Genomic DNA, 72089 nt, shown 5'->3' with positions numbered 1-72089 from the left:
TTTACCATTGGAAGTCTGTCCTTTTTTTTTTTTTTTTTGTGAGGGCATCTCTCATATTGATTGATCAAATGGTTGTAAACGACAATAAAATTCTGTATAGGGGAGTCAATGCTCAATGTACAATCATTAATCCACCCCAAGCCTAATTTTCGTCAGTCTCCAATCATCTGAGGCATAACAAACAAGTTCTTACATGGAGAACAAATTCTTACATAATGAATAAGTTACATAGTGAACAGTACAAGGGCAGTCATCACAGAAACTTTCGGTTTTGCTCATGCATTATGAACTATAAACAGTTCAAATATGAATACTCATTTGGTTTTCATAGTTGATTTATATGTGGGTACCACATTTCTCTCTTTATTATTATTATTTTTAATAAAATGCTGAAGTGGTAGGTAGATACAAGATAAAGGTAGAAAACATAGTTTAGTGTTGTAAGAGAGCAAATGTAGATGATCAGGTGTGTGCCTGTAGACTATGTGTTAATCCAAGCTAGACAAGGGCAATAAAACATCCACATATGCAGAAGATTCCTCTCAGAACGGGGGGGTGAGGTTCTAAGCCTCACCTCTGTTGATCCCCAATTTCTCACCTGATGACCCCCCTGCGACTGTGCCTGTCTTAGGTTGTTCCTCCCTTGAGGAATCTTACCCGTCTCTGGCTAACCAGTCATCTTCCGGGGCCATACAGGGAAATGTAAAGTTGGTAAGTGAGAGAGAAGCCTTATTGTTTGAAATGGTTAGCTTTTTATTTCTTTGCATATTTATGCCCTGTAGCTTCTATGCCCAGCATTTATCTTGAGGTATCTTTACCACTTGGAAGAATTATGATACTCAGTAATTTTGATTTGAGGCACGAATTCTATTTAAGGGTTGTAATTAGGAAGGAAGAAGAAAAGCTATAGAAGTAGCAGGCGGAAGAAAAAATGGGAAGATTGATTATTTCTTTGACATATCTTCTTGTAGAGTAACTTCAGCATGTATAGGTTTTAAGCTACTACTTAAATTGCGCACACACATTAACATAATAGGAGTATAGTTACATAACCAAAGCATACCTGTAATTACCAGCCATCTCCAGTGAAACCAAGAAAACCAGTTAGGCACCTTAGGCGTTTGTGAAAACTTATCTATGATATGGTGGATATTGTCCAACTGAACTTGAACAGTCTGAGAGAAATCAGACAAATTAAAACAACCCATTCCTGGGGAATGTTCACATCCCTTATGTTCTTTTAACAGTAAATAGTCTGTAGTTGTAAGATTTTGGAGTGCTACAATTTGCACTTCTCCTAATTCTTGGTTGAGTTCCAACAGTATAGATCCAGTCAAATTTGTTGTTTTACTGTATGCACAGGCCAGCTTAGATATCTCCTTCATTCCCATGTCAAGTCCAGGAGCTGGTGGGATGAGTGCATCTACAGCTGTAGCAGTGCATTGATCTTTGTTGGGGTTTTTTGATGATCATCTTCTGGCATGAGTCTTCCAGAGAGTGCTGATGTTGGAAGTTCTCTTTCATGTCGTATCTTAGTTCATTTTCGGGGTAGCCCAATTAGGCTTTGATCTTCTGTATAAACGCAAACAGACCCTTTGCCTATACTTTTATATGCCCTTTATACCCTTGTGTAGAACTCATTGGAGGTTACCACACAGGAACTGCCCTTTTTGTTTTGTTTTGTTTTGTTTTGTTTTTGGTATCACTAATCTACACTTACATGACGAATATTATGTTTACTAGGCTCTCCCCTATACCAGGTCTCCCCTATAAACCCCTTTACAGTCACTGTCCATCAGCATAGCAAAATGTTGTAGAATCACTACTTGCCTACTCTGTGTTGTACAGCCCTCCCTTTTCTCCTACCCCCCCATGCATGTTAATCTTAATATCCCCCTACTTCTCCCTCCCCCTTATCCCTCCCTACCCACGCATCCTCCCCAGTCCCTTTCCCTTTGGTACCTGTTAGTCCATTCTTGAGTTCTGTGATTCTGCTGCTGTTTTGTTCCTTCAGTTTTTCCTTTGTTCTTATATTCCACAGATAAGTGAAATCATTTGGTATTTCTCTTTCTCCGCTTGGCTTGTTTCACTGAGCATAATACCCTCCAGCTCCATCCATGTTGCTGCAAATGATTGGATTTGCCCTTTTCTTATGGCTGAGTAGTATTCCACTGTGTATATGTACCACATCTTCTTTATCCATTCATCTATCGATGGACATTTAGGTTGCTTCCAATTCTTGGCTATTGTAAATAGTGCTGCGATAAACATAGGGGTGCACTGATCTTTCTCATACTTGATTTCTGCATTCTTACGGTAAATTCCTAGGAGTGGAATTCCTGGGTCAAATGGTAAGTCTGTTTTGAGCATTTTGATGTACCTCCATACTGCTTTCCACAATGGTTGAACTAACTTACATTCCCACCAGCAGTGTAGGAGGGTTCCCCTTTCTCCACAGCCTCGCCAACATTTGTTGTTGTTTGTCTTTTGGATGGCAGCCATCCTTACTGGTGTGAGGTGATACCTCATTGTAGTTTTAATTTGCATTTCTCTGATAATTAGCGATGTGGAGCATCTTTTCATGTGTCTGTTGGCCATCTGTATTTCTTTTTTGGAGAACTGTCTGTTCAGGTCCTCTGCCCATTTTTTAATTGGGTTATTTGTTTTTTGTTTGTTGAGGCATGTGAGCTCTTTATATATTCTGGACGTAAAGCCTTTATCGGATGTGTCATTTTCAAATATATTCTCCCATACTATAGGGATCCTTTTTGTTCTATTGATGGTGTCTTTTGCTGTACAGAAGCTTTTCAGGTTAATATAGTCCCACTTACTCATTTTTGCTGTTGTTTTCCTTGAACGGGGAGATATGTTCAAGAAGAGGTCACTCATGTTTATGTCTAAGAGGTTTTTGCCTATGTTTTCTTCCAAGAGTTTAATGGTTTTGTGACTTACATTGAGGTCTTTGATCCATTTTGAGTTTACTTTTGTATATGGGATTAGACAATGTTCCAGTTTCATTCTCCTACATGTAGCTGTCCAGTTTTGCCAGCACCATCTGTTAAAGAGACTGTCATTTCGCCATTGAATGTCCATGGCTCCTTTATCAAATATTAATTGACCATATCTGTGTGCGTTAATGTCTGGATTGTCTAGTCTGTTCCATTGGTCTGTGGCTCTGTTCTTGTGCCAGTACCAAATTGTCTTGATTACTATGGCTTTATAGTAGAGCTTGAAGTTGGGGAGTGAGATCCCCCCTACTTTATTCTTCTTTCTCAGGATTGCTTTGGCTATTCGGGGTCTTTGGTGTTTCCATATGAATTTTTGAATTATTTGTTCCAGTTCACTGAAGAATGTTGCTGGTAGTTTCATAGGGATTGCATCAAATCTGTATATTTCTTTGGGCAGGATGGCCATTTTGATGATATTAATTCTTCCTAGCCACGAGCATGGGATGAGTTTCCATCTGTTAGTGTCCCCTTTAATTTCTCTTAAGAGTGACTTGTAGTTTTCAGAGTATAAGTCTTTCACTTCTTTGGTTAGGTTTATTGCTAGGTATTTTTTTTTTGATGCAATTGTGAATGGAGTTGTTTTCCTGATTTCTCTTTCTATTGGTTCATTGTTAGTGTATAGGAAAGCCACAGATTTCTGTGTGCTGATTTTGTATCCTGCAACTTTGCTGTATTCCGATATCAGTTCTAGTAGTTTTGGGGTGGAGTCTTTAGGGTTTTTTATGTACAGTATCATGTCATCTGCAAATAGTGACAGTTTAACTTCTTCTTTACCAATCTGATTCCTTGTATTTCTTTGTTTTGTCTGATTGCTGTGGCTAGGACCTCCAGTACTATGTTAAATAACAGCGGAGAGAGTGGGCATCCCTGTCTAGTTCCCGATCTCAGAGGAAATGCTTTCAGCTTCTCGCTGTTCAATATAATGTTGGCTGTGGTTTTATCATAGATGGCCTTTATTATGTTTCGTTACTTGCCCTCTATTCCCATTTTGCTGAGAGTTTTTATCATGAATGGATGTTGAACTTTCTCAAATGCTTTTTCAGCATCTACGGAGATGATCATGTGGTTTTTGTCTTTCTTTTTCTTGATGTGGTAGATGATGTTGACGGACTTTCGAATGTTGTACCATCCTTGCATCCCTGGGATGAATCCCACATGGTCATGGTGTATGATCCTTTTGATGTATTTTTGAGTTCGGTTTGCTAATATTTTGTTGAGTATTTTTGCATCTACGTTCATCAGGGATATTGGTCTGTAGTTTTCTTTTTTGGTGGGATCTTTGCATGGTTTTGATATTAGGTTGACGTTTGCTTCATAGAATGAGTTTGCGAGTATCCCCTCCTCCTCTATTTTTTGGAAAACTCTAAGGAGAATGGGTATTATGTCTTCCCTGTATGTCTGATAAAATTCCGAGGTAAATCCATCGAGCCTGGTGGTTTTGTTCTTTGGTAGTTTTTTGATTACCGCTTCAATTTCGTTGCTCGTAATTGGTCTGTTTATGTTTTCTGTTTCTTTCTTTGTCAGTCTTGGAAGGTTGTATTTTTCTAGGAAATTGTCCATTTCTCCTTGGTTTCCCAGCTTGTTAGCATATAGGTTTTCATAGTATTCTCTAATAATTCTTTGTATTTCTGTGGGGTCCGTCGTGATTTTTCCTTTCTCGTTTCTGATACTGTTGATTTGTGTTGACTCTCTTTTCTTCTTAATAAGTCTGGCTAGAGGCTTATCTATTTTGTTTATTTTCTCGAAGAACCAGCTCTTGGTTTCATTGATTTTTGCTATTGTTTTATTCTTCTCAATTTTATTTATTTCTTCTCTGATCTTTATTATGTCCCTCCTTGTGCTGACCTTAGGCCTCATCTGTTCTTCTTTTTCCAATTTCGATAATTGTGACATTAGACCATTCATTTGGGATTGTTCTTACTTTTTAAAATATGCTTGGATTGCTATATACTTTCCTCTTAAGACTGCTTTTGCTGTGTCACACAGAAGTTGGGGCTTAGTGTTGTTGTTGTCATTTGTTTCCATATATTGCCGGATCTCCATTTTGATTTGGTCATTGATCCATTGATTATTTATGAGTGTGTTGTTATGCCTTCATGTGTTTGTGAGCCTCTTTGCTTTCTTTGTACAGTTTATTTCTAGTTTTATGCCTTTGTGGTCTGAAAAGTTGGTTGGTAGGATTTCAATATTTTGGAATTTTCTGATCCTTTTTTTGTGGCCTAGTATGTGGTCTATTCTGGAGGATGTTCCATGTGCACTTGAGAAGAATGTATATCCCGCAGCTTTTGGATGTAGAGTTTTATAGATGTCTATTAGGTCCATCTGCTCTACTGTTTTGTTCAGTGCTTCCATGTCCTTACTTATTTTCTGCCCAGTGGATCTATCCTTTGGGGTGAGTGGTATGTTGAAGTCTCCTAGAATGAATGCATTGCAGTCTATATCCCCCTTTAGTTCTGTTAGTATTTGTTTCACATATGCTGGTGCTCCTGTGTTGGGTGCATATATATTTAGAATGGTTATATCCTCTTGTTTGACTGAGCCCTTTATCGTTATGTAGTGTCATTCTTTACCTCTTGTTACTTTCTTTTTTTGAAGTCTATTTTGTCTGATATTAGTACTGCAACCCCTGCTTTCTTCTCACTGTTGTTTGCTTGAAATATGTTTTTCCATCCCTTGACTTTTAGTCTGTACATGTCTATGGGTTTGAGGTGAGTTTCTTGAAAGCAGCATATAGAAGGGTCTTGCTTTTTTATCCATTCTGTTACTCTGTGACTTTTGATTGGTGCATTCAACCCATTAACATTTAGGGTGACTATTGAAAGATATGTACTTATTGCCATTGCAGGCTTTAAATTCGTGGTTACCAAAGGTTCAAGGTTAGCCTCTTTAGTATCTTACTGCCTAACTTAGCTCGCTTATTGAGCTGTTATATACACTGTCTGGAGATTCTTTTCTTCTCTCCCTTCTTGTTCTTCCTCCTCGATTCTTCATATGTTGGGTGTTTTGTGCTGTGCTCTTTCTAGGAGTGCTCCCATCTAGAGCAGTCCCTGTAAGATGTTCTGTAGAGGTGGTTTGTCTGAAGCAAATTCCCTCAGCGTTTGTTTGTCTGGTAATTGTTTAATCCCACTGTCATATTTGAATGATAGTCGTGCTGGATACAGTATCCTTGGTTCAAGGCCCTTCTGTTTCATTGTATTAAATATACCATGCCATGCTCTTCTGGCCTGTAGGGTTTCTGTTGAGAAATCTGATGTTAGCCTGATGGGTTTCCCTTTATAGGTGACCTTTTTCTCTCTAGCTGCCTTTAACACTCTTTCCTTGTCCTTGATCTTTGCCATTTTAATTATTATGTGTCTTGGTGTTGCCCTTCTTGGATCCTTTCTGTTGTTGGTTCTGTGTATTTCCATTGTCTGTTCGATTATTTCCTCCCCCAGTTTGGGGAAGTTTTCAGCAATTATTTCTTCTAAGATACTTTCCATCTCTTTTCCTCTCTCTTCTTCTTCTGGGACCCCTATAATATGGATATTGTTCCTTTTGGATTGGTCACACAGTTCTCTTAATATTGTTTCATTCCTGGAGATCCTTTTGTCTCTCTCTATGTCAGCTTCTATGCGTTCCTGTTCTCTGATTTCAATTCCATCAATGGCCTCTTGCATTCTATCCATTCTGCTTATAAACCCTTCCAGAGTTTGTTTCATTTCTACGATCTCCTTTCTGGCATCTGTGATATCCCTCCGGACTTCATCCCATTTCTCTTGCGTATTTCTCTGCATCTCTGTCAGCATGTTTATGATTCTTATTTTGAATTCTTTTTCAGGAAGACTGGTTAGGTCTGTCTCCTTCTCTGGTGTTGTCTCTGTGATCTTTGTCTGCCTGTAGCTTTGCCTTTTCATGGTGATAGGAATAGTCTGCAGAACTGGGACGAGTGACGGCTGGAAGGACTTCCTTTCTTGTTGGTTTGTGGCCCTCCTCTCCTGGGAGAACAGCGACCTCTAGTGGCTTGTGCTGCGCAACTGCATGCAGACAGGGCTTCTGCTTCCTGCCTGGCTGCTATGGAGTTAATCTCCGCTGTTGCTGTGGGCGTGGCCTGGCTCGGGCAGCTACTCCAAAATGGTGGAGTCGCGTTGGAGCAGGAGCTGCTGGGAGGCTATTTATCTCCATAAGGGGCCTCCCTGCTCCCTGCAGCCCAGGGGTTAGGGTGCCCAGAGATCCCCGGATTCCCTACCTCTGGATTAAGTGTCCTGCCCTGCCCCTTTAAGACTTCCAAATAGCGCTCACCGAAACAAAACAGCAAAAAAGCAAAAAAAAAAAAAAAAGAATGGTCGCGCGCTTTTCTTATATCCTCCGGCACCCAGCCTCCAGTGCCCGCTCACTGTTCTTGCTGCCCTGTTTTCCTAGTATCGAGGGCCCTGCAGTCTGGCCCGGATGGCTGGGGCTGGGTGTTCGGCAGTCCTGGGCTCCATCTCCCTCCCGCTCTGCCTATTCTTCTCACGCTGGGAGCTGGGGGGAGGGGCGCTTGGCTCCCGCCGGGCCAGGGCTTGTATCTTAGCCCCTTCGCAATGCACTGAGTTCTCTCGGTGCGGATGTGGTCTGGATATTGTCATGTGTCCTCTGATCTTTATTCTAGGAAGGGTTGTCTTTGCTATATTTTCATAGATACATGTTGTTTTTGGAGGAGATTTCCGCTGCTCTACTCACACCACCATCTTCCGCCCCTCCCTCAAATCTCTTAAACAGAAAATGCAAGATCAAGATTTGACTAGAATCAGTGAGTTTATTAACACCCTTGCTTACAACAAATTCCAAAAATTTGAGCCAGACTAAAGAACTAAGAGTTTTACACAACCATTTAGTGGCTAAAATTGGAATGCTGATAGTTACATTCAAGAGGAGACAATATTAAACTTTTGGAACCTGAGCTCCTAAGTCAGTTCTCTTGGCTTTTCATGAAAGACAATCACAGCATTTGTAAACTGACATAATCTTGCCTCAAAGATGTTGATCTTTCTGAGATTGCTTTCTCCTTGAGCATTGGTCCATGTGTTTCCTCCCTAAAACACATGCAGGATGCAGCCTACAGAGTGTGTCTAAGCCCATGGTCCGGGTCTCACTTTCACAGTTGCTGCTTTATCCAAGAGTTTTGCTTGTGAATTCATCAGCCAAAAAACTATCAGAATAATACCTTAAAATGCTCTGATTTTTGAAGAAATTAAAATTTGAGAACGTGAAGGATGGAGAAAAAGTAAAAGGGCAGGTAAGGCATGGGCTAAGGGAAGAAAGTTGGCAGCTCAGCACTATCTCTCCTCCTTCTAAGGTACCATGCAAATGACAGTAAAGATATGTATTTGGAAGAACAATAGGTATAACTGTCCTTGAAAGGGAAAGACATTTTAGGTAAAATGGACCACCATGAAAAATATGGAAATGACAGTGAAAGAGCAGAGAAATCAGTATTTTATCTGTAGGAGATATCAGGTAAGGATAACCCATTCCCTCTGGATATTGTGGAAGGGGTGGGTGGAACACCTCTCACCAGATAGTCTTATGATCTGTTTACAGTAGGACCTGGAGGGGAAGAAGAAGAGTGGAGGGGAAGGAAAGACAGAAACAGAGAAATTAAGGTCCAGTCAATTTAGAGAGAATGTGTGCAGATTCTTTTTCTATGAGGTTTGGGGAAGTGGGCCCAAACATTACCTACATCCCTGGAAACAAAAGATCCATTCATTCTTCTCCAGCTCTAACCAGACCTCAGGTGGCTTTTCCTGATCATGACTAGCAGTTTGGGAAGCCTATCTGCCAAAAGATCACCTTATGCAAAGGATTGGTAAAATGTTCTTAATAACCAAATAGTTTAGTTGGCAGTGTTGAGCTGAAGGTTTTAGGCTCATGGTTAGATCTTGGTTTAATTGAAATTATTTTCTTGTGACCCTGAGATAGGGACCATGGGCCTAGGCAGTGTAGGGTGAGGGCCTCCAGAAAAGAAAAGCAAAATAATCCATTGTGAGATTTGCTTTGGCCTGCTGGAGGGCCCAGCTTATTTTTCTAACTTTACCCAGCTGCTGCTTTTCTTCCTCCAGCCCTAATCAAGCGATTTGCAACCTGGGCAATTTAATAAGCAAGCCCAAAATAATGTAGTCAAAACAGAAAGGATTCCATCTTGAAAATAAGATTACATTTTAAAACCCAATTAGTTAAAAAGTAAGTTTAACATGCTCATTAACAAACAGATAATAACTCAGCCCACCTTAGGAACAAAACAGGCAGTCTTGAATGATATGCTCCCAGACCAGGAAGCTGCTATCCTGGGAGGAAATCAGAGCAATAAATTTCTTGTAAATAACCAGTAAGACTAATAAGAAACTTAACAATGTCTCTTCAGAGATAAACATTTTGGGACCACTTAGCACATATACATCCCTAGCCCTTTGTCTCTCAGCAGCATATAAATCCCCTAGACAATGCGCCACCGTGGGGCTCTCTTGTCCCCTCCTGGCCTGAGCTAGGAGCTCTGTCTTCACACTTTATCTCTAAATAAAAGCCTCTGCCTTGCTCTCCTACCTTGAGTGTTTGCAAAGTTCATTCAACTCCAGGAACAAGAACCCTGACATCAACCCTACTGAGACAGGGAGGCAGCAGGGCATAAATCCTGCCCAGTTAGAGTAGGTGTGGGCCCTGGGAAAGGAGAAAGACTTACAAAACAGGGTGCTTGAAACTGAAACAATGTAACAATTTATTCCCCATCGGGACCCAGTGGTATAGAACAGCTCATTGTTCATAGTCGTGTAGGCCCATTAGCTTACAATAGAGTATCTGGGAAACCTTCACAGACATAGGTTAAAATATCACAAGCATTCTGGCTGGATCTATAGAAAGCTCCCACTGCAACAAACATAAAACCCTAGACACCAATACTCCAAACAGCAACCTTGCCACTCCCTGTACCTGCAGGGAGTTCCATACTTTCTCTTATCCTGAATAAAGCTCTCTCTCTGTATCTGAATAATAACTCTCTGTAAATCTCCTGCCTTGTCTATTCACAAAGGAATTCATTCTTTGACTCCACAAACAAGAACCCCAGCAACTCTTCTACAAGAAATTTGACTAAAAATCTCCACTCCTTGCAGAAATAAATCTGAAAGAATGACAATACATGGTGAACAGGAATTGTAAATCTTTCTTATTTACCCAAAGAATATCATAGGGTTCAGGACATGCTACCCCAAAATATAGTGCCTTGGCATATTGAATATTTTAAGAGTTTGAGAAAATGGCAGTTAACAAAGGTCATTCTGACCTTTCTCCCATTCTTCTCCCCTGAAACTGGTTATAAAACCCTCAAGTGAGATGTGTCTTCCCTATGCTCAGAAGAGAAGAGCATTCTTATCTCAGAAGAAAAAAGGGACACCAGGAAAATCCTAACAAACAGACCTTGCTAAGTTTCTCCCAGTTTACTATATTTACCTATTTTTTACCTAGTGAGACAGGGACCATGGGCTTAGAGTAGGGTGAGGGCCTCTGGAAAAAACAAAGCAAAATAATCCATTGTGGGATTTGCTTTGGCCTGATGGGGGACCCCAGTTTGTTTCCCTGACTTTACCCAGGTGCTGCTTTTCTTTCTCCAGCCCTAAACAAATGATTTGCAAGCCCAAAACAACGTAGTAAAAACAGAAAGGATGCCATCTTGAAAATAAGATTGCATCTTAAAACCCAATTAGTTAAAAAGTAAGTTTCTTAACAAATAGACAATAACTAAGCTCACCTTGGGAGCAAAACAGGCAGTCTTGACTGATATGCTCCCAGACCAGGAAGCTGCTATCCTGGGAGGAAATCAGAGCAGTAAAATTCTTGTAAATAACCAAGAACACTAATAAGAAACTTAGTGTTTCTTCAAAGGTAAACATTTTGGGACCACTTAGTAGGTGTACATTCCTATCCCTTTGTCTCTCAACTGCCTATAAAACCCCTAGACAACGCACCACTATGGGCTCTTTTGTCCCCTCCTGGCATGAGCCAGGAGCTCTTTCCTCTCACTTTATTTCTAAATAAAAGCCTGTACCTTGCTCTCCTACCTTGAGTGTTTTTGAAGCTCATTCTTCAGCTTCGTGAACAAGAACCCCTGCATCAAAGGAAAACTTTTTCCTCCCTACATTACTTTCCTAAAATGAATTGGGATATTTTTGTCCCTTTTTGTGCTCTGTAACTGTTTGTATAATCTTGGATTGGAATAAAGGAGAAGCACATGTGTTATTACTCCAAATCTGTGCTTATTCTGGACACCCTCCAACCCTTTGTTTCTCCTTCATTGATGTCCTAGATTCCAGCCCCAAGCTAGATGTCAAAGTCTACAGAAGGCACTCCAAAAGTGTTGACTGGAGGATTCCACAATAATTTGTTTTCCTTTAACCACAAGAGAAGTTACTGCAGGAGGGAATGTTATGGAAAATATTGGAAAGCCTGGACTGGATCACTGACGGAAGAACTAAGCGGCACTCAAAGGTCTTGGAGTGTTGAGTCTTTATTTCACAACGGTGGGCTCAGAGGGGATTAATCTCCCAAAAAGTCTGAGCCCTGAACAAAGGCAGAGGAAGCAATATATATCTTTCTGTTTCTGTATCTGTAACATTCCTACCTGCACAGCAAGTGAGCAGGCAAAGGGGAGGGAGTTTAGGGAGTGAACCTAGGGAGTGGGTGCTCAGCAGGGTGGGAAATCAAGGGAATGTTTTTGTTGTTTTGTGTTGAGGAGAGAGAGAGACAGAAGGGAGCCACCTGGACTAGACTGCTGTCCTTGTAAATTTTTCCCTATCACTCCCCCTTCTGATGCCCCTTCAAACACTTTGTTTTAGGGGGCATCATCTCCCTGGTTTATGACAGGTTCATAATGGCTCTGCATATACATGAGCTGTATGGACAAAATGCATTCCTTGATAAAGTTAATGAGCCAGTTAAATATACAGGGTTCCACTAATAGTCCAAAGAACATCAAAACCACTGCCCCAGCAAGGCCAGTTAGTAAAGTTGTTAGCCATGGATTCCTTTCAAAACATCCCTGGAACCAAGATTTTTTGTTTTCTAACATGTTATTCCTACACTGGATGTTTTCTTTTACTTTGGCTAGAGAGCTTCTAACTATGCCAGACCGATTTGCATAAAAACAACAATCTTCTCCAAGGGCTACACATAAGCCTCCCTGGGACATGAACAGAAGGTCCAGTCCTCTATGATTTTGCAACACCACTTCAGCCAGTGGATCAATTTCATCTTGCAGCTGAATCATGGTGGTTTCAAGCTGCTCTAAATCTTGATCAACTTCCTCTGTTAGGGCAGCAAGCCCTAAGTCTCCCGTTATTAGGACCGCTGTGCCTACTGCAGCTGATCCAGCTACACTGAGCCCAACTAGGGCAAGGATCAGCAAAGGGGCAGCCATTTCACCTGGGAAATCTCACTGGGGGAAAGGAGTAGCTCCCTTCAGGCCCACTATGCACTTTTTAACTTTTGTATAGTTAAACATTATAGAGAGGTACTTTGGAAATGCAGGCTGAGACTTGAGTTCAGCTAGGAGAGACAGGTAAGCACAGCAAAACAACTTAACAATTACCCAATAGACAATAGAAAGGGCAACTTTTTGAGGAACAGTTTAGTCAGAGGGGGCAGCAGCAGAAAGTTTAATGCTCAGGATGAGAGATTCCATTCTGGCGAGGACCAGGATCCATGGTGTGCAGGTGTTCATTAGTCAGAGGGTAATCGTCAGATGCAGAGGTGGAGAGGATCTGGAGGTCTGGCTGGGCTTTCTCTTGGCATATTTCTTTTTCTGGAGTATGGGCTCTTTTCACTCTGGAATGATGGACCCACGGAGTGTTGCCTGTAACTTTGAGGGCAGTAGGAGTGGTTAGAAAATAATGTGGGGCTCAGTCAACTGAGGTTTGAGGGGGTCCCTTTTTCAATTTTTGACTCAGACTGAGTCTCCAGCCTGGAAAGAATGTACTGGGGTCCCTAAGGAGATCAGGGCTCTTTCTGTGCTCATTGCTGCAGCTTATTTAGGGTGGCTCTTAAGACTTGGAGCTATTCTCTTACTCTCTTATTTCCTATCTGGTGTAGGTTCCCTGGGAGGATTCCTAGACATGGGGGAGGGTGTCCATACACTAATTCAAAAGGGAAAAAGCCTTGAGTCCCAGGTGTACAGCGATATGCAGGACAGCCAGTGGTGGTAGGTCTGGCCATGGGAGGCCAGTTTCTTGGCAAAACTTAGCTAGGGTTCTTTTAAGGATGCGATTTATTCACTCCACTTTCTCTGAACTTTGTGGCCTGTATGCAGTATGGAGTTTCCAGGTAATGTTGAGAGATTTAGTTAAAATCTGTAGTGCACCCTATGTTTATCGCAGCACTATTTACAATAGCCAAGAAATGGAAGCAACCTAAGTGTCCATCAGTAGATGAATGGATAAAGAAGATGTGGTACATATAAACAATGGAATATTATTCAGCCATAAGAAGAAAACAAATCCTACCATTTGCAACAACATGGATGGAGCTAGAGGGTATTATGCTCAGTGAAATAAGCCAAGTGGAGAAAAACAAATACCAAATGATTTCACTCATCTGTGGAGCATAAGAACAAAAGAAAAACGGAAGGAACAAAACAGCAGCAGAATCACAGAACCCAAGAATGGACTAACAGTTACCAAAGGGAAAGAGACTGGGGAGAATGGGAAGGTAGGAAGAGATAAGGGCGGGAAGAAGAAAGAGAGTATTATGATTAGCATGTATAATGTGGGGGGTGGGGGAAAGGGGAGGGCTTTGCAACACAAAGAAGACAAGTAGTGATTCTACATCTTGCTATGCTGATGGACAGTGACTGTAATGGGGTTTGTGGGGGGAACTTGGGGTAGGGGAGAGCCTAGTAAACATAATGTTCTTCAAAAAATTTTTTTAAATAAATAAATAATAATAATAAAAAATCTGTAGTGCATCTGCTACAAAGGCAGGTTAGTATCACTTTTTGAGGAGGGCTTCTAGCACAGTTTTTCTTAGGTTGGGTGAGCTGATGGTATTTGCTGACTAGATGCCTTCTGGTTGCCCGTGGGAAAAAGATGTGTCTGTCAGGCAGCACACATTATTGTTTTTTTTTTTAGTTAGGGTGGCTCCTTCAGCCATTGCCCAGTCCTTCTCTTTTACACTGTACTTGGTTGGAGGGGCCTCCACTGGGGGCATTAGAGCCATGGTGAGGAAAGGAGCTTTATCTGTTTTTATTGGCTGCTATTTTAGCTTTCTTATCTGCCAGCTGGTTGCCCTGTGTTATAGGGTAGTTTTCCTTTTGGTATTTTTTGCAATGCAGAATTGCTACTTTTTTTTTTGGAGCCAGGCAGCCTTAAGAAGTTTTAGTATTGTGCAAGCTGAGAGGTGGAGAGGAATCAGTGTCCCTGTGTTTAAGAGGGACACAACAGTATGGGGGACCTTGGCATTTACTTTTTGTCCCAGAGTAAGTTTATCTGCTTTTTTAAATGAATAGAACTATGGCTACCAGTGTCCTGAGGCAGGGTGGCCATCCTGCCTCAACTGGGTTTAGGCTCTTTTTCTGACAGCTACGCAACCAGCCACTGCCAGGTCCTAACAGTTTATGTGAGAACTTCAAGGCTACTTTTTTTTCATGTATGAAGATACCGAAGGGCTTTTTTGTATCTACCAGGCCTAGGGCTGGTGCCTGTTCTGAAGCAGCCTTTATTTCCAGGAAGGTGGCTGTTGCCTCTTCTGTCTAGACAGGGGGTTTTTGGTATGGCCCCCCCCAGGAGACTGTAGAGGGGTTTTGCCATTGCTGAGAATCCAGGAATCCAGATTTTGCAGAACCCAGCAGCCCCCAGGAACTTTCATATGCCTTTCTTCGTCTGGAGTTGGGCTAAGGAGTTAATGACCTTTTTTATCTTCAGCCCTAGTGCCCTTTTTCCCTAGGTGAAGAGGAAGCCCAAGTACTGGACTTGCTGCTGGCAGATTTGTGCCCTTTTTAAATGAGGCTTGGTATCCTGAGAATGACAGGAGTTGCAGGAGGGTCTTTGTGCCTTTTCCACAATTTTCCTTGGTGTCACTGGCAAGGAAGAGATCATCTACGTACTGCAGGAGGGTGCAGCACATGGCTTCCCTTGGAAAGCTGGCAAGGTCTGTGGCCAGTGTCTCTTCAAAGAGAGTGGGTGAGTCTTGAACCTTTGAAGAAGCTGCATCCATGTTAACCGCATCTGCCACCATATCCGGTTCAGTCAATTTGAAGGCAAACAAGAGCTGGCTTTGGGAGGTCAGCCGGAGGCAGAAAAAGGCATCTTTTAAGTCTAAACAAGTGAAACATTTGGCAGACCCTGGAATCTGGCTGAGAAGGGTGTAGAGATTTGGGACCACTGGGTGTAAAGAAACAGTCACTCTGATAATGGCTCACAGGTCTTGAACAGGCCAGTACCCTCCTCCTGGCTTTTGACTTGTAGAAGCTGGATGTTCCAGGGCTACTGACACTCGGTCAGAATGCCTAACTCTTTGAGTCTGATCAGGTGTTCCTGGATGCCCACTCTCACCTCTTGTGAGAGGGGTTACTGCCACCTTCTTTGTGGCTGGGCCCCCGGAGTCAATTTTACAGTGACAGGGGCTTGGTTATGAGCAAGTCCAGGTGGGTTGCCTTCAGCTCATACTGAGGGGAAGGCAACTCTGAATTCAGGTGGGCTACTTGAGAGGGAACATCATAGTCTCCTCTCCTCTTCCCTAGGTGCAGTTATTGCCAGTATGAGGGACCCTGACTCTTCTTGGCCTGGGTTTAGTTTGAGGGTGGTGCATCCACTTGGTTCAAAAGTTAATTGGGCTCCAAACTTTGAGAGTATATCTCGGCTGAGGAGGGGATCAGGGCACTTGGGCAGGTAGATAAACTTAAGTCAGGCTTTGTGGCTTCCAAGTTCACATTGACGGGCTTGGCAAAAGTGTTGCTGGACTCCTATGTTCCAGTGGCTCCAAGAATAGTTGCAGTCTTTTTACTGAAGAGGTGACCACAGGGAGGTGTGACCACAGAGTGTTCTGCCCCTGTGTCAATGATAAAAGTCATCTGTTGTTCCCCCACTTGCATTTTTACCATGGGCTCATGGGGGCTGAGCATGAGAGAGCCAGGTCCTTGTCAATCTGAGTCTGTTCTTGCCTGACTAATGAGCCTTTCTCTGTGAGGCTTCTCCTGGCAGTGACTGGGCTTTGGGGCTTTGCCTCCAATGGGGCATTTGTTCTTCCAGTGCCCCTTCTCTTTATAGTAAGCACACCCTGGCTAAGGGTGTACTAGGCTTCCCCTTCTTGGTGGCCTGCTTTTCTCTGCCTTTTGGTCATCTCTCTTTCTTTTAGGGCAGCTGCCAGGACCTTTTCTTCATTTTTCTTTCAGCCTCTCTGTCACCCTGAACTTCTCTGTTTAGATATACTTTGTGGGCAATTTTAATCAGTTGAGTGATATTTATCCTGTCAAGGCCTTCAAGTTTTTGGAGCCTTTGTCTGATGTCTGGGATAGCTTGAGCTATGAATAAGGTGTTTAACATCTGTTGGCTCCCTGGTAACTCAGGATTAAAGGGGGTGTAGATATGATAAGCTTCACAACTGTACTTCATAGTAATCCTCAGGAGACTCTCCTGGTTGTTGAGTGACTAAAGATACTTTGGTCATGTTCATAGGCTTTTTGGACCAGACTTTGATCCCCTGGAGGAGGGCGTCCTGATATTGGTAAATCTGGTGCTGTTACTCAGGGGTGGTGAAGTCCCACTCGGGGTGCTCCTCGGGGACAGCGATTTCAGCCCATGTACCCCAATCAAGGACCCCAGCTGCCTCCTCTCTTCCATTGTGAACAGGGTGTATAGAAGCTGTTGGAAGTCTTTCCAGGTTAGTCGATGGGTTTGGAAGAGGGATTTCATGAGACCAACCAGGACTTGTGGCTTTTCCGATGAGGTGTTGTGTTTTTAATTGAGGTTAGTCGTGGAGAAGGGTTGACAGTAAAACGTGGACCAGCCGGGCTGGATGGTCCTGTCTTCATCAAGCCTCTCAGGCTCCTGTGTCTCTTGCACCAGCATCTGAAAAGCACCTGCTCCTGGCTGAGGGTACAGTCTGGCTGCTGGTCCAGGAAAGAGTGGATCTGCTGGTTCTGGAGATGGCAGGGAGGCCAACAGCGGCGGGCTGGGTGCTGACAGCCTTGGGGCCACATAAGGTGGGGGCAATACTACCTCTTCCTCTGGGTTACCAGCAAGAATTTATGGAGGCCCAGGGTTCTGTTGATTCTTTGCAGGCTTCTTTGTTGAGGCATCTAAGACCCTACCCTGTCCCTGCCTGTTGCAAGCAAATCGCACCCAAGGGGGAAGAGTCTGGGCAATTCCTAACCATGAGTCAGCGTATGGGAACTGATTAGGATGACCTGGATCTCCAGCGATGACCCGCCAGACCTGGCAGACTGTTGGGACATCTAGAGACCCTTCTGGAGGCCACCCTACACTGAAGGTGGGCCATTCAGATTCACACAGGGCTTTCAACCTGTCAGGACTTAATTTCACTCTGTAGTCTTCTGAGAATTCGTTCCTGAAATTCTTGATCATAGTGTCAAGGACTGTGGGTTTACTGTGCCCTGACCCCATGATGTGTCCGTGTAACGGTGCTATGACAACAGACAAGGGAGGGGTGCGTCCTCTCGAGAGAAGACCAGTCAGATGCCCGTCCGTTCACGCTCCTCGCAGAGACTTTGGTCAGCCTTGACTAAGGTGCACCCGTATAAGTCCTGGGCCAGGTCAGCCGAAGCTGAGTCACTGTTATGTCGTGGCAGCTGACTGCGAATGAGGCGAAGGGCCCACTTTGATTCCGTAGCACAGGCGGTGAAATCACAGATTCTGTGCAGACTGAATGGCTTCAGCCACCCTGCACACTCACTCACACACTCAGACCAGAGTTTAAACATTCCCCCCCTTGGGAATGTCTACCTGTGAGACCTCTAATAAGTCTCCGGGAGGTGATCAGGCTCCCCTTCCACCCCAAAGGGTGGGACTGGCTGGGTCAGCGGCCCCAGGGCCTTACCGGATTCGAAGGCGGAACCAGTTCCTCACCTGCCAAGCCTCCTTGAGTCCGGCAGGAACAGCGGAGCGGGACTGGTCCAGGGAGACCAGGTGGGAGACTACCGAAAGGTCAGGCAGGGCGTGCCTTCTCCGTTGTGATCTTCTCTTCCGTCACCGCCCCGCTGTTGCCCCAAACCAGTGGCAACAAAAGGCCAGTGCGGTTGGGTTTCCTGGTCAGGGACCCAAAAGTTACGGAAAATACTGGAAAGCCTGGACTGGATCACTGACGGAAGAACCAAGCAGCACTCAAAGGTCTTGGAGTGTTGAGGCTTTATTTCATACCGGCGGGCTCAGAGGGGAGTAATCTCCCAAAAGTCTGAGCCCCGAACAAAGGCAAAGGGAGCAATATATATCTTTCTGCTTCGGTATCTGTAACATTCCTATGTGCACAGCAAGCGAATAGGCAAGGCGGCGGGAGCTTAGGGAGTGAACCTAGGGAATGGGTGCTCGGCAGAGCTGGAAATCAAGGGAGTGTTTTGTTTCTGTTTGTGTTGAGGAGAGACAGAAGGAAGCCGCCTGGACTAGACCGCTGCCCTTGTAAATTTTTCCCTGTCAGAAACAGTGGGAGAAATGGAAGGCGTTGGTGGGAAAGACTCCCTTTGTGGGTGAGTGTAAGCTGCAGAAAGGGAGAAGTTTTGCTTTCATGTGGTTTTGTTTCAAATAACGCGTCATTTTCAAGGGACCAAAACCATTAAGTGAATGGATAGGCAGGTGTAAGTGCTTTACTTCTAGGGCTGAACGTTTCAAGTCTTTCCTATTCCACTCACACTTTTGGTGTGGTTCTTTAAAAAAAAAAAAAAGTGACACTACTGCTCCGTGGATTAACCAACACATGAACCAGTGGACATCTTGTCAAGATCAAGTCAAACTTGGGAAATCTCCAAGTCAAGTGTAGAAGTTACCAAGCTCCATGACAGCATCCATTCACTCCACTCTTTTCAAACCTACAGTGTATATGAACTGAATAACTTCCTTTTTTCCAGGCTTAAGAGAACCTTGCATTTACAGCAGTACCTTCTACACGCTTCAAGGTCATCACCCTCTTCCTCCAGGACTGGCGACCTTTCTCTCAGACTCCCACCCTGGTATCACGCTCTCTCCCCGTCTTTGCTGTTTTCCATGAGGGTTGCATCAGCCCTGGACTCAGTGTTCCTCCCTACCCCGTCCCCAGTCATTAATCAAAGACTACAGGATTCACTTTGAGGAACAATCTAATAGTTCCTGACATCTATGTACTAGGTTTTGCAAATTTTACAGTGTTGCAAGTAGTTTTAACTGTTGGTGAATTTCATCCCAAACAAGGAATACTTCAGTAAAAGGATCTTCAGATCCGCGGTAGGATAGGCTCCGCCTTCACATCTCTAGATACTCTTTGTATATTACGTTAAAAACGCTGTTTTGGCGGTTGGCCGCGTGGCCTAATGGATAAGGCGTCTGATTCCGGATCAGAAGATTGAGGGTTCAAGTCCCTTCGTGGTCGCTTTTTTCCTTCTCTTGTCAAATTTCTCTGCTGCACTGGATAATTTTAAAAACACTTGCAGTTTGGGTTGCAGATTTTTCCTTCTTGTTGCTGTCCTCTAGCTGTCAGAAAGGTAAAATTCTTACATAGTAAGTGTGCATGGCACGCCTGCTGCGTGACAGGTGGTTTGCCAATGAGCAAGGCAGAAATAGCACGTGTCCCCAAAGAACTGACTTTCTATTGGACCCGACCGATGAAATCAAGTAAACACCGAAACAAAATGACTAAAATTTGTTTCAAGTCCTATGAAAGAAATAAGCAATATGCTGAGATCAAGAATATGGGATGGGGCTTCTTTCGGCAGACTGCTCCTGGCAGAAGGAGTAACAGTGCTAACTCGCTGCAAACCAGAAGGCACTTACTTAGTTTTCTCAAAGCTCAGATTACTGAATTTTGGAGGGGATCCTCCGAAAGAAAAGAAAATCGACTAAAATGGGTAAAAATGAATTAACTTTCTGGGAACAAAGTCTCTCACTAGGATTCTCTATGACTGGCTCTGAACATGGTTTGAAGTTGGTGTTCTCCAGATACTCATTAGCTATCATAAATATAACTGCCAGTACCTCCTAAATAGTGATATCAGAGAGAAGCCTAAAGGCAGAAGCCACCAACGGCTTTTATTCCAAACTGAACTGCCTTCTGGAGCAACTTCTGTTAGGGTAAGTAACTTATCATGGTAAGTTCTTTGATAGGTAATCATTAATAAGTTCAGTTTTAACAAGAGTGCAGATGCCAGAAATGGATCTAAATAATATGGAGGTCCTCAAAAAATTAAAAATAGAACTACTATATTATCCAACAATTCCACTTCTGGATATATATCCAGAAGAATTGAAAGCAGGCTCTTGAAGAGATATTTGCACACCTGGTGAATAGTGAATAGTGAATGAATTTAACCAAGGAAGTGAAATACTTGTATTTCATCAATATTAGCATCAATAGCCAAGTGGTGGAAGAAACCCAATATCCTTGGAAAGATAAATGAATAAATAAAATGTGGTATATACATACAATAGAATATTATTCAGTTTTAAAAAGGAAATCCTGTCACATGCTACAACATGGATAAACCTTGAGGAAATTATGCTAAGTGAAATAAGCCAGTCATAGAATGACAAATACTGTATGATTCCACTTATAGAAATATCTAAAGTAGTCAAATTCATAGAAACAGAAAGTAGAATAGTGGTTACCGTTCTGGCAGGAATGGGGAATTGTTTAAGGAATATACGGTTTCAATTGTATAAGACTTTTTTTTAAGTTCTGGAAATCTCAGAACAATGTGAATATGCTTAACTGTACTGAACAGTTAAAATGGTTAAGATTGTAAATTTTATGTTTTTAAATTAAAAATATAAATATTCATCTTTTATAAAAATCAGTTGGCCATAAATGTGTGGGTTTATTGCTGGACACTTCATTCTATTATGCTGGTCTACATGTCTGTCCTTATGCCAATACTATACTGTTTTGGTTACTGCAGCCTTATACTAAGTTTTGAGATAAAAAAGTGTGAGCCCTCCATCTTCATTCTTCTTTTTTCAAGATTGTTTTGGTTATTCATACTGCAATTTGATAGGAATTTGAGGAATGGATTTTTATTTTCTGCAGAAAAGGCAGTTGGAATTTTGATAGGGATTATATTGAATCTGTAGATCACTTTGGGCATTAACAGCTTAACAATTTAGAAACACGGGATAACTTTCCATTCATTTGGGTTCTCTCTCTTTCTGCAATGTTTTATAGATTTCAGTGTACAAGTATTTCACTTCCTTGGTTAAATTCGTTACCAGGTATTTTATTCTTTTAGATGCTATTATAATTGGAAATGCTTCCTTACTTTTCTTTATGGATTGTTCATTGTTAGTATAGAGAAACACATCTGATTTTTATGTGTTGATATTGTACTCTGCAACTTTGCTGAATTCTTTTACTATCTTTGGTAGTTTCCTTGTAGATTCCTTGGGATTTTCTATGTATAGGATCATGTCATTTGTGAATAGAGTCAGTATTACTTCTTCCTTCTCAATTTGGATGACTTTTATTGATTTTTCTTATCTAATCGCTCTGGCTAAATCATCCAGTAACTTCAAACAGGTATCTTGTCTCATCCCTGATCTTAGGGTGAAAGCTTTCAGTCTTTCAACATTGAAGATTATGTTAGCTGTGGGGTTTTCATAAATGCCCATGTTGAAGAAGGGCATGATGTTTTAAGTGGTGAAGCACCATCTCTTCCTTACCTCATGTTCCATGAAAGGGGGATATATGTAATAAAACTGATGAAATGGGGTCAAAAATAGGAGTAGTGTCATTTCAATAAAAATGCCGCCTTTCTATATCAAATTGGTAGAAAGTTAAAGGGTCCCAGAGAAGATGAGTTAATTGAATTCTCTATTAAAGAATCCTGGCCTAATGATATTTCAGAGACAAATCTGATATAAAGACTTGTACTGTGCCTTTCCTAGGAGCCTTCTGCTAGTGGACCACATTCATCGTTTACACCCATTCATCAGTGGAGACATTAGGCCTGTACTGTAGTGATTATACTTTGGTCTTCTGAACCTGCTTTCTATTCTGGGTATTCTGCATTTTTTTTAAAGTATCTTCATTTTTATTTCATCTAGACCTATCTACAAATTAGCTTAATTTTAAGTCCACTTTTTAAATCTTAGACATATTTTACACTAGGGAGTATCAGTTTAGGTCAATTATATGAACTCAATAGCTAGGGTGAAATTTACCATTCTAAGGACAGCTTAGTCAAATCCTCATTTCTTGTTTTCAATTTATCATTTTTTTCCTTTAAAAATATGGAACACTTAATGAATCTGCATGTCATCCTTGCACCGGGGCCATACTCCTTCCAACTTTAGTGTATGTGTTGCCAAAGTAAACACTATTCTGAATTTTACCCACACTGTAAAAGCTGAACAAGGCAGGTACTCACTTTCTATTACTCTCAGTTTTTAGCTAGTATACAATCATGTGACCTTGGCTAAGTCCACCAGATTCACTTGCAAGCAATTGCTATGTGCTAAGATCTAAGGAAAGGTAGAGAATCCATCTCCTGGGAATTGAACACCAGTGAACAGTGAAGTAATGACTTTCAGAGAGAACTATGACTCACAATTTATGGTTTGTCGTAAAGCCTATTTGCTTTCATTCTAAATGCTTACTCTACCAAGAGGTCTGCTCTTCCTAAAGGAAGAAGTGAGATGATAGAAAGAGTGAAAAGCTTTATCAGCAGGTGATCAGTGGTTCTTAAATGCAAATACAAAAATGCATGTGATAATGTTTTCACTTATCTGTAATGAAAGGAGAAAAATGTAGCAATGAGTTTTCCACAAAATAGATATACTTAGTTTAAGGATCTTTACTCTTTGATCACATACATTTCAGAACTGACATTTAAAATGTTTTCTTTTGCTTTGATACTTTAGAGCTTAACAATTAATAATAAAAGTTGTAGTAGTGTCAGACCAAAAGCCTTATGTTTAACTAAAACATATAAAATCCTATTCAAAATAACTGGTTGCAAATTAATCTCTTATCAGAATACATAGAACAAAAGGCACTTAGAACAAGGGTCATATGGGGGAAGATAAGGATCCATCTTTCTGCATTTGGGGACTCCTCACCAAATATGAAAGTTGATTTCTAGTACTGTCTAATATTTGGCATTCCAATATCCACACATGGCATTTAAAATAAAATCCATAACTGCATTTTGCTGCTTATATAACCTTGGATCTAAAATTAGACTATGAGCTGCTTTTAGGCAGGGAATCAGTTTGTATTTTATGAAATTATATTTAAGTTGTAATTAAGTAATTAAGCTGTAATTAAACTGTAATGAAGTCAGATTTCAAATAAGGTTAGAATAAGTTTCCAAAGATTTAGGACAAATAGATTACTAAGGGGATAACATCCTCACAACACATTGACTTTGTGGAGGTGAGTTAGAGGCAGTTGAGAGGAATAGAAATCAAAATCAGAGCTAAATAGGGATATTGTGATTCTAATGTAATTCCAGAAAGCACCAAGATGCAAGAGTTAGAGACAGAATTTTTAAAAAAAGAAAAACAAGAGAGAAGCAGAACTTCAGGACTACTAGTCAGATGCTGAGCTTTTATAGTCCTATTTATTGGTACTGTTTTTCAGGTCACATGCTTAGCTCTGGTAATTTGAAGATGACTAAAAGACACAAACTAGAGAGGAAGAGCCAAGTAGACAACAGCACAGGCAGGACAATTAGAATTATGTAGCAACATCCACAGGGTAGTATGGGGGACACACAGGAGGATGTGGAATAGACTTGAGGGTCAGAGGCAAGTTGTGTGTGTGTATGAGCATGTGTATGAAATGCTGCTGTTTTGGTTAACAATGCTAGACAGAGAATGATGCATAGCAACTGAGTCTCAGGATACACATTTGCCAACATTCACCACTGAGTCCTGCTCACCAAGGTTTCTTTAAAGGAAATGGGGGAGTGCACTAAGGGGTAAGTGTTTCTTCACAGAGGACTTTCAAATGATTACAAGCTAGCAGGGCAAGGGGGAAAAACTATTGTCTCTCCTCTCTCACTGTTGCTTCTGTCTGTTGACAGAGGCAAAAGTAGAGCACAGGTCCTTGACGGCAACTGAGACCAAGAAAGTGTCAGAGGAATGACAGGATAATAAACTAAAAACAAAGTTCTGCTTTATGAGTAAGTCTGTCCCAAACACTTATATTTTTATAAATAAAATTTTAAAAATTGCAGAGGTAAGTCATACAGCTGATGTTTCTAACACTAGAAATTATACTGTCTGGTGGTAAAACAATGAATGTAGCTTTTGCCTGGAAAAAAAATTGAAGCTACTTCAGTAAATGCATTTCAAGTTTAGTTTCATCAGAAGAGTAAAACAATGTTAATAACAACTGATTAACAACAATCATACAATTAACAATAGCCATCACTGAGGCAAGTCATGCTTTTACTTTCCACAATTATTACAAATCTTGACATCTATACAGATATAAGTTTCACATTTCAGGTGGATAAAACAAGTAGCATTATAACTGAGGCTCATTAAACATTTCAAGAGTTTATCTGAGCAATAGTTTATTTGAATCAGGCAGGCAACAACAAACCTGAAGTGGTTAAGAACGTTGCACCACCAGGGGTGTAGGGAGAAACTTTCAGAGAAAAGGGAGAAGCAAAGGAAGTGCTGATTGGCTACAGCTTAATGCCTGGTTGTGACTGGTCGTCCTTAGGTTTCAACTGCAAAACTTTGAGGCATTTACAGTTTAGATTTTGATCTGCCTACGTGGACTGCTACAGCATCAGAGCCACCTCAGTCTAATGGCCTCTTCCCTTAATTAAATTTAACACACTACATGGTATTAACATAAAAGAAATAAGACATTTTTGATAAAGAAGAGAGTACAGGTAAATAAATTTAGTCTTACTTGCAACTTTAGCTTAATTAATAAACACTCTGTTTAACTCCCTGGGTTGGAAATACCCATATTCTTTAGTTCAATGTTTTCCAAAGGGATATTACTGGAATTTTGGTTGGAACACCACTTTCTTGATATTCTACTATAATATATTCTCCCCTATTTTGTATAATCTATAGCACTATATACTATATTATAATATACTATAATTTGTCTATAGTATATATACTACAGCATATACTTTATAACACTATAATGTTTATGATTTCTGGACCTCACCCACAAAATCAAGTGGCATACCCAAAGTCATTGTGACAACCAAAAATATCCCCAATATATATATATCCAAATGGGGATTAGAAGCTAGCAAGGCCCTGGCTTGAGAACCACTGCATATTAGCACAGATAAGGAACTTGCACAAAGTTTATTCATTGCTTGAATAAACAAGGCATTTTAAGTTTCTAGTGATTTGCTCCATAGTTTCCTTTTAATTAAAAGTTGACTCCTTTTTTTAAAGGGAGATTCATATGTCTTAGAATGTTTTAAAAGAAGCATATATTAGTTTGTTTCCGTAAGTGAAGACAATGAAGAAAGGCCATTTCACAAACAAGTTGAGAGTACACCAACTGTATCTCATAGACCTTGAAAAAAGAAATCTTGAGAAATTTAACAGCGTGTCATAGTTTTATATAAATAGAATAATTACATTAACAAACACATGATACATAAAGAATTGATTTTACCTTTTTGTTTTTTTTAATTTAAGAGCATAACTTAAAAACAGTCCCACTTGGTCAGGGCTATGTTCCTCCCAGCCCAATACATATGAATCCAAAATTGTGGGAGGGAGCAATGATCTCCTAGACAATTCATGAGTTACATATACACTTCCAAAAGATCAGAGATTCCCATGTTCATCCTCTCACCAATATTTCTAAATATGTTTGAAATATTTTAATTTTCCCCTTATGTTTTTTAAGAGTAAATTTCAAGAATACTATATAACTCTGGGATCTGTCAATTCAATTTATCTTAATTGAACTAATTTCAGTAAACACTTAGGGAATTCAAGTGCCAGCACTATGCCAGCTGCAAGCATATACAGATGACAAACAGTCTGTTTTCTCTGGATCTGCTCCAACATCATTAGGTCTTTATGGCAGTTTGGGAACAGAGCTACATACAGTGGAGTGGTCCAGGTTTTGAACAATAAGAACATCTTATTTATCAATACTTTTCAACTCATACTCAGTATTTTTAAAAATTTAAGCATCATATACAATCTTATGAAAGTTTCACATGAGCCACATTGTGGTTACAACATTCACCCATTTTATCAAGCCTCCCCCCACACCCTATTGCACTCACTGCCCATCAGCATGGTAAAATGCTGTAGTCACTACTTTTCTTCTCCATGCTGTAATTCCTTCCCTGTGACCCACCTGCATTATGTGTGCTAATCATAATGTCCCTCAATCCCCTTCTCCCTCCCTCCCCCCCATCGCCCCCATCCCCTTTGGTAACCACCAGTCCCTTCTTGGAGTCTGTGAGTCTTCTGCTGTTTTGTTCCTTCAGGTTTGCTTTGTTGTTATACTCCACAAATGAGTGATATCATTTGGTAGTTGTCTTTCTCTGCCTGGCTTATTTCACTGTCATACTCAGTATTTTACAAGCCTTTCTGGATATAATAAGTATCTTTTCCTGAAACAGAGAGCAGTGAATTATGAATATTACAAAGCAGTAATTTTCCTAAGGGAACTCTTAGAGAGGATGGACACTTCCAATATTTCACCCTTCTAAATATGAAAATTTTCAAGTATTTATAGGCTTAAATAAATACTCTTCATTCTTCCTAAGAGGCCTGATTGGAGCTTAGAACTAGTCTAGGTGAGACTGACTCCTAAAGAAGTAGGAAGACTGAAAACTTACACTAATGTCTGCTAAACCAACTTCTAGCCAACCCATTCCTGGACATGCCCTTGACGGATTTGCTAACGTTAAGTGAATGTGGTATAATAACAAATACATTTGGTCTTTGACCCCAGTTCCTGGCACAAAGCTCTTCAACCCTTGGAATTCTCCAGTGATGTGAATGTTGTTCAAGATTCCCCTCTTGATCTTAGGCTAATAAGGTGCCTTAGGAGAGTGCCCTTAGATAGCCTCAGAAAGAGGCTGGTCACCAGAAAGTCCAAGTGATTAGAGGGTTGGAACTTTCAGCCCCACCATCCACCTCTGGAAAGGGGAAGTGGAGGGGCTGCAGATTGAGCTCTATAAAAACTCTTAAACAAGATTTGATGAGCTTCCACATTGGTGAAGCAGCCACATGGCTAGTGGGTGGTGCACCCGTTTCATGGGGACAGAAGCTCCTGCCATCAGAACCTGTCTGGACCTTCTACCTGCATATCTCTTCATCTGGCTATTCATCTGTTATCTTTCATAATAACCTGTATAATAAAATGGTTCTTTTGAGTTCTGTGACCCTTCTAGCAAATTAACTGAACCTGACAAGGGGGTCATGGGAACTTCTAATCTATAGCCAGTTGGTCAGAAGCACAGGTAACAACTTGTACTTGTGATTGGCATCTAAAGCAAGTAGGGTGGGTAGGGCTGCAGTCTTGTGGGACTGAGCCCTTAATCTGTGGGATGTGACACTAAACAGTGCCAAGACTGAGTTAACTGTTTGGTGGAGTTGAAAGAAACACACAGAAGTAAGGAGCTACCACAGAACGTTTCATGACTGTATTCGTGGTATTTCCCCGCAGTGTCTCTGAAGGTCAACCACAAGGGAAATCTAAAATTTTACACATATTCATCAGCTATAAGTCTTTTTCCTTCTCTCATATATATATATATTTTTAATGTCCAAAAAGGATTGCATTTTTATAGGAAGCTTCCCCACATTCAGCATATTTAGAGTCTTTCTCTATAAATATGGATTTTTCTGATATGAAATATGGCTTTGTTCTCAGGAAAGCACTTCCCACACTCAGCACAATGATAATGTCCTGCCCCTCACCCCGCATGAATTCTGAGATGTTTAATGAGGTGTAAGCTCAATCTTACATCCATTATGTAAACTTTCCCAAACTTATATCCATAGTATCTCTCTGTTGTGTGCAATCTGATGTGATGTCAGGCCTATATTCTGGCTAAATCTTTCATCACATTTTTTCATAGCAACAGGGTTTCTCTTCAGTGTGTATTCTGTGATGCTTAATAAAAAAGTGGGCTCTGATTAAAAGTTTTCCCACAGGTGGATTAATGATTGTGCATTGAGCATTGACCCCCCTATACAGAATTTTATTGTTGTTAACAACCATTTGATCAATAAATATGAGAGATGCCTTCACAACAACAACAACAACAACAACAAATATATATATATATATACACACACCTCCAATTGTAAAATAAATAAGTAACCGGGATGTAATGTATAGCATAAGGAATATAGTCAAAATATTGTAACAACTTGGTATGGTGATAGCTGGTACCTAGAATTATCATGTATATAAATGTTGAATCACTGTGTTGTACACCTGAAACTAATGTAATACTGTGTCAACTACCCTTCAATAAAAAATAATTATCTAAAAAAAAAAAAAAAGTTTTCCCACAAACATAGTATTTGTAGGGTTTTCCTCCCATACATATTACCGGGTATTTAAGAATGTCCAAAGTTTAATTAGAGGCCTTTTGCACACCACATTCATAGGATTTCTCTCCAGTATGAAGTCTCTGATTCTTACTAAGATCTGAACTCTAGTTGAAGGTCTTGCCACATTGATCACATTCACTTCGTCTAGGGTATGGGCTCTATAAAGCAGAATCAGATTTGAGCTCATGGTGAAGACTCTCCCACACTCATCTCACATTTATAAGATTTCTGCTCAGTGTGGATCTTCTCATGGAGACAATGTTGGTGCTCCCACTGAAAGCTTTCCCACAAATTTTACATTTATAGGGTCTCTCCCAGTATGAAGTCTTTGACATCAAAACTTGAACTTTTCACATTCATCACATTTATGACATCTCTCTCTCATAAGTATTTTCTTTGGTACAACTTTTATGGCTACTTTGTGATCTCTTTTTTGGGATAAAGATTCTCTCCCTCATCAATAAGGTATTTTTTTTATGCCCTTCATACTTTCCTCTGGTTCACAAGTGTGTTCAAATGTTGGCTTCTGGGGATCACATTCTTTTCATCTTTCTAGGGACACTGAGACTCTACTTCTTCAGAACTTTTCATCTCTGAAGTGAATCTTACATTTCTAAACTTATATTCACCTTCACCTTCTGAAACAAAACAAAAAAATTATTTAAATTTTACTCCTAATGAAGAAACATGACTATCAAATAAGAGTGATAAATCCTATTTTCCTTTGTTCAATAGATTTGTAAATCAACTGTAGATGATGGACATGACCATACACAAATTTACACTAAGTTGTAATTTACTTTCTATATTATTAGCTGTGGAACCCTGAGCAAGTCATGTAACTTCTTTGTGCTTGTTTCTTTATCTCCAAAATGTAGACAACAGTTCTTACTTCACAGGATTGTGGCAGCACAGAAAACAGCCCTGACACACTATAAGCATTATGTAAGGAGCTGTTATTGTTATCACTGTTGCTGTTATATCTTAGCATTCCAACAGTCTTACATTAAATTAGAAAAGATTAATAAATTTTACTCGGTATTTCTAGATATTCTCTCTTGGTTTTTAGAATGCCGCTCTCATTAAATCATTGATGTCACACACCGAATAGTGGCTTGTGTCAAGCTTTGTGTATAGATCCTTGCTGTCCCGTCCAGCGGGACCTAGTTACTTGTGGGGACGAGGGGGATCCGACCTGAAAGAAAATGGGGGCGAGAGAAGAGCGAAGGCAAGACAGTATTCTGATCAAGCCTTCAAATTTTATTGTAAAACGGGGGTAGATATACACCAGTGTTCAGGGGCAGAGTGGGCCATAGGATACTTGTAAGCAGGGGATTGGCTGCAGGCGCAGCGAGTTACATTCTGATTGGTATATGATAATGGGGAAGGAGGGGGAGAAGAGTATCTCTTGGCGCGCGCGGGCTTCCTTGTTGGCGCGCGCGGGCTCGCAGCTAATCTCCAGGAAGTGAAGCAGGAACCTCATGAACTGTGGCCATCTTGTTGTCTTTGTGTGGCTCCCAACATCTCCTCCCTTTCTATTTATTTCAGAAAGGTGGGCCTTAATCGAGTGAGGGAATAGAGGCCTGGCTCCTCCAGCAGGGTAACATTTCGCAAATGCTCTCGGTATCTTTTAGGGAGGAGAGGCAGAGCTGAAAGCCAAATTGATCTTAATATATCAAGGCTTTATGTACATATGGATACCAACCTCTATGCAAGCCAGGCGTATTCTCAGGGAGGACCAGAGAGGTTCTAGGAAGAACCCTCCCTTGCGGTACTTTGTCTCACACTCATCTCGATGCCCATACCCTCATAGTTAGGGGTATGTCTGGTTCTGGCTGACCAGCATATGGGCCACATTAAGTACGGTGCCAGAATCGATGGTACCATGGTTGAGGCGCCTGTAAAGTTGAGAACCGGAGACCGGGAGCATTGGTTGGCTCGGTGTCGGACTCTTCATCACAGGCTGTAAGTCTGTGATAATGAACAGCAACCGCTGGCTTGACGAGCTGGTCAACCTGCTCTCGAATAAAAACTGTCAGTTTTCTTAAGGCCCAAGGGCCAAGAGACACTAAAAGGAAGAATCCTGCCAAGGGTCCAAGGATGGTGGGGATCAGAGTAGTTAACCAAGGGGTGGCAGAGGTCCAGTTTTTATACCAGGCCTCATCCTTTTCTCTTTGTTTTTGCCTGGCTTCTAGGTTTTTCTTAACTTTATCAATGCTATCTTGCACTAACCCTGTTTTGTCTTTATAGAAGCAACATTCTTCTTTAAGAGCAGCGCAGAGGCCTCCTTCTTTCAGGAAAAGGAGGTCTAACCCTCGGCGATTTTGGAGCACTACCTCAGAGAGAGAGACAACAGATTCTTTCAGGCTGTCTAAACCTTCTTGCAGATTTTGTATGTCTTTATCAATAGCCTGACTAAGAGCATAATATTGTTGTTTAGAAGTAATTATGGAGGCAATGCCTGTTCCAGCCCCAGCTGCTCCTAATCCTAATATTACAGATAAGGTAATGGCGGTTACTGGCTCACGCTTAGTGCGAGTAGAGCCCGAGTAATATGGGAGGAGGTCTTCGGTGGGATGTATGGAAATCTTGGGCATGAGCATGACTAAAACACAATATTCATTGTTAGATATTAGCAAGCGCGGGTTAACAGAGGGCGTTATGCCAAAGGAGCAAGCAAAATAAGTACCGTTGGGCGCGACAAGGAATTCATAGGACAGCGGGGGTGAGAAGGAGCTGTTACAAATGGGTATTAGCTGAGGGGGTAGACGCAAGAGGGGGCTATGTATACAGAGGCCTATTCCCGAAAGCTGCGTCAATGTGAGACCCGGAGAGGTCTCTGAAAAACGGGAGGGGTCTGACCAGCGAGTCTTGCTGGAGTCATTGGTAAGTATGAGGTCTGCTGAGGTGTTTACTAAAACTGCTATCCCTTCGTAAAACGGGGGAACGGGGGAGAAACATAACCAGCACTCGCTATATCCAGTGGAGTTAAGGGATTCTGCAGTCACATTAGCCAGGCCTTTAAGGATTTCGCCTGTAGAGGGTAAAACTGGGGGGAGCAAGGCCTGGAAAACAGTACTAGTAGACAGGGGAGAAGGGTTAGAAGGTCTTGGGTCTCTTGCCTTAGGGGCAATAGGGCCAAGGACAACGTGCTTGTTGGCGTTTGGAATGGATCGAATTAATTTGATTTTAAAAGTGAGCCCAGGGTCCTTTCCTGAAACATAAAGCCTTAGCCCCCATTCATGTCCCCTGAGCCATCCATCAATAGGGGCCCTTTTTCCCTTGTCAGTAAAGGCAATGGAGAGCGGTGTACATCGCCCCCTTGTGGATTGGGTGCTTTGACATTCTGGGGTAACAGTTGAGTTAGGCTTGGGATTCCAAGCCCTACTTACAGTTATATAATCCCAGGTGGAGCTAGGCTTCCAACTAGCATCTCCTGTAGTCTCACACCCCCAGGAGTCACAGAAATAGGAGTCTCTATATCCACATTTATAGTTAAGGGCTCGATCTCTATGAGCTCCCGGGCAAACATAAAATTCTGTTTCTCTGAGGTAGGTTCTCCTAGGGGTGTTGTTACACCCAGGAGAGGTGGTAGATTGTCCCTCAGGGTAGGTCTCAGGGGAGGTGGAAAAAGGAAAGTAAATGTCTGGGGTCCCCCAGGCCGCAGAAGCTCCAGCGGCCAAGTCACAGAGGTCAGGGGCAAGAACAGGCCATGGGGGGGAACTTGCTAAAGTGGAAGAACTGAAAACGACGTCTCCTGCTTCACTGGTGACTGTCCAGGTGAAATTGAAAATCTGATGGGTCCAAACGGGGCGAAAGGTCATGACGAGGGTCAATAGTGTACATATCTTCATTTTTGCCTCCTGAAAATAAACAGAAAGGGAAGGCTTCTCAGGGGTTAATATGCCCTGGACTGGAATTATTATTGTTTTTGCCTCTATTTGTGTCTAGAAGTTTAATGAGCCTATCTGGGAGCCATCGGGCATTTTGTGCCTTAGCATCATATATACAAGCATGTCCTTTCCCCCATATGAGCACAGGGTCAGGCCCGTGCCATGTGTTGGTCATCGGATCTCTCCACATAGCCTGTGCATAATTATCTGCCGTGGAGGGATGCCAAAGGCGATCAGCAGCGGTTTTACCCGCGGAGTCATAAGTAAGGAAATTAAGAACAAACAGTGCATGATTTAGGAGTGTCTTTGCATTACCTGTTTTCGGATAGAGTACTTCTCCCCCCGACTGAAGTTTGAATAACATGTTTTTAAGGGTTAAGTGGGCTCTTTCAACAATGCCTTGGCCTTGGGGATTATAGGGAATTCCTGTTATGTGCTTAATACCTAACTGCGCACAGAACTGTTTAAAGCTAGAGCTGGCGTATCCAGGCCCATTGTCAGTTTTTAAGATTTTAGGTGGTGGTAGATATGCCAGGCATGAGAGAACATGGGTAATAACATTTTTAGTTGCCTCTCCCGTTTGCAAGGATGCACATAGGAAACCACTACATGTGTCAATAGACACATGGATATATTTTAATTTACCAAAGGGAGGGTAATGAGTGACATCCATTTGCCATATCTCTCCTGGAACCAACCCCCGGGGGTTGATTCCGTTATGAGGCTCTGGGAGGAGAGTTAGACATCCTTGACATTGCCGAAATATTTGGCGGGCCTGTTCTCGGGTGATTGAAAATTTGAGTCTAAGAGTATGAGCATTGAGATGATGTAGTTCATGAGCCCGTTGGGCTGCAGCCAAGGGTGAGTCTGACGTGACAGAGGCTACTAATTGAGTCGCCAGATCAACTCTGTCATTGCCTTTGGCAAGCGGCCCTGGAAGGCCAGTGTGAGCGCGTATGTGCCCGATGAAAAAAGGGGCATCGCGGTTTAGAATTAATTTTTGCAATTTTGCGAATAGGGGGGAAGCATTTGTAGAGGGACGTATGTAAGGCACTGTCTCTAATAGGGGAACAGAGGTTGCTACATAGGCACTGTCAGTGTAAAGGTTAAAGGGGGCATCTATTAAAAGCTCAAAAACTTTGATTATTGCAGTTAGTTCAACAAGTTGTGCAGAAGAGAGGTCTGTCTGTATTCGAGTAACTTGCCCATTAATACTGAAGGCGGCTATACCGGAGGAGGACCCATCAGAGAACACCATTACGGCCCCAGCAATTGGCGTGGTTTTAGTCCTTTTGGGAAAGACAACTGGGGTCTTTTGAAGGAACTGGACTAATCTGTCTGCAGGGTAATGATTGTCTATTGTCCCCTGGAAGGAGGTGCAGCTAATTGCCCAATCATCATCATGTTGAATAAGCCATTGTAATTGAGATGTATTGTATGGGAGGGTTATAACTTCAGGGTCTCTCCCAAACAACTTGAGAGCTGCCTCTCGGCCTAAACGTAAGAGGGCAGCAACTAATTGAGGATAGGTAGCTAAGACTCTAGGGGGGGAGGCTGGCAAATGAACCCAAAATAGTGGATGGTTTTGCCAAAGGACTCCTGTAGGGGAGAAGGGGGTAGGGAAAATGAGCAGCCACAAACTTAGATGTGGAGAGAAGTAGCTAATGGTCTGTTCAGAAATAGCCCGCTCTACAATGGTTAATGCCCTTTGTGCTTCTGATGAAAGCGAGCGGGGGGAGGAAGGATCAGGGTCTCCACGTAGGACATCAAACAAGGGCTTTAACTCTCCGGTGGTCAGCTTTAAATAAGGCCTGAGCCAGTTGATGTCTCCTAGCAGACGCTGAAAATCATTAAGAGTGTTTAAGGAGCTTCTCTTTAACTGAATTTTTTGAGTGAGGATTTTATTAGAAAATAATTCAAAGCCTAAAAAAAGTTGGGGGGGGTGGACCTGGACTTTTTCTGGGGAAATTTGTAGTCCTCGATCTCGGAGGGCAGTGACTAGCTGTTGACTGGCCGCATAGAGCTGTTGCTGGTCAGGACCGGCAAGAAGAATATCATCCATATAATGGATAATATACAAAGTGGGGAAGAGCAACCTAAAGGGGTCTATAGTCTGGGCTACAAACTTTTGGCAAAGAGTGGGGCTGTTGGCCATTCCTTGTGGGAGAACTCTCCACTGAAACCGGGGAGAAGGCCCTACACAATTGGTAATGGGTATACTAAAGGCAAAACGTTTGTAATCATCAGGATGCAAAGGTATGGAGAAAAAGCAATCTTTTAGATCAATTACTAATTTGACATACCCTTTAGGGATGGCTATTGGAGAGGGAATTCCCGGTTGTAATGCGCCCATAGAGACCATAGTCTTATTAACCGCCCTGAGGTCTTGTAGGAGCCTCCACTTGCCTGATTTCTTTTGGATTACAAAGATTGGGGTGTTCCAAGGGGATGTAGAAGGTTCAATATGTCCAGCAGCCAGCTGCTCCTGCACTAACTCTATGGCTGCATTTAATTTTGTAGTGGTAAGGGGCCATTGATCGATCCAAACAGGAACATCACTTTTCCAAGTAATCTTGTCTGCCTGGAGTGCAGGAGGAGCAACGGCCCTTACGAAAAATGTTTTTCAAACCCTAAACCTGAGCGGTCTATCTTAGGCGTGGCCAGTATCGGGTTGGGATCTCCCTGTTTTAGTTTGCCCAACCCCTGACCAGGGAGGTAACCCTGTGAAAGCATCTGCTGTGTTACAACTTCATTAGGGCTACACATGATGACCTTCATTTGAGAAAGGATATCTCTTCCCCAAAGATTTACCGGCAACCCAGGAACTACGAAGGGTTGAATGAATCCGGTATTTCCTTCTTCATCTTCCCAGTTTAATAACTGTGAGCTCTGTAAGGTGTTTCTTGACTGCCCAATTCCTTGTAGATGGGTCAAGGAAGCGTGTAAGGGCCAGCTGGAGGGCCATGAAGCCTGAGATATGACCGTAGAGTCGGCCCCCGAATCTAAAATTCCTTCAAATACTTTTCCTTGGATCTTAAGTTTAAGAGTGGGGCGTTCTTTAGTAATAGCTTGGATCCAATATAAGTCTGAAGAACCTGGGGTAGAGGAGCCTCGCTGCTTATGAATAGCAGGGTGAGATGTACTTAAAGGGAGGGGGAGCGCCTGCGCAAGGCGCTGACCTTTCATAATGCTGACAGGGCACTGGGGGGCACTAGCAAGAATTTTTATTTCTCCAGTATAGTCATTGTCAACTAAGGAAGGGTGGACAATAAGGCCGTTTATTGTGGTGGAAGCTCGCCCTAAAATTAGAAAGTAAGCATCTTTGGGAGGTGGGCCATAAATTCCTGTGGAAATAATTGTAATTCCCTCTTCAGGCGTTAATATTGTTGAGGAGGAGGCACAGAGGTCAAGTCCTGCACTCCCGGGTGTGGCCCGATAGAGGGCGGGAGTGCTACAGCTAGGCTGTTCCCCGAGGCCGGCTGAAATGGAATTGGCTGGGGGGCCCGGGGCTGGCCCCTCAGTCCGTTTCCCTGAAAAGGGGGGGTGAAAGGATTTGTGGTACTGTAAAAAGGATTTGTTGGATTGTTACGGCACTCTTTGGCCCAGTGCCGCCCCTTATGGCAGCGAGGGCAAATACCGGGGACTGACCCAACTCTAGGAGGAGGAGCTGTGGTAGGGCATTGGCGAGCGAAATGGCCTGGCTGTCCACATTTAAAGCAGTTACGCATAGGCGGTGCGCCCTTGGGGAAGGAAGGAGGATAAGAAGCCGGGGGAGTTTGAACAGCGGCACCTACAGCTAAAAGGGCTTGGACTTTGGATGTAAAAGGATCGACATCTCTACACATTCTCAGCATTTCATCAAGAGTTTTGTCTCGAGTCTTACCGCGGAGGACGGCTCGACATGCCGAATTGGCGTTTTCATAGGCTAGCTGTTTTACAATCTTATCATTGGCAGCCGCGGAACCAAGGGTCCTTTCGGCGGCCTCTAACAGTCTGCTAACAAATTCGCTATAATCTTCTTGCGAGCTTTGAGTGATCTTAGTTAGAGGAGTGTTAGCAGTCCCGGAAGCAGGGAGTGATATCCAAGCGCCCAAAGCGGCATCTTTCACTTGAGATAAAAGACCAAGGGGAAGGCGCTGCTGCCTGGTTTCAGAGATATATCTGCCCTGTCCCGTAAGCTTATCAAAAGTCCAGGACGCTGTTGGGGAATGAGGGTCTTTTACATTGGCAGCAGCGATGGTCTGACAGCGGTCAGCAAAATCTGCCTTCCAAGTTAAAAACTGACCACGGGTAAGCACAGCCTGGACTATACGCAGCCATTCACCTGGGAGTAAATGTCCTCCTCGAGACAGCGAATCAAGAACAGAAAGGGTAAAAGGGGCATTGGGGCCATAAGCTTTAACGGCCGCGTTCAGCTCTTTTAAGCTTTTGAAATGGATTTTGTGAAATTCTCTAGGGCCATCGGCAGGCTCGGCCGGCTCTGGCTCAGCCTGCTCTTCTCCCTCACTTTCTATTTCCTGAGCAGCAGGGGCGTCTTCGCCATCGCTTTCAAGATCGCCCTCTTCCGGGCTATGTGTTGTGGAGGTGGGGCCAGAGCGGGCGGAGGCCCGGGTAAGAACAGGAAAGAGCAGTTTTTTAGGTTGTTTTTTAGGTTTTGTGGCTGTAAGCGGTTTCTTAGAGAGGCCCCTTTGCGAATATAATGCGGGACGAACTGGTTGGGAGACAACTAATTTTTGGAGATGGCAAGTTATTCTTTGTTCTACTATCTGTGCTATTAAGTCTTCAGTGCTGGTAGGGGGGCTAACAGGACCGGGAGCCGGAGGGGGTAGCGGAGGGGCCGACGGGGGCAAAAAGGCCGGGGCGCAAACATTGGGAGGCCGAATAGGGGGAGTGTAAGAGGCTCCTTTCAAAACTGGGGGTGTGTAAGAAGGGGGGTTAAGCGACGGGGCGGCAAGGGGCCAATCTGGGTTGTGATACTTGGCCGCCTCGTCTTCTAGTTCAGCCGCGTCTCCCGGATCTAAAGGTTCGCCATTTTGGCTCTTAGTCACGACTGGAAAAACCTTTTGTGTATCGACAAAGTCCGAATCTCGAGGGAGAGGCGGATAAATGCAACATTTGGGAGGGGTATCATGGAGGGCACCGAGCAAAGATGGTGTCGGGCTAGGGGAGGGGGATTTAGCCGATTTTGGGGCAGGGGGATCACTCGAAAGAGACGATTTTGAGGCCGCCCGAGATAGGGGGCGGAGGCAATATTCTGCCACTGACAAGAGTTGACGTTTATCAGGGTCAGTATTTTCAACAATATCTCTGATGAGACCCCAATAGGAAAATACTGAAACAGGAACAGAGTCAGGGCCGTTTTTGATAAGATAATCATTTAAATCTCTACCTACTTTCTGCCATTTTTTAGGATGAATTTCGGGGCCATTAATGATAAACCACGGACAGACTTCATCAACAAAAATAAAAAACTTTACCAAGTCTTTCTTTTTAACTCGAACTCCTCTCTCCCTAAGTGAACTTTTTAGGTCTCTTATGAAGACCGCTTCTTTTACTTAATCTAGTTCCCATTTTCTTGTAAGGCGGCCGGTACTCACCAGGGACGACGACCTCCGTGAGCGGCGAAAGGCGTCTCCTATTGTTTCATCAAGAAGGGGTCTGGCCAGACGATATCTTACTCGGGGGTCCGCCTGTGAAGGATCCGCGCCTCGAGCCCCACGTTGGGCGCCACTTGTCCCGTCCAGCGGGACCTAGTTACTTGTGGGGACGAGGGGGATCCGACCTGAAAGAAAATGGGGGCGAGAGAAGAGCGAAGGCAAGACAGTATTCTGATCAAGCCTTCAAATTTTATTGTAAAACGGGGGTAGATATACACCAGTGTTCAGGGGCAGAGTGGGCCATAGGATACTTGTAAGCAGGGGATTGGCTGCAGGCGCAGCGAGTTACATTCTGATTGGTATATGATAATGGGGAAGGAGGGGGAGAAGAGTATCTCTTGGCGCGCGCGGGCTTCCTTGTTGGCGCGCGCGGGCTCGCAGCTAATCTCCAGGAAGTGAAGCAGGAACCTCATGAACTGTGGCCATCTTGTTGTCTTTGTGTGGCTCCCAACACCTTGCTATATATTTGGTATAAAGATGAATAAGATGTCCTCTTGGAACTCACAAGACATATAAGTACACATACAGTTACAATGCAATGTGGTAAATGCTGTAATAGAGGTGGAGCATAAGAGCGGTGGGGACACCAAAGAAGAATCACTTAACTCTGAGAGGATCAAACAGAAAGTTTCATAGAGGACAAGCTGATTAAGCTATCTTAAAACATGAGTACAGATGGTCAGAAAATGAGAAGGACAGGTACTTTTTAGATGGAATATATGCACAAAGTTAATGAGGCATTTTTTAAATGTTACTGTTGGACAAATGCAAACAGACCTGGCTGAAGTACAGACTGCATATGAAGATGAAAAGAGATGAGGCTAGACAAGCAGATTATATCTGCGAGAGTCTTGTTGCCAGGCTACAGAGCTGAACCATTAGCAGATGCAAAGCAGGTACATGATATTAGCTTTGGGTTTTATGAAAGTTACTATGGTGATAGTGTGGAAGATGGACTTACAGGAGAAAATGGATGAGACTGGAGGCAAGGACACCAATTCTGAGACCACATAGTTTAGGAGATTGAAGGAAGTAGTGATGAGAGAGCAGAGAAGGGGTGAGTATAAAAATATAAGCAGTGGGTAGGCAAAACTTGCTGACTAATTGGCTATGGAGAATGAACAAGATGAAGTTCCCTTGAAATGACTCTCATACTTCTGACCAAATGACCAATTTTCTTTCATCTCTCAAATCATCCTCCTTTGACTTTTCTTATGTTGTGACAAAGTTTAGTCCACTACCAACTCATGTTTCTGTTAACTTGGCTAGCTTACAAATTTTATAGTTTAATTTTTCTTGCCTATGTACCTACAGATACACATCTCTAGTCCTAATGTTCCTTAAGCTCAACTTTTGTATTTTGGCAAAGGCCTAAAGCTCAATTTCACATGGATGTCCCCCATTAATATTTCATTTGCATTCTATTCAAAATCCAACTGTCACATTCTCCCAAATCAGCTTCTTTTCTCATTTTTTCCTTTGAAGATGGAACCAAGTTTTCCTCCACTTTACAGGCTGGAAATCATTGGTTTAGGTTTTTCCTAGGTTCAAAACTCTGATGTACATGAAAATCACAAAATGAGCCTGTATTAGGGTCAAAAGTAGCCTTGTTTCTGTAACATAGGGAAGTGAGGCAGCCATCAGGGGAAGAAGCCTGGTTGCCTGAGCATCATGAATCTAAAAGCAGCATGTGCAGGAATATAGAGACAAAGCAAGAGTTATCTAAAATGACAGGAAGGGTGATTAAAGAATAAGATAGTAAGTTTTTTGTAGTTATTGAACTTATCACTCTTCCAGACCCTTAGTTAAGCTACAGTGCACTTTCTTCAAAAACCCATCTGTAAGCCCAGGGAGAGGAAATCCTGGGGCAAAATACCTCTAAAAACCAAAATTAGTCAAAGGGAGAAATAGAGTTTAAAATCCATTTACTGCTTACAAACTGCAGTCCGGGGCCTTCTCTTTTTCCTGCTCCAGTAGAAGCAAAACTGGCCCTCCCCCTCACCTACAAACTCCAGTCTGGGGCCATCTCTCTCCTCTGTTCCAGAAGAAGCAAGCCAGCCAACAAGCCAGCCCCTCCCTTTTAAACTCTTGGGTTCAGACACACCCTCGGTTGCCCAGGTAAATACCCACTGATATGGAGATGAACTTCTCTCCAGCCCTGAGGAATGATGCAAATGCCCTAAAGCTATAATTCTCTCCACCTTTGAGCATCTATTGATATGCAGATGTACTAAAGCCAGGTGAGACATTCTGGAAATATCACAATTTTACCCACACCATCTCCCTTGAAGACCTCTGTGGCTCACATGGCTTTCTGCCCACTTTTCTACTTTAAGTAACAACTGATATCACCTGCATCCAATTCACATGCCACTCATACTTGTGTGCCTGCTTGCTCCTGTAAGCAGAGAAGAAAAACAGAATAGTGCTGAAAATGTTCAGAACACAGCAACTGACACTTATATTTTTAAAACCAAGGGCATTCTCACTGTTTTCAGCTGAAACCCTTGCATCCACCTGCTCCTCAGGATACATTCTGCTGCTTCTCACCTCTGTCCTGTGGAGAGGTTCAGGGGTTGAGTCTCAAAAGGACTGGAACTGAATGTTCAATGCTCCCTTAACTGCTCCTGGGACTAACTGTCTCTTTAATGAGCTTTTGCCATTCTTTTACATGGGCTGGAATCTGAAAGCAATTAAGTATGTGGGCTATAAAGGTGGGCTATGGCTAAAACAGAGGCAAGAGATCACAGGGAGAACTCTTAGGACAGGAATTACCAGAAACCTAATCCAATCCTGGGACACAATCCACCACAACTCAAACAAGGAGAAAGAGATAATCTGAATAGGCCTATTAAAGAAATGGAATCAACAATTAATAACCTTCTACAAAGAAAGTACCAGGCCCAGAGATGGTTTCACTAATGAACTCTACCAAACATTTCAGGAAGAAAGAATACCAATTCTCTATAACCTATTCCAGAAGATAAAGCAAAGGGAATAGTTCCTAACTCATTATAAGGGGGACAGCATTACCCTAATACCAAAAATCAGAGGAAGACATTGTAACAAAGGTAAACTATAAATCAGTATCTCCCATGAACATAGATGCAAAAATTCTCAACAAAATACTGGCAAATTGAATCCAACAATGTATAAAAAGAATTCCACACCACAACTAAGTAATATTTCTTCTACGTATACAAGGCTGGTTCAGCATTTGAAAAGCAATTAATATAATCCTTCACACTAACAGACTAAAGAAGAAATAATGTGATCATATCAACAGATGCAGAAGAAACATTTGAAACTTTCAGCCAACTAGGAATAGAAGGGAATTTCCTTAACTTGATAACAAAAATCTTTTTTAAAAAACCCTCCAGTTTATATCATACTTAATGGTGAGAAACTAGATGCTTTCCTGATCACTAAGATCAGGAACAAGGCAAGGACTCCCCTTCTGCCACTCCTATTCAACACTACCCTAATCAATGCAACAAGAAAAGGAAATAAAGGGGATACAGACTGGGAAGAAAGAAATGAAACTGTCCTTGTTCACAGATGACATGATAGTCTATATAGAAAATACCAAAGAATCAGCAAAAAGAAAACCACTCTGGGAACTAATAAGTGACTGTAGCAGGGTTGAAGGATCCAGGTTAATAGATAAAAGTCAATTGCTTTCTTATATATCAGCAGTGAGCAACTGGAATTTGAAACTAAAAGCACAGTATCATTTATATAAGTAACAAAAACATGAAACACTTAGGTATGAATCTAGTAAATTATGTACAATATCCATATGAGCAAGCCACAAAACTCTGATGAAAGAAATCAAAGGTCTATATAAATGGAGAGGTATTCCATGTTCATGAATAGAAAGATTCAATTTTATTTTAAGTGGTCAGTTCTCCTAATAATTTGATCCATGGTTTTAACACAATTTCAATCAAAATCCCAACAAGTTAATTTGTGAATATTAAAAAGCCATTCTAAGGTTTGTATAGAAAGGCCAAAAACCTAGAATAACCAACAGAGTACTGAGGAAGAACAAAATGGGAGGTCTGACTATATACTCAACTTCAAGCCTCACCAGAAATTTACAGAAATCAATACAGTATTGTACTGGCAAAAGAACAGACAAGTAGATCAGTGGAACAGAATAAAGAGCACAGAAAAAGACACTCACAAGTACAGTCAGCTGATCTTTGACAAAAGAGCAAAGGCAATTCAATGAAGAAAGAATAATCTTTCCAACCAATGGTGCTAGATAGTCACATGCAAAAAAATAAAAAAGTCTAGACATAGATTTTCCACCTTGTGCAAAAAGTAACTCAAAATGGATCATAGGTGTAAATGCAAAATGCAAAACTAAAACTTCTGGAAGATAACATAGGGAAACATCTAGGTGATCTCAGCTATGGTGATGACTTTTGATCTGAGAAAAAAAAGTGTTAAGTCAGACTTCATTAAAATTAACTTCTGATCTGTAGAAGTCATTGCTAAAAGAATTAAAGGACAAGCCACAGCCTGGAAGCAAATATTTGCAGAACATGTATCTGATAAAGGATTTGCATCAAAATTAAAGGAAGAACTCTAAAAATTCAACAATCAGAAAACAACCCAATTTAAAAATCAATGTAAGATCTAAACAGATACTTCATAAAAAAATACAGATGACAAATAAGCATATGAAAAATTGCTTAGCTGGAGCTGGAGAATATTATGCTCAGTGAAATAAGCCAGGCGGAGAAAGATAAGTGCCAAGTGATTTCCCTCATTTGTGGAGTATAACAACGAAGCAAAACTGAAGGAACAAAATAGCAGCAGACTCCCAGACTCCCAGAAAGGACTAGTGGTTACCAAAGGGGAGAGGTGTAGAAGGGTGGGTGGGGAGGGAGGGTGAAGGGGATTCAGGGGTATTATGTTTAGTACACATGGTGTGGGGGATCACGGGGAAAACAGTGTAGCACAAAGAAGGCAAATAGTAAATTTATGGCATCTTACTACACTGATGGACAGTGACTGCATTGGGGTATGGGTGGGGATTTGATAATATGGGTAAATGTAGAAACCCTCATAAGAGTGTATATCAATAATAGCTTAATAAAAAATTTTAAAAATCCTCAGCATCATATGTCATTTGGAAATTGCAAACTAAAATGAGGTATCCCCACACATTTTTTTAGGATGGCTAGAATTCAAAAAAACTGACAATACCAAATACTATCAAGGATGTGGAACTTACAGAAATCCAATTTAGTTCAGCCAGTTTGGAAGATAATTTGGAAGTTCCATACAAAGTAAATACAGTCTTACCATGTGATCCAGCAACTGCCCTCCTAAATATTTACCCAAATGAGTTGAAAACACAAAACCTGCACACATATATTCATAGCAGCTTTATTCATAATTGCCAAAACCTGGAAGCAACCAAGAGGTGACTCAATAGGTAAATGGATAAACCAACTGTAGTATATATCCTTACAATGGAACATTATTCAGTAATAAAAAGGAGCTATCAAGCTATGAAAAGACACAGAGGAACCATAAATGTACATTGCTAAGTGAAAGAAACCAGTCTGAAAAGGCTACATCCTGTATGATTCTAAATATAGGACAATCTGGAAAAAGAAACTACACAGTGAAAAGATCAGTGTTGCCATGGGGTTCAGAAGAGAAGGGGACAGGGTAAAGCCCAGGGAATTTTTAGGGCTGTGGCACTATCCTTTATGGTACTGTAATCATGGATATATGACATTCTGCATTTGTCAAACCCTATAGAATGTACAGCACAAAGTGTGGCCCCCACACTGTAATCTATAACTGTAGTTAATAATGTATTAGTATTGGTATCAACTGTAAAAATTGTCCCACATTAATGCAAATGCTAATGAAGGAAACTGTACTAGGAAGAGGAGGACGATATATGGTAACTCTCTGTACTCAGTGCTCAATGCTTCTGTAAAACTAAAACTGTTCTATAATATAAAGCCGACTCAGTGCTCAGGTGCTGGGGCCCGGGGCGGGCTTGAAGATGCACCGTTTGGTTTTAAAGACCGCGGAGAGCTATCTGAGTTCAATCACTGGGCGGAAAGCGTTTGTCTGGAGCTTGGCGGAGAACCATGAATGAGGCCTGTGAGATTCCGGATGGTGTCCTGGCAGAGGCAGAGCCACGAAGACCAGGTTCTACAGCAGCGTGTGCTGTGTGTGTTGCCATGTCTGCCCTGGACAGTCATTCTGGGCACCTAGTACATGGCGATAAAACTATTGATGGCAGTTTTGCTTACTGTGGAGGTAACTCATCCAAACTCAATTCCAGCTGTTAACATTGTGAGAAGCACACTTACTGGTCCAAATTGAATAAGTGGACACGGAGACAAAGAGAACAGTGGAGCGAGGCTTTAATGACGATCTTGCAAGATCCGGTGTCTGGTGGGCAGGCACACCTGGGGAGTTTGGTGCCAATAATTTATCTCCTAGTGCACGAGTCCCTCCCCTGGTTCCTCATTGGCTGAGTACTACAGGGTTCACAGTCTTCCCCCCACCCGGACATCGCCTAAGCCCGTTATATCTTTCCTTTACATTTGTCTTATTCTTATTGGTAGGTTTAAAAACTCAAACAGGTATAGCCAGGCCCTTATCAATTCCCCCACCCCCACTCTCAGCCCGAGCAGCTTCCACCACGTGGCTCTTTGTTACTACCTTACTGTTGAAATGTTTGAACATCCTAGTGGGAATAAATCACATGTAGGTTTTATACTCTTTCCTAACAAACATTCAGTATGAAGTCATTGGTAATTACTATTAGTCTGAGAGAGTGTCTGATATGCCGTGTTCTTTTTGCCATCTTTGTTCTTCCGTTTACAATCAGTTCAATGCTAGTAGAGGAAGCAATTTCTTATGAAGTGGTTTTGGCTGTTTCCATTCTTCTGTTACTGGCTTTTTTACTTGATTCTCAGTTGCCTGGTTGCTGTCAGTTTTCTCACTTATTTGCCAAGTATCAAAGAATATCTGGATCAGTTACCTGAATTTTCCCTATAAAGCTGACCTCCTGGCATTAGACCCCAGCTGCCTCCTGTTCATTGTTTTTGTGTTCTTTGCCTTATTCATAATTTTTAAGGCTTATCTATTCAACTGCATTTGGAATTGCTATAAATACATCAACAAAAACGTGCCAGTGATTGCTGTGTACCCTGCCTTTGAAGCACCTCCACAGTATGCTTTTCCAACCTATAAAATGGCACTGCTTCCTTACATACCTGCCTAAAGAAAGTCTGCCTTTGTCAATAAACCCTCTACCCGTTTTGGTCTTACTTTACAGAACACTGCAATACAGGACTCTTTAAACTTGTGAGATAAAATATGTTTTCCTTTGTTTAAGCATTTATTTTCAAATACTAACAAGGTTTTTGGACACCCATTAAAAGCTAGGGTTTTTTTTTTTTAAGTCTAGTACATGTTAATAGTTTTTGAAGACAATCTGGGTGTAGGCAAGAGCAGCAGAGTGCCATTGTTTGCCTTTAATTGGGGGCTGGGGAGGGGTTATTTGCTACACATTTTAAAAAAATTTTGCATGTTCTTTCTATAATACTTTGCATTTTGGTTATTTACTGCCCTGCATACTCTCAAGAAGAAAGTTAAGTATTCAGAGTAAGTGAGTTGGGTATAAGATCTGAAGTTTTCAGCTATGAAAACAGGAAAAATATGTTAACGTTTTAACTTGCTGTGGAAGATGATAGTTGCATGCTTTTAATTTGTATGTGTTTCCATCTTTGTGATAAGATGCTTTAATAAGTCCCTTAAATAAAAAATATAATAAAATACAAAGCCTATTAATTAAAAGAAAAAAGCTAATTAGAAGCCCTGAGTATATGAATGGGTCTTGTTTACCACAGCCTGCAAGCCTGCACCTGGGGTGATCTGGCTGAGCTATTTCATTATTGGCACCTATGTACATCTTGATGTGGTCAGATTCCCCAGAGAATGCTCTTCCAATTTCCTGCCTAGAGAATAAACGTCTGGCTACCAGCATTCTAGTTGCTGAGTAAGGGAAGAAGGCCGGGGGTAGCAGTCTTAGCATTCATCATGGATAAATTTATTCGATCCCATTTCAGTTTGGCATTCCTATCCTCTGTTGTGCCTAACGTCTCTCAGTATAGGCATCCTTTCCAGAGAAAAATCTCCAATATTTATCTGTGACAGAGAAGCAATCATACCATGTGGAATGGGCTCACCTCAAAATCTAAGTTCTTCTAAGACAACTTAAAGCCAACTTTCCTTTTTTTAGCACCCTGCTGCACTCATTCCCAGAGATAATAAGTGTTGCGTTGAGGGATTCCACTGTATGAACTGTTTACTCACTGACAGGGAGTTAGCAAAATCAATTAACCTTAGTCAATCTGCTTTCCTGCTTCTAGAACTTTGTTGCTGCCCTTGTTTTCCTTGTTGTGGGTTTATGCATTTAAAAATTCTCTCTATTCTTGTTTGAGAGGGAATTAAATTAGTTGCAGTGGACATTGTCTTTATCCATGTTAACATCTCTAGTAGTAACAAATAGTATGATGTGAATTTTAAAAATTCACATTTAGCAACTTCCTTTTTTCCATCTACATTGTGCTTTTGAGCATTATCCATGTCAATAGCTATAGACATAGTTTATTTCCTTTAATTGCCATATTACATTCTATTCTATGACTATAATAATTTTATATATTCACATATTTGATATACTTTTATTTTTATGTTTTCAGGTTTCATTTTGCACACCATGACCTGAAGTCCTGTCAGGCTTCCTATACAGATAGACATATATAAATGTGTGTGAGTGAAAGAGAACACAGAAAAAGCTGGTGGGGAAGGGGAAAAAGTAGGATAAAGAGTAAAGGAAACTTAAATTGCAGGTAATACAGTATGATTTAGGCAAAAAGAGAGACTAGTTCTCACAGGCTCATGAATTCCATAACTGACTCAAAACCTATCCTGAAGGCAGTTATATGCATTTTTAAGCAAGCTGACAAAAATTTGGAATCTCATCTGATCCCTGCTTTTCTCTTTAAAGTTATTAAATCTGAACAATTTTCTTTCCTCTTGAAGAGTCCTATTAGAGCAATAGGATGCCTTCCAAGGGGAATTCAAACTCTGTAAGGACACTGCCTTCTTAGCTTCCCTTCAGATCCTCTATTAGAGTAAAGCCCACAGGTACCATATATTCTAGGGGCTGCTACAGACAGAGCCACTCAGCATTAGGATCACATTGAGAACTTCCCTGCTACAAGTAGGTACCAAGTGTCCAAATTCAATCACATATTGTAGTAATGCTGGACACATCTGACTTTATGGCCAGGTGAATGCACTACCACCACCACAGGCAGCATGGGTATCACAGTCACATGATCAAACATTTGCTACCTATGATAGGTGGTCCTGAGAGTATTTTTTTTTATCTACGTAAAATGTAAAGTAACTATAACAGGAAAAAACAAAATATTCAATACATAAATAAAATAATTGTAACAGAACCCTATATGAATATTCCTATGTATAAATTGAAAAGGTAGAAAATCAAAGGAAAACACTTAACTTTAATCCATCATTTGAAGTTGAAGGGTTTCAAAAGTTTAGAGAACCTAACCCTTCCCTACAGATTATTATTGCCTGTACTTCTAAATTTTACTCAGAAAAATAACTTCTGACAAATTGTTTTTAAAATAAAAACACAAAATTTAAAAATGGCACTTTAAAGATTACTCTGAACTTGGTGTCATGCACAAGGTTTTGGCCCTGTGCAAGTTCACTATGGATTCAATGTGTCCAAAGAAATGACAGTAGAACATTTTTGGGGTGAAAGGGTTATACCCAACTTTATTTCCAGGTGGCAGGTCAGTCACTAAAATCCTGTTCACTCAGAGTCTGTATGCAGCAAGCCAGTCTCTGCTTCTGGGCTCCTCTGTCCACACAGTTGTTCTGCATAGCCATCCTCTGGGCCTCTCTGCACAGTCATCCCACAAAGCCATCCTCTGGGCCTCTGTCCTCAGCGCTGCCACCACTCCAGCCTCTGCTCTGCTCTCTTGCAGCCTTACAGCAGTGCCACAATGTCCTGCACAGCACTGGGCACTCTTTTTATAGAGTCAACAGCTATGTATTGCCCACAGGTGTGCAGTGAGCTAGTCAACCATGACCAGGTGAGAATCCTGGCCACAGGAACTCTCATTTTATCCATACAGGTCAATCACTAAAATCCCATTCACTCAGAGCGAGTCTACATGCAGCAAGCCAGACTCTGCCTCTGGGCCCCTCTGCCAATGCAGCCATCCTCCGGGCCTCTGTCCTCAGCACTACCACCACTCCAGCCTCTGCTCTGCTTTCCTGCAGCCTTGCAGCCATGCCACCGTGTTGCCCAGAGCACTGGGCAGGGATCTTTATTAGAGAAAGTCAGTAACGATGCATTGCCCACACGTGTGTAGTGAGCTAGACAAACAGGGCCAGTGAGAATCCTGCCCACAGGAACCAAACCTTCATTTTATCCACACTTGGGCATAATATAAACTGTGGGATGTGAATTTATGAAAATTCTTTGTATTTTTTTTCCTCTTAACACCATTTGTGACCCATGGATCAAAACTCCAAAGTCAAAACTCACACAACTGCTAGGTCTGCTGATAATATTTTAAAATGTTAGAACACATGATATGAAAAAAATCCCTTTTATAACAGTAAAATATTTTTAAAAACAGAAAAAAATTAAGAAATGTAGAGGATCTCTATTGAAATTTTTTAAAATATTGGTTTATTGTGGAGAAAGTGAAAGTTCCTATGGCAAGGATTCTCACCTGGCCCTGGTCAGCTCACTCACTACATATGTGTGGGCAATACGTTATTACTGACTCTGTATAAAAGAGCTCTGCCCAGTGCTCTGTGCTGCAAGGCTGCAGGAGAGCAGAGGCTGGAGTGATGACAACACCAAGGACAGAGACTGAGAGAGCTGTCAGGGCAGAGATGTCCAGAGGCAGAGACCACCTTGCTGCATGCAGACTCACTCTGAGTGAACGGGATTCTAGTGATTAACCTGCCACCATGGGAATAAAGTTGGGTATAAACCCTTTCACCCCAAGAAAATCCCACTGTCATTTTTTTGGTCTCATTGAATTCATAGTGAACTTGTCTGGGGCTGAAACCCATTGGCAAGATAGTTATAAAAAAGAAGATTTTAATAAATAGAAACATATACTTTGACCTTAACCTAGCAATTTGATGAAATTCAAATATAAATGTGAAAAGATAGTGGAGGGAGGGAGAAAGAGAACAGAATGATACTAATGTTAATCTGGAAAAGTAAATATATAATAATTGGAAGAGCATTGGAAGAGAGCAGTGATGAGGACTATCACTACTAGACATTAAAAATATGTTTCAAAGCAACAATGATTAGTACTGGAGAACAGATGAATCATTAGAAGGAAATGGAGTCCATCTACACTCCTCCAAAATTCTTCCCCACAAGTGCTCATGAGCAACCTAGGATCACCTGGATGTTACATGGCTGTGTTAAGCCACTTATTTCACTTTTGAGTCTGGGTCTATTTATTACACCTGTTTGATCTACCCTAAATCATATCACCCACCTAGTGTGAGGATAGTTGAAGTCACAATGACTCATGGATCTACCTCTAACTCAGTCAGTCTAAGGCTGTAGATTTTCCTGTAATTAGGAAAGGAAAAAATGCTTTCCTTGCAGTATGTATTTACAAGTAAAATTAAATCATTCAAACTGACTTTTTGAAACAGAAGAGCCAAATATGTCACTATATTTTATGTAATCCCCTAATAAATATTTAGGGTAATAACTTTTCTTGATAAAAAGCAAAAAATGCAAAATGGCATAGCCAGTTTGGAAACAGTCTGCTAATTTTCTTATAAAGTTAAACTAAGCTTACCATCCAGCTCAACAATAACACTCCTAGGTACTTACTGAAGAGAAATGAAAGTATATTTTCATATAAAGACTTTATTCATAATAGTTAAAAACTGTAAACAAGCAAAATATCCATTAGTTGGTGAATGAACAACCAAATATGGTATACCGTACACTGGAATTCTAGGCATCAATAAGAGGGGAAGAATTACTGACACATGCAACAACCTGGGTGTATCTCTAAAGCACTGCTACATCACAGAGTCAGATATAAAAGACTGTGTGATTCTATTAAATTTTAGAAAAGTGTACTATACTAAACTATAGTGACAGAAAGCAAACTGGCAGTTGCCAGAGGTCTGAAGTGAGGAGGAAACTGACAGGATCATGAAGGAACATTTTTAGCATATGAAAACATTCTGACTGTGGGGATAGTTTTATGGCCATTAATTTATTTAATGGCCAATTATTGGATTTTACTTTATGTAAACTACACTGCAAGCTAAATATACCTCAATTAAATTTTTTAAAAAAAGAGAATGAGCAGCCATCTATGTCTACAATTTCTCTGTGTAGGGAGTTCTAGCTAGTTTGTGGTGATTAATCTTCCAGCTACAGTCTCTGTCCCTCCTAACAACACCAAGCCTATTTGAGTCTCTGCCCTAGCACACACTGTAGGAGTTACCAAGTACTAGAACCCCTATTCAGAAAGTTGACCTTAAGCCTAGTAATATGAAATAGCACAATAGCAACGGAGCAGTTCATTTCTATGCTGAAAAGGTGATGTTTGTACTCATTTTAGAGCTAGGTATTTGCTCAAGCAATGCTACACTAATTCCCTCTTAAAGGATCTGGAAAAGTCCAGTTGCCCTAGTGCCCAACTTTTTGTCCAGATGTTAAGTCTCCCTGATTAATTGTGGCCACTTAGTAATGCTCTCAGAGCCAGTGGGATCCAGATACTTTCCTTCGTGAATGCCCCATGACCCTATTTTTGCCTGCAGCCCCAAGCCTCTGAATTGAGTTCTGCTAAGGGCCTTCTCCCCTACGTTTTCTCTTATTTCACAGGAATGGTAGTGAAGGTAAGGAATTCCTTCAGTCTGAGTCCATGTGTGCTACATCCAATTGATATTCCTTCAAGCTTCTAATGTAAGAACTTAACTTTATTTTAGTTTCTAGAGTTAATTGAGATTTGCCCCTGATGTTTTATGTTGTCAGAGGTTTCAGTGGTTATAGATGGGGGAGAGGGAAGATAGTGAGCTTGATGTGTTAAATTACCAACTCATTTAGAAATCCCATGCTACATAAGTCTTGAATCTACTTCAAGACATACATGCCGGTTAGCACTAGCTGAGTGGAGCCCTGCCAGGTACTGGTACCCAATCTCAATCCACAACAGATCCCACTCTTAACTGCACCACTTTTGGGAGGCTCTCTAAATATATGTCATGGGTTGAACTGTGTCCCCCAGAAAAGGTATGTGGGAATCTTACCTTCCAGTACCTCAGTGTGATCTTATTTGGAGACAGGGTCTTAACATAGTTGATGAAGTTCAAATGAGGCTAATAGGGTGGACCCTAATCCAGTAATACTAGTGTTCTTATGTAAAGGAAGACATTTGGACACAGAAACAGGAGCCACACAGGGAGAATGTCACGTGAAGATGTAGGCAGAGATTCTGCAAGTCAAAGAACACCAAAGACTGCCAGTAAACCACCAGAAGCTAGCAGAGGCAGGTGACAGAGTCTCACAGCTCCTAGAAGGAAACAATTCTGCTAACACATTGACCTTGGACTTAAGAAGCAATAAATTCCTGTTGTAATAAATTTCTGTTGTTTAAGCCATTCAGTCTGTGATACTTTGTTACAGCAGCCCTAGCAAACTAATACAACATACACTTTTTGCCCTTGATTTACTTAAATGCTCAATATAATGTGGGCTACACATATTACATATACAGAGAAATATACACATGGACTCTCCCCCTTTCACCTTTTAAACCTATTATGGAAGTTATTTCCTATAAATAATAATTTTTAAAATCTTAAATTATGTCTCCTATCTCAAAGGAAGGTCTTTTTGTTTGAATTAACAGTCCACAGGGCTGAGTTTTCAGCAAACACGTAACATAAATTGACTTTTTATTTCCAGATAATGTCTATGATAGCAATATAGCTTGTGTCCATGAGAGAATAAATGAAAAATTTCAGTGAATGAATGATGCCTAACATTTTTAAGGGCTTATTATATAGCTGTTCCACTTATTAGTGTTATTCATTAAATCTAAGAAGTCTTTAATTCCAAGATGCAACTGTAGCTATGTGTCACTAAGAAAATAAATATGTTTTAAATTGACAAGACTATAAGATACATTTCAATTTTAAAAAAGTAAAATAGGGAAAACTGTGAGTCTTGGAATGGATAAAATATGATAATTCATTTAATCCTAACAAACTGTATGAGGTGTGTACTATTTTACTTCAATCTTACACATGAACCTCTAGAGGTAGGGTATAAGCTGCACTAGAAAAAAATGAGTTACTTTGTTAGCCATTAAAACCTAAATTGTATACTTCAATTTGCAAAAATATTGAGTCAAGCAGCTAGCAGTTTTGTCCCCCAAAATAAAGCAGAAATCCTGGATTGATGATGGAAGCTAAAGTCCAGGAAAAGGACATGATTCTCATGTTAAATGAGGCTGTGTGCCATCTGTGCTAAGGTTGGCAAATCCTCATGGCTTAACTGCAGAATTTGCCACCAAGTGGCGCTGAGTTAGAGCAAAGCTTCTTAAAGTGTGGCCTGGACCAGCAGATCCACAAAGGCAATTATAATTTCTACCCCAGGCCTCTGACCTTACCCTTCTCTTGTAAGCAATGGTTGGATTGTGGTGACTCACTTTTTAACTGGGTTATGGAGGACACGAACTTGAAACATGGTGACCACTGTGCCATTTCCATGAGTTCCATATCTTTCAGGGCATTTCCTGGCTACTAACAGGAACCTAAGAAAAACTGGAAAAAGATGGACCCATGAGGGTATCAATTGGAAAACTAGAGTAAAAAGTCTTTAAGTTAAGAGAAAAATCCATGAAATACTAAGAGGGAGAGGGCAAACTTTTCTAGTCCCAGAGATGAGGACAAAAATCAAGCTAATAGCTGTATACTTGTTTAGAAAAACTGAAATTTGCCGACTTTCCAATTGCTGGGTAGATATGTCCCCCCAAATCAGAGATCTAAACCTGTCCCCTGAGGCTAGCTCACATTCTCTTCCCTGCTCTGATTCATCCCACTCTTGCTGTAAATCCTCCAATACAGTTCACCATCTCTTCCCTACTTGGGATGCTGCTCCCACACCCAGGCTGGGAACTCCTGGGCAGGATGGTCAGCACCTGAAACTCCAGGATCTACTTCTTAATGTGTGTCTTGGGCTCTGGGTGGCAGAGCTCCCAGAGACAGAATCAACTCAAAGCCTCAAGGGGCCCGGGTGGCTCTTGATAGCAAAACTGTCTGAAATGCTGGTGAAAAATCTCCCTACTACGGGGTTTCTTCCTTTGAATGCTGGAGTTCCATTTCCAAAGAGGTCCCTCTTTCTCCACCTGCATAATCACAAGTCCCACAAGTTCCTCTAGAGCTTGAAGGGTCAAAGCTCCAGTTCCACTTGACTTCATAGTCTGCTGAGTTGAAATAACCTCTACAAAGAAAGTATTAAACTCTCTCTATTGAGAGATATTCCCCTTTGTAAGACAAATTCCAATAAATTTCAACCGAAGTAAGCAGGCGAAGAGAGGCAACAAAGGGCTAGGTAGTTTATTTGAACTCAATCCCCAGGTGATGTTCCATGGTCTGAAACACAGGCCAGGGAAGTCACACCCAGCAGGGCAGGCAGCAAGTTTTTAAAGAAAGCAGGGGGAGGGAGAGCAAAGGTGTACAGTGGCGTGAGGATTGGCTCATCTAGGGTATGTGGGGGTCTCTCATTGGCCTTTAGCCAGGTACTGGAAAGTTTCCACCAATCCTTTAGCTTAGGGGAAGGGCTCTAGTTGGGAGGGTTATCCAATCAGTCTCTGGAATGTTGTCAGACCAGAAACTGTTGGTCTCTTGGCCTCCTTTGGTGAGGCCTGAGCTTGTCCATCAGGCTCACCCCTTCCCCTGAAGCCTGCAGCCTAACACCCTTGACATTCTTTCCAGTTTGGCAATGAAGGAGCAAGCTCTGCTTTGATGAGCAGGACAACCTAAATAAAGATACATTCTGGCTTAGGAAATCACATTTTAAAAAAATAGAAAAACAAGCAAATTTACATGCTATCAAAATACCATTGCCAGAGTAGATGTCTGCAAGAGACAACAGATCACAAATCTGAATTCCCCAATAATGAAAGTATTCCTTTTCCTGTTCCCCCAAAGAATTAGCTACCCCTACCTCTGTGATTCCACAAGCACACAGGTAGAGAAATAGCTTTATTCAAAAAGCCAGCAGGTTAGAAGATGGGAGGGCTAATGTCCTAAAGGCCCCCCCTTTACTCGGTTGATTTCAAGCTCCGTTTATGCTAGGAAAAGAAAAGAGGAAACAGGAGGGGGAGCACGAGGTGACAGATAACAGTGGACATCTGGACACAGTGAGGCCTGTAAGACCCAATGGCCTTATTCCAGTCTGTGCTTCCCCCTGTAAGACCCAACAGCCTTATTCTGGTCTGCGCTTCCCCCCAGTGAGGAGACAAAGGCCATGGCAGATCGATACAACAAGCAAGAGGTTAATTGTTATTCCAGCTAGCTGGGGTCCAAGTGTCTGCCCAACACAGCGGGTTTCAACAAGGACCCTGAGCACTCAGAACCAAGGGTTTATATAGCATTTTCAAAGCACTTAACTCATAGTAATTTCCCACAGCTATACATTATTCTTGCAAGACATACATCCTGGGGTTAGGCAAGAGCAGGATAAGACTATTCTTCAATTGTCAGGGTGGACATACATCCTGGGGTTAGGCAAGAGCAAGATAAGACCATTCCTCAATTGTCAGGGCGGTTCCGCATGATAAGCTTGGTATGTAGGATTTACTGACCAAGGTTAGCTGACCAAGGGTCTCTGCTGCCTTATTCCAGTGTTCATGATTGATTATCTTGTTTTTCTCGGCCTTACCCAGTTCCAGTTCACACACACTCAGGAAATGGCTTTTAGGCCCTTAAGATGGCTAGTCTTATGCTAACCTATTTTTATTCTTACATTTAACCTATTTCTATTCATACATTCCCCTCTTCTTCTTGTATCTATTTCAATCATGAAACTAGGGGTCATCTGTTTGGTCAACACTCTGATAGTTCTGTCTCAACACCATGATTTGCACAGTGCTAATGCATTCTTTGATAAAGGTAACTAGGCGGTTTAGGATGCAGGGGCCAAAAGTTAGAATTAATATTAAGATTATTAGTGGCCCTACTAGAGTAGAGATGAGGGTAGTGAACCATGGCGAGGAGTTGAACCAGGACTCAAACCACTCTTGCTTTTATTCTCCTTCTCTTTTCCTTTTTGCTAACCCTTCTCTAACTTTGGCCATGGAGTCTTTTACTACTCTTGAATGATCTACATAGAAGCAACATTCTTCTTTAAGGGCAGCACACAGTCTGCCTTGTTGGAGGAATAACATGTCTAAACTTCTTCTATTTTGTAGGACTACTTAACTTCCAGGAATGAACACATGGAGTGACTCCGGTTTGGCAGGCCTACCACCCATTAGATGGGGGAATATAATAAGTTGGGGTGGTGTTTATTACTTCTGTCCTGTTGCAGAGGGAGGTGTAAGTTTTAGGAACTTTCCCAATGCAGGTTCCTTGACCACTTACAGAGGATAAAGTGAGTCTTGGTCTTTTCTGCTGCCACTTACACTGGGAGGGGTCAGAAGACTGGTTGAGAGTATTAACAAATGCTATACTTTCATAGTAAGGGGGAGCAACATCATAGCATAACCAGCAGGAGGGAGTTAAGCTCGGGACAGATGGCAAGGGGTCCTTGATTAAAGATAATCTCCTGCCTTGATTTCTATCTGGGACACTGGCGCTTTGGTCCAGGTGCACATTAAAAGACTGCATGCCCAGCCTCTAAGGTGGGCTGAGATATTGTATATTTGCTAAAAAATCCTGCCTTTTACTATGCCACCTACAGCTGGGTCTGCATGCTAAGTCAATTGCTCAGCTTGCAAAATTACCTAGTCAGATCTGAAGGAGGAAAGACAGCACATAGGCCTGGGCCTTTTAGTATGCTAAAGTGAATCTTATACATGATTACAAATGATTAGCATAATAAAACATGTGCTACTCTTCTCTATCTGGGGAACATTAACTGATCTCACTGAAGAATGATTCTAGAGCTTAATGTTTAACATAGTTTTAGTAGGAGGGGGGTTTCCAGCATGTAGTTACATTGCTCTGATTGCAAATATCCTGCCTTGCTTTCTTCAGAGGCTCTCACTTTATTCTGTCTAAGCCTATGGTCTCTGTCTCATTCTCTCCTCTACAGATAGACCCTAGCTGCTGCTAGGGAAAAGGGGCGATGACCGCTCTGGCTGCTTCGTGCTGAGAAGGGGGCGCAGTAAAGGGAGCAGCTAGGTCTCTATCACCGGTCAGTTGAGAGGGCCTCAGAAGGCTGGCGCTTCTATTCTGGGTTTCGTTTCTATTACTATTTGTAGTTTTGTGGCTTCTAGGCAAGATAAAACAAATTGTGTTATTAGGTTATGTAGCAACATCTGGAGTTGGATTTTCTATTCTGGAAGGAGGCTGCGTTATTGAAACAATATTTTTCTCTAAAATCACCCTCATTTTTATTAGAAGTAACCAGGTTAAGAAAAGAATTAACAGCTGGCTTGATTATTTGCACAAGTGCAGCAAGAAGAGCAATTGATTACACAGGCTCTTTTAAATATGCTTTGCTGGAACTTTTTGTAAGGAATTTCAGATTGAACTTTTAAAGGCCTCTTGAGGCCAGACAGCCAAGCCAGACTTGCCATCAGCTTTGCCTGCAGTACCTGTAGATTTGGATGAATTCTTCTCTTCTTGAGGTTTCTGCACTTGCCAGGAAGTGACTTTCTTTACTCACTTGATAAGGCTGCTGGGAACTCTGTAAGCAAGGTACCAGGCCAGTTCTTCCAAGGGGCTTTATTGGCTTTATAAAGTCAATCTTAGTTCCTTAAAGTTGTTCACATCTGAGTCCATGCACATGTCTCTCAGGTATGACATTCCAGTCAAAGCCCTGGCAGTATAACCAGTGTTCTTAATTAGTCTTCTCACAAGGAAAGCAGATTCTTATTGAACTCGTGCAAATAAACATACTACCATGGAATACAAAAATAGTCACTGAAAGTTTTTAAACTCTGTAGGGATCAGGTAGAGAGAAGGATGTTTCAATTCTGCTTATAAAGATAGTCATTTACCAAACTGTTGTCAGCTTAAGAGAACAAGCTTAAAACACTTTATCAGCAACATTTGAAACAAAAAGACACAAAATCATTTTCTTTAGTTTATGTAATCTTATGTAACTAATACCTGTTCTGCTGAAATCTAGTTCTTTACTAGTTTAGGAACAATAAAACTGACTATAAATGACAAAAGACTTACAAATGACAATGGTTAAAGATCTGATGAGAGCTTACTGTAAGACAGTTGACATAAGGAAATTCTGATATTTCTGTAACACAAAACATTCAGTAACAAAGTTTAGCATCATTCTCTTTGACAGTGCTCTCCTGGTAGTTATATATATATCAGATAAATAAGCCAAATTAGTCAAATACTTTTTCTAATGAGAAAAAATTCCTCTGATATGTTCCAGGGGCCATCTGGAAAATATCAGAGTTAACTAGAGGTAAAAGCACCTTTTTACATTTAATTCTTTTAGAACTGTCTATCATTACACATTTATTGTCTATATACCCAGCACAGTAAATGAGATATCTTAAAAAGGTGGGGCAGCAGGGGAGACTGCTGCTGTCAGTTTTTAAAGACAGTATATAGAAAGTCAAAATAATTCTAGGTTACCAAGCATTCTTGAGAGAATGGTAGCAGATGGTAGATTCCTCTGCTTTCATCTTCAGGAGGGGAAAAAAGCTACAATAAGAATTCACATTTAGCTGAAATAACTGTCCAAACTCAAGGCAGAGTATAATATCACCAGGCATACAAAAGACCTGTTAGAGATACATACAAAGAATGAATATGGCTATAGTCGAATTCAACTTAAAAGTTTAAGCAGAATCTCAAATTTAAATGTCTCTTTCTTTCCCACAGATATTCAGATCTGACCAGAAATATGCTTTGAGATGAAAGAGATCAGGCATTTTACCTCTTCATTTAGGGATTGAAAAATGATGACCTTTGGCTTTCTAACTAGCCATTTCATTCATGGCATCAATAGTGGGTTGCGGTGACATGGAAATGTATGCTGGATATTTGGATGGTTTAAAGATTATATACAATCAATAGCTTAAAAACAGTGAAAATAATAAGAACATAACTCAGCATAAGTGTCCAAGACCAGATACAAAAAAGCAGAGAAAGTGCTTAAGTCTACAGGTTTTCCCTGAAAGCTTCAAGAATGTTTTACTCTTTAATAGTAGATAGAGCTTTTAATAGAATTTGCATAGCAGCTTATAAGATCATTTGCATTAAAAAATATGGAATTTCCTCCATGTTTTTTTAAAACATACAAACATATCCACAGCATATAAATTAAACAAGAAGACCTGGTGGTTCTCAAAACATCTATTACAATTTCTCAAAAGTGGTCACACGTTTGTCCATCTAAACCTTTACAGTGAAACCTGTTTTTCTGGGAGAAACATAATCTTGTCCAGATTCTATACAGTTTAATTTTTAAGAATAAATTTTGGTTTGTTAACTAAGTGCATTTAATCAGCTAAAAAAAAAAAAAAAAAGCTTTGTTACCATTCTGCTTAGGAGGATAAATTAAGAAAACAAATAATCAGTAACAACTTTAATCATTTGTTGGTTAGAGAGATTTTTCTACTTATAAAAATATAAGGAATAAATAATTCAATTTCTCATGCCATGCAATCGTTTTCAATAACAAAATATTTCAAAGGCAAATAAAGGTTACACAGTTAACAAACTTTAGCTTTTAGTCTTTTTAATATTAAGATTTCATTAAAAAAATAGTCTGGCAACTCACTGAGACTTTAAGCATTAGAAACTGCTTTGATAAAACAATTAGAGAACCTTTTGCAATCTTTCAACATTAAGAGCAGACTAACAGTTAAAGAAAACTGGTTTTTTAACTGGAAACAAAATTCTAATTTTGCTGTGCACTTGATATCAAGACTCACTTGCTTTAATTTCACATAGCACGACTATATCTTTAAGAATATAGTAATTTATTCTTCATTTGCCCCATGGTCTCAAGCACATAAACGGGTGGGAATTATGCCTGGGCTTGAATGGGGCTTGAATGGGGCTTGACTGGGTTTATATCGCCTTATCTCTAAACACCCTGACCCTCCCCCAAAGCAACAGGCTGAGAAGATCCGCTACAACAAAAGGCACCACGCTGCTGCACCACACTGCTCTCTCTCTTTGTCTCTGTCTCTCCATCCCTCTCTAAACAAACAGCTGCACTTTAGAACAAAGTCACTTTCTTTTATCAAAAAACACATTCTTTAGCATGCAGACGAGTTTTCATTCTTTATACTTTCTCTTATTAAAACATACATCTTTTAGCATAGAGAAATGTTTTCTTTATTACTTTAAGTAGTTTTAATTAGAACTTAAAACCATTAGAAACTTTAATTTCCAGTGAACACTGAGAAGTAGGCTATTGTAAACTGTTAAACTAACATTCTTTAGATTGACAAATTTATGAACACATTTTATAATTTCTGTAACCATGAGCTTTACAGCACAGTCTCTCACTAAACATAGAGTATATCTTCTTAGCAAAACTTTTAAGGTTTTAGGTTACTACAAAGATTCTCAGACTGTAGGTAGGTATACACACTGTAACTCACAATTAAAAAGGTATTCACTTGCCACACTCATTTAGTTCACTCATTCGTAACAACTATGCTAGATTACTTACAAGACCTTTACTGAATATTAGACAAAGCCAAGCCTTTAAGCGTTTTATTCTTAAAAGATTTAGCAGATAACATGACTTAAAATGACCTTAGGTAAACTTAGGCAGCTGATAACCACAAGGACATGACCGCCTCAGGCAAACCCAAAGTAGAATTAATGCTTAACATTTTTTATCAGATTTTCTGGAAGTTTTAGAATGCCCAATTTTCACAAGCGCTTGTCTTTAAATCAATTTCATTAATACCATCCGGAGGTAGAAAGATATTTTCACTTACACACTTAGACACACAAACATACAAACTGAGACATAATGATAAGGTTCCCTCCGGCAGCCAGCCAACGTTAAAGGATGGCCACTTGAGGTGCAGAAAACACGAAATTTTCTTTTCCTGATGTCCGTGCTCAAATTGTGAGCTCTCTCCCTAACGTCTGAGAAAATGGTCTGTCATGAGAGACAAGGGGGTCGTCTGCGTCTGTCCCATTTCTTCTGTCAAAAAGACTAAGACAAACAAACACAACAAACAACAACCAGGTGCCTACAGAGAAGAATCTCCCGTGGCCGCGGAGACAAACCTGAAAGTAAGTTGAGGGCCTGTTGGACTGCAGCGGCAGCCGACTTTCCTCACAGATGAGGACCTCGTCCTCCAGATGGGGGCAAGGGATGTCTCCCAAGACCCCTGGTCGGCGACCTGCCAGCGCGTCCGCTTAAGTCAATGCCGACCCAGAAACAGATTGGAGCTCCTACAGGCTTATACAGGTTTCAGGTTTGTTCGCGAACAAAAACAGTGAGTGCGCTCACCAGCCGGCAAAGCACTTTCTGATTAAACACAGGACGTTCTTACAGGTTTGACAAAAGACACACACGGATACAAACACAGTAATACCTGGCCAGGGCAAGCCTCCGATCCTCGGCTTGTCATTCCTCCCGGGGGGCACGCGATCCCGGACGAGCCCCCAAATGTAAGACCCAACGGCCTTATTCTGGTCTGCGCTTCCCCCCAGTGAGGAGACAAAGGCCATGGCAGATCGATGCAACAAGCAAGAGGTTAATTGTTATTCCAGCTAGCTGGGGTCCAAGTGTCTACCCGACACAGCGGGTTTCAACAAGGACCCCGAGCACTCAGAACCAAGGGTTTATATAGCATTTTCAAAGCACTTAACTCATAGTAATTTCCCACAGCTATACATTATTCTTGCAAGACATACATCCTGGGGTTAGGCAAGAGCAAGATAAGACCATTCCTCCATTGTCAGGGCGGTTCCGCATGAAAAACTTGGTATGTAGGATTTACTGACCAAGGTTAGCTGACCAAGGGTCTCCGCTGCCTTATTCCGGTGTTCATGATTGATTATCTTGTTTTTCTCGTCCTTACCCAGTTCCAGTTCACACACACTCAGGAAATGGCTTTTAGGCCCTTAAGATGGCTACTCTTATGCAAACCTATTTTTATTCTTACATTTAACCTATTTCTATTCTTACACCCCCAGTGAGGAGACGAAGGCCACGGCAGATGGAGCAACAAGCAAGAGGTTTATTATACCAGCTAGCTGGGGTCCAAGTGTCTGCGCAGCGCAGCGGGTTTCAACAAGGACCCCGAGCAGTCAAAGCCAAGGGTTTATATAGCATTTTCAAAAAACTTAACTCATAGTAATTTTCCACAGCTGCACATTATTTTTGCAAGTCATACATCCTGGGGTTAAGTGAGAGCAAGATAAGACCACTCCTCAATTGTTAGGGAGGTTCTGCATGATAAGCTTGGTATGTAAGATGAGCTGACCAAGGTTAGCTGACCAAAGGCCACAGCTGCCCCCAACCCGGTGTTCATGATTAACTTGTTTTGCAAGGCCTTACCCAGTTCCAGTTTTTCTTTCTAAGTCACATACTCAGAAACTGGCTTCTAGGCCCTTAAGATGGCTACTCTTATGCTAACCTATTCCCATTCTTACAAGGCCCATCAGACTCCCCTTCCTCGGTTCATTAACTCCCATTAGCACAATTACGGTCATGACGTTCCTGCAAACTCTAGATAGGACAATTATTGTCTTATTTCTCAAACTGCAAGCAAAATTATTAACAAGGCTATGCACAGAGCTGCAGTTATTTTGGCAAATCTAAAAGGGAGTGTTGATTAAAGTTCTTGTGGTAACTTTAACAAAAAACAGATTAACAAGAGGAAAATAAGTTTATTACCATGTATAACTCAGATATACATGGGAGATAGCCAGGGAAGAATGAGTAACTCCCAGAGATGGCTTAGAATCAGGCTTAAATACCATCTTCTGCTGAAGACAAAAGAAAGAGGGTAGGGGGGAGGCCAGTTATTGGGGGTGACCAGGAAAAGCATGTCTGGGTAAAATTGTAACATTTCCAGAATATCTCTCCTGGCTTCAGCATATCTGCATATCAACAGGAGTTCAGAGGTGCAAAGAAGTATGGCTTTAGTGTATTTGCATCATTCCTCAGGGGTGGAGAGAAGTTCATCTCCATACCAATAGGTAATTACCTGGGCAAGGAGGGCTTATCTGTACCTGAGAGGTGAGGTGAAGTGCCAGTTTTTGGCTGCTGCTGGAGCAGGGGAGAGAGATGGCTGGACTGTAGTTTGTGAGCAATAAATGGGTTTTAAACTTTATTTCTCCCTTTAACTGATTTCGGTTTTGAGAGGTATATTGCCCTGGGATTTCCTTTCCCTGGACTTACAGCATGATAAACAAGAGTAAGGTTTATTAGTACCTTCTTGTTTCTTGTGATTCAGAAACATCCTTTTCTTCCTGGTACAGACAGGGAGATCTCCTTACAAAAGGGTAACTTGTACTCTGTTTTCAGAGCTTCTCCTGTATCTCCTGTTTCTCAATCATATGCCAGAGTGGCATGTTTTGGTGTAAGACTGGGGACAAGAAATCCCGGGGCAAAATACCCCTAAAAACCAAAATCAGTCAAAGGGAAAAATGAAGTTTAAAACCTAAACCTGTTTATTGCTCACAAACTGCAGTCCCAGGCTGTCTTTCTTCTCTGCTCAAGCAGCAACCACACTGCCCCTCCTCCTCACCTCTCAGGTACAGATAAGCCCTCTGTTGCCCAGGTAATCACCCATTGATATGGAGATGAATTTCTCCACCCCTGAGGAAAGATGCAAATGCACTAAAGCGTACTTCTTTACACCTTTGAATGCCTGTTGATATGCAGATGTACCAAAGCCAGGCGAGATATTCTGGAAATATTACAATTTTACCCACATTTGGGGTTGGAATATTTTTGCTGTCCTTTAAATTCATGACTTATTCTGATTTCCTTTCCCTGTAATCACTTGATTTGTGACCAGATTTTGAAAGAAATAGCAATTCTTTAACCTTTCCTTTCATAGCATGTAAGACATATTCCAACTTCTTGAGCTATGCAAACTCTGCTCTTCAAGTTTCTCCAGGTCAAGAACTACATGGTATACTTTACCTCTAATTCAACTTGTAAGAATAGTAATAAGTCAGCATAAGAGTAGCCATTTTAAGGGCCTAGAAGCCGTTTTCTGAGGTTGTGACTTAAAAAGAAAAACTGGAGCTGCGTAAGGTCTAGAAAAACAAGATAATCAATCATGAACACCGGAATAAGGCAGCGGTGACCCTTGGTCAAGTAACCTTGGTCATTAAATCCTACATACCAAGTTTTTCATGCGAAACCGCCCTGACAATGGAGGAATGGTCTTATCTTGCTCTTGCCTAACCCCAGGATGTATGTCTTGCAAGAATAATGTATAGCTGTGGGAAATTACTATGAGTTAAGTGCTTTGAAAATGCTATATAAACCCTTGGTTCTGAGTGCTCGGGGTCCTTGTTGAAACCCGCTGTGTCGGGTAGACACTTGGACCCCAGCTAGCTGGAATAACAATTAACCTCTTGCTTGTTGCATCGATCTGCCATGGCCTTTGTCTCCTCACTGGGGGGAAGCGCAGACCAGAATAAGGCCGTTGGGTCTTACATTTGGGGGCTCGTCCGGGATCGCGTGCCCCCCGGGAGGAATGACAAGCCGAGGATCGGAGGCTTGCCCTGGCCAGGTATTACTGTGTTTGTATCCGTGTGTGTCTTTTGTCAAACCTGTAAGAACGTCCTGTGTTTAATCAGAAAGTGCTTTGCCGGCTGGTGAGCGCACTCACTGTTTTTGTTCGCGAACAAACCTGAAACCTGTATAAGCCTGTAGGAGCTCCAATCTGTTTCTGGGTCGGCATTGACTTAAGCGGACGCGCTGGCAGGTCGCCGACCAGGGGTCTTGGGAGATGTCCCTTGCCCCCGTCTGGAGGACGAGGTCCTCATCTGTGAGGAAAGTCAGCTGCCGCTGCAGTCCGACAGGCCCTCAACTTACTTTCAGGTTTGTCTTCGCGGCCGCGGCGGACTCTTCTCTGTAGGCTCCTGTTTGTTGTTTGTTGTGTTTATCTTAGTTTTGTTGCTGACGGAAGAAATGGGACAGATGCAGACGACTCCATTAGACTTGACTTTAAGACATTGGGGAGAAGTAAAGAGTAGAGCACACAATCTGTCTGTTCTTGTTAAAAAAGATAAATGGAACACTCTGGTCTCGGCCGATTGGCCTGGTTTTCAGGTTGGCTGGCCTCCCAGAGGAACTTTCTCTCTTCCCCTTATACAGGCAGTCAAGAAGAAAGTTTTCAGTACCGGATCCCACACACGCCAGGACCAGATTCCTTACATTCTTGTCTGGGAAAACTTAGTCACAGAACCCCCCTCTTGGGTTCAGCCCTTCTTACCCGACCCATCTTCACAGGTTTTTGCGGTCCGCAATGACCCAAAAGAGCCTAAGAAAGTTCTGCCTCCACACCCCGATGCAGATCTCCTCCTCCTCGATTCTCCCCCTCGATACCCTCCTACCACTTTCCCCCAACCTGCTGCTCCCCCTCCCGGTCCAAATTCCTTCCCACCCTTTCTCTCCTATTCCTCCTGTCCCTCCTGTTCCTGTCATTCCCCCACCTCCTCTGACCCCTCAGGCCAGCAGAGGGCAGAACGTTGGCCCAGCCGGAGGAATGAGGAGCCGCCGGGCCCCTTTACCAGGGGCCGCTGTGACACTTCCCCTTCGAGCCCTTGGCCCCCCCTCTGAGGATGGCCAGCAACTCCTACAGTATTGGCCTTTTTCTTCCTCAGACCTCTACAACTGGAAAACCCCAAATCCCCCATTTTCAGAAAATCCCAGAGGGTTGACCAATCTGATTGAATCTTTACTTTTCACCCATCAGCTCACTTGGGATGACTGCAATCAGTTGTTACAGGTCCTGTTTACAACAAAATAAAAAGACCGGATCCTCCTAGAGGCCCAGAAAAATGTACCGGGAATCAATGGGCGACCCACTCAGAACCCAGCTATTATAAAAGAAGGGTTCCCTCTGACCAGACTTGATTGGGACTTCAACACCCCGGAAGGTAAGGAGCACCTGAAAGTCTTCCACCAGCCTCTGATGGCAGGTCTCCGGGGAGCGGCGAGGTGCCCCACCAATTTGGCTAAGGTAAGGGGAGTCCTTCAAGGACCCGACGAATCCCCCTCAGTATTTTTGGAAAGACTCATGGAGGCTTTTCGGCAGTACACTCCGTATGATCCAGTCAGTGAAGAACATAAAGCCACAGTTACTGTGGCTTTTATAGATCAGTCTAGTAAAGACATCAGGAGGAAATTGCAAAAGCTAGAAGGACTGCAGGACAAAACCCTGTGAGACTTAGTACAGGTGGCAGAGAAAGTGTATCATAATAGAGAGACAGAAGAAGAGAAAGAGGGTAGGAAGCTGCAAGAGACTGAAGAAAGAGAGCTGAGGAAAGAAAGACGGCAAGAACTCAACCTCCATAAAATCCTCACCACTGTTGTGAGAAAGACCAGAGAACCTAAACCAGGGCCAGGTGGCAGGAGGCAACAGCTGGATAAAGATCAGTGTGCATACTGTAAAGAAAAGGGACATTGGGCCAGAGAATGCCCAAACAGGAAAAAGAAACTTCAGCAGTGGGAAAAACCCATTGCCCACCCCAAAATTCTAACCATGCACGGAGACAGTGATTAGGGGGGACGGGTTTCGGAGCCCCTCCCCGAACCTAGGGTAACCTTAACTGTGGAGGGGAAACCTACTCAATTCTTAGTAGACACTGGTGAACAGCACTCAGTATTGCCACAAGCTGATGGACGACTTTCAAATAGGAAGTCATGGGTCCAGGGAGCCACGGGAAATAAAATGTACTCTTGGACCACCTCACAGACGGTAGACCTAGGAACAGGATTAGTGTCTCACTCTTTCCTCGTGATCCCGGATCGCCCATATCCTTTATTGGGAAGAGACTTGCTCACAAAAATGAAAGCCCAGATCCATTTCTTGCCAGAGGGGCTACAGCTTAAAATGCCCTCAGAGGAAACCCATCCAGATATTGACTGTGAGGTTAGAAGATGAGTATATACTCTTTGAATTTGAAAGAAAGAACTCAGGCTCCAGAGATCTCAGCCTGTGGCTAAGAAAGTTCCCCCAGGCATGGGCAGAGATGGCGGGAATCAGGAAGGCTAAACATAGGCCGCCCGTCTATCTTGAACTAAAACCACAAGCCACCCCCGTAGCCGTTCGCCAGTACCCTATGCCGAGAGAAGCCAGAGAGGGAATCCGGCCCCATATCACCCAATTCCTCCAGTTGGGGATATTGCACAGATGTCAATCCACTTGGAACACCCCACTCCTTCCTGTCAGGAAGCCAGGCACAAATGAATACCATCCAGTCCAGGACCTGCGAGAAGTTAACAAGCAGGTAGTAGACATTCATCCCACAGTTCCTAATCCTTATAATCTTTTAAGTTCCTTGCCACCTCTCTGAGGCTGGTATACCATTTTAGATTTAAAAGATGCCTTCTTCTGCCTCCAACTTGCGCTGAAGAGTCAGGAGCTCTTCGCCTTTGAATGGAGAGACCCAGACGGAGAAGTGACGGGGCAACTCATGTGGACCCGGCTCCTGCAAGGATTCAAAAATTCTCCCACCCACTTCGATGAAGCTCTCAACCAGGACCTGGCGTTATATCGAGAAACTAACCCCCAGGTAAACTTGTTGCAATATGTTGATGATCTTCTACTTGCAGCCAAAATGGAAGAAGACTGCCTGAAAGGGACAGAGAAACTTCTGGCAGAATTAGGAACTCTAGGATATTGGGCATCAGCCAAGAAAGCACAAATCTGCAGATGACAGGTAAGTTACCTGGGCTATGTGTTACGAGAAGGGAAGAGGTGGCTGTCAGATGCGAGGAAAGAGACTGTTCTCCATATCCCCCCGCCTGAGACTCCTAAGCAAGTCAGAGAATTCCTGGGGACTGCAGGATTTTGCAGGCTATGGGTCCCTGGGTTCGCAGAAATGGCAGCCCCCCTTTACCCTCTCACCAAAGCTGGACAGTTCTCTTGGGGAGAGAAAGAACAGAAGGCATTTGATGCCATTAATCTGGCATTGATGTCCGCCCCAGCTCTGGGACTCCCCGATGTGACAAAACCCTTCCACCTGTTAGTGGTGGAAAACAGGGAGATAGCCAAAGGGGTGCTGACTCAGAAGCTCGGACCATGGAAACGGCCTGTAGCATACCTGTCTAAAAAACTAGATCCAGTAGCCGCTGGCGGGACTGCATGTTTGAAAATAATCACTGCAGCAGCATTGTTAGTCAAAGATGCGGACAAATTGACCCTAGGGCAAAATCTAACCGTGACTGCTCTGCACGCGCTAGAAAGCATAATCCAGCAGCCCCTGCATCGGTGGCTTACAAATGCTTGGATAACTCACTACCAAGCCCTGTTGCTCAACTCCGACCAGGTGACATTCTCCCCGCCGACCAGTCTCAATCCGGCCACTTTGCTCCCAGACCCCGATCTTGAACCCCCAGTGCATGACTGTCAGCAAGTATTAGCCGAAGCCCATGGGTGGCGTAAAGACTTGACTGACCTGCCTTTACCAGACGCTGAAACCACCTGGTTCACAGATGGAAGCAGCTACCTAGACCAAGGAAAGCATAAGGCAGGGGAGGCAGTGGTAGATGGAGAAAAAATAGTGTGGTCTCAGCCCCTCCCTGAGGGAACCTCGGCGCAGAAAGCTGAGCTCATCGCTCTTACAAGAGCGCTAGAACTGGGGTCTGGAAAGAAGATTAACATCTATACAGATAGTAGGTATGCCTTTGCGACAGCACACGTGCATGGAGCCATTTACCAACAAAGAGGACTCCTCACCTCCGAAGGAAGAGAAATAAAAAACAAGCCGAAAATCACGGCACTCTTAGAAGCTCTGCACAAACCAGCCAAAGTAAGTATAATTAATTCATTGCCCTGCTCACCAATACGGGAAGTCCCACATCGCTGTAGGCAATAATATGGCTGATCAGGCTGTCCGAGAAGCAGCCGCAAAGACAGTAGAAATCTTCCTCTCTGAAACCCAGCCTGAACCAAGCCTGCCACCCTATCAATATAGCCCGGAAGATTTAGAACTAATCTCCAAAGACCGTACTCACTATTTTGATGGACAAAAGAGAGCCTGGTGTATCTGAGATGAAAAAATCATCCTACCCCAAGCAACTGCCAAAGCCATAATCAAACAGATGCATCAGTGGACACACTTAGGAGCGCACAAACTTACTCAGACTGTCTTAAACTCCAGGTGGTATGTGCCGAATCTGCAGCACATAGCTAATCAGTAGTTAAGCTGTGTGTTCCTTGTCAAGAAACAAACTCACCCGGGAAGAAGAAATGGACTAGAAAATGGGCAAGGGGGAACCGGCCTGGACAGTTTTGGGAAGTAGATTTTACTGAAATTAAACCAGGAATGTATAAATTTAAATATCTTCTAGTGTTGGTAGATACCTTTTCAGGATGGGTCGAAGCCTTTCCAACAAGGCAGGAAATGGCTGCAGTAGTAACAAAGAAAATACTAGAAGAACTATTTCCTCGATTCGGGATACCTAAGGTAATAGGATCTGACAATGGGCCCGCTTTCATCCCCAGGTAAGTCAGGGAGTCGCTAAGTATTTGGGGACCAATTGGAAATTACATTGCATGTACAGACCCCAGAGTTCAGGGCAAGTAGAAAGAATGAATCGAACCTTAAAAGAGACCTTAACTAAATTGACCATAGAGACTGGCTTAGACTGGGTGGTGCTCCTTCCCCTAGCCCTGTTCCGAGCTCAAAATACCCCCACCCATCTCAATCTAACTCCCTTTGAAATCTTGTATGGCTTTCCCTCCCCACTTACTTGCTTGTACGATCCCTTCCCCGTTACCCAGACTGACAATCGCGATTTATATAATAGGTTGAAAGCTCTCCAGGCAGTCCAAAGGGAGGTGTGGACCCAATTAAAAGCAGCCTATGAGCCCGGCACTTCAGAAGCATCCCACCCATTCCAAGTTGGAGACTTTGTGTTTGTATGGCAACACTGAGCGCAGACCCTCGAGCCACGGTGGAAAGGACCCTATTTAGTGTTGCTGACCACCCCAACAGCAGTCAAAGTTGACGGGATTGCCGCCTGGATCCACGCATCTCATGTGAAACCTATTGTCTCAACCGAAACAACTGACGTCTATCGTGCGTGGAGAGCCCAATCTACTGAGAGCCCTCTCCGGCTTAAAATCACCAGAGAACCCCTAAGATGATCGCCTTCAAGCTGTGTGCCATTGTGCTGGTACTGTGTTCCTTTCCCCCGGGCAGAAGTTCCAGCCCACATCAGCCTCACAGCTTGACCTGGATAGTGATTAGTGGGGCAGGGGACGTAGTTTGGAGTGTGTCAAAAATAGCACACCTCTATTCCTTGTGGCCAGACCTATACCCCGACTTGTGCAAATTAGCAATAGCTGCTCCAGCCAATTGGGATTTAGAAGGGCACACTGACTTCCAAAAACCTCCCTCCTCCCCCTCACCCCCTGGTAGACTAGGATCAGACCCTTGGGGAGGATGCGGAGAGCTTGGCAGGAGGAGCAGGTTAAAGACCCTCACCTTCTATGTCTGCCCTGGCTTCCATCGCAGCCGAGCCCTTAACCCTAAGTGTGGAGGAAAAGCTGACTTTTTCTGTAAAAGCTGGGGTTGTGAAACCTCAGGTGACACCTACTGGCAGCCCTCCTCCTCATGGGACCTTATTAAAGTCACTGTTAATTACACCCACCCAAAAACAAAGAACCAAGGGAACCCGAATTGGGGCAACGATGACGTGTGCAGGACATGGTGTCACCCGTTGCATATCCAGTTTACTTATCCCGGGAAACAGAGTACTGTTTGGAAAACGGGGGCCACATGGGGACTAAGACTGTACAAAGAACACTATGACAATGGAGTAACCTTCACCATTCGACTAAAAGTCGACACTCCTCACGTAACATTAGGCCTCAACCCCCATATTAGCACCCAAAAGACAGCCCCTCAAGGCAACACAGCCCCCTAAGTCCCTTCCCCAGAGTCTGTTAAGCTTAGCTTGAACACCAGCCCCCGCTATAGAAAGCCAGCAATCCCGGCTCCTTAGTTTAATCAGAGGCGCTTTCCAAGCTATCAATAGTTCCCGTTCTGAGCTAACTCGCTCCTGCTGGTTATGCTATGATGTTGCTCCCCCTTACTATGAGGGTATAGCACTTGTAAATGCTCTCAACCAGTCTTCTGACCCCTCCCAGTGTAGATGGCAACAGAAAGGACCAAGACTCACTTTATCCTCTGTAAGTGGGCAAGGAAATTGCATTGGGAAAGTTCCTAAAACTTACACCTCCCTCTGCAACAGGACAGAAGTAGTAAAGACCACCCCGACTTATTATATTCCCCCATCTAACGGGTGGTGGGCTTGCGAAACTGGAGTCACTCCATGTGTTCATTCCCAGAAGTTAGACGAAACTTCTGACTTTTGTATTCTAGTACAATTAATACCCCGCCTCATTTATCATTCTAATGACGAAGTCCTGTCCCAACTAAGCCAGACTCCGCCTCGAGTCAAACGGGAACCCATGAGTCTGACTATTTCCCCCTTACTAGGCCTCGGCCTAGGGGCGGTGGGGGTAGCCACAGGAGCATCCTCACTAGTTCTCCAGAACCAGCATTACAACAACCTCAGAGAAGCCATAGACGCAGACTTAGAAGAGATAGAAAAATCTATATCCACCCTGCAAGACTCTTTAACTTCTTTGTGAGAAGTAGTCCTAAAAAATAGGAGAGGTTTAGACATGTTATTCCTCCAACAAGGCGGACTGTGTGCTGCCCTTAAAGAAGAATGTTGCTTCTATGTAGATCACTCAGGAGTAGTAAAAGACCCCATGGCCAGAGTTAGAGAAGGGTTAGCTAAAAGGAAAAGAGAAAAAGAACAAAACCAAGGGTGGTTTGAGTCCTGGTTCAACTCCTCGCCTTGGTTCACTACCCTCATCTCTACTCTAGTAGGGCCTCTAATAATCTTAATATTAATTCTAACCTTTGGCCCCTGCATCCTAAACCGCCTAGTTACCTTTGTAAAAGAACGCATTAGCACCGTACAAGTCATGGTGTTAAGACAGAACTATCAAAGCATTAACCAAACAGATGACCTCTAATTTCATGATTGAAATAGTTACAAAAAGAAGAGGGGAATGTAAGAATAGAAATAAGTTAGCATAAGAGTAGCCATTTTAAGGGCCTAGAAGCCGTTTTCTGAGGTTGTGACTTAAAAAGAAAAACTGGAGCTGGGTAAGGCCTAGAAAAACAAGATAATCAATCATGAACACCGGAATAAAGCAGCGGTGACCCTTGGTCAGCTAACCTTGGTCAGTAAATCCTACATACCAAGCTTATCGTGCGGAACCGCCCTGACAATTGAGGGATGGTCTTATCCTGCTCTTGCCTAACCCCAGGATG

General features: G+C 42.2%; 1 non-coding gene and 2 pseudogenes across 1 annotated transcript; 2 read left to right on the top strand and 1 right to left on the bottom strand.

Moving 5' to 3' along the window:
• Positions 1 to 19507: 19507 nt before the first annotated feature.
• TRNAR-CCG (transfer RNA arginine (anticodon CCG)) lies at positions 19508 to 19580 on the top strand. The gene has a single exon. It is a non-coding gene; the product is annotated as a tRNA-Arg (tRNA).
• A 2843-nt stretch (positions 19581 to 22423) lies between these two features.
• LOC118924168 (U6 spliceosomal RNA) lies at positions 22424 to 22516 on the bottom strand (annotated as a pseudogene).
• A 21785-nt stretch (positions 22517 to 44301) lies between these two features.
• Positions 44302 to 45534, top strand: LOC118924130 (lysosomal-associated transmembrane protein 4A-like; annotated as a pseudogene).
• Positions 45535 to 72089: the final 26555 nt, after the last annotated feature.

This window comes from Manis pentadactyla, chromosome 16, assembly GCF_030020395.1.
Source record: "Manis pentadactyla isolate mManPen7 chromosome 16, mManPen7.hap1, whole genome shotgun sequence".
Classification (NCBI taxonomy): Eukaryota; Metazoa; Chordata; class Mammalia; order Pholidota; family Manidae; genus Manis; species Manis pentadactyla.
Note: the sequence above shows the minus strand (reverse complement) of the source record. Positions and strands in the feature narration are given on the sequence as shown.